Here is a 72,089-nt window from a genome sequence, read left to right as displayed (position 1 = left end):
TTTTCTTTTTCTTTTCCGTGGAGGGCGTGGGAGAGGGGAGCAAAGTCTTGTCATAAAGCCCAAGCCGGCCTCAAACCTTCAGTCCTGGGGCCTTGACCTCCCTTGGTGGGGTTAGAGACAGGCTTGACTTCAGCAGGCCTCCTTTCTTCCTGTCAAGGCTCTGTATGTCTACTCCCGAGAGACAACGACCAAGCAGAGCTCAGCCGAATCAACATCACCGGTGTTGGAATGCTCCAGCTCCGGCTATTTTTCTTCCTCGGTATAATTTCCAAACTATTGTTTGCCACACCAGGACTGGAATCAGGGAGCCTCCAATTTCTTCTCAAACTGAAAATAAATTCCCTTTCTGCGTCTACCACGCAGACCTCTGATATGCTCAGATGAGGCCAGAGGCGAAGCCAAGTCTAGTGAAACACTAGAGTCAGTTCCCTGACCCAGGACTCTGATAAGAGAGGTTTAAGACTATTCTACTTGGCGGAATAGATTATGTTCCTAAAATACGTTACCAAAATGAAAATCCATCGATTGCACAGAGGCACCTGTACAGATACAGAATGAATACTTCTAACCAGCACGGGTGGCTCACCCCTGTGGTCCCGGCTCCCCAGGAGTGTGAGATCTGAGGACCACGATTCAAAGCCAGCCCTGGCAGGAGAGTCCTTGAGGCTCTTTTCTCCAGGTAGCCACCAAAAAGCCTGAAGTGGAGCTGTGGATCAAGGGTGTGTTCCAGTGCCAGCCGTGAGCACGAAAGCTCAGGGGCAGTTCCATGGCCCTGAGCTCAGTCCTCAGCTCTGGGGGTGGGGGCGGGGAGGGAGATAAACCATGATGGAATGCTACCTTAGTCTTTAAAAACTACTGACAATTCCAAGTGTAACAAGAATGTGTCACAACCGGAAATCTCTTCCATTGCCTCTGGGAACACAAAATGGTCCAGCTCCTCAGGAAATCAGAATTGCAATTACTTTAGTTAAGCACACATTGGCCATATGATCCTGGGATCAATTTCTGGTGTCTTCATCCTAGGCAAACAGAAACACATTCATGTCAAAATCCGTGTCAGATTGCTACAGAAGTTCTATTTGTAACTGACATAAACTAGAAGCCAACCATTCTTCAGCAGGTGAATAGATGTAGAAACTGTTATACATCCAGAAAATAAAACACTAGACAATGGCACAAAAGAACATACCTCCTACTCGTTGGGGTGAATCACAAAAGCTTCATGCTAAATGAAAAGAAACTCATCAGATGAGATGGTATCGTGAATTATACATTCATTTTTGCATGCTTCTTGAGAGGCCAAAACCACACAGTGAAGGAACAGATCACAGCTTGCCTGGCTTGAGATAAAGGGAGGGAATACCAACAAAAAGATAACTGGATATTAATGGCTGATGGAGACTGAGATCTGAACAGTTAAAATTCAAAGCCAGGCTGGGGAGAGGAGTCTTTGAGGCTTCCTCTTCCATTAACCAGCAAAAAAATAAAACAGGGGGCCGGGAGTTTGGCCTAGTGGTTAAACTGCTTGCCTAGCATGCATGAAGACCCGGGTTCGAGTCCTCGGTACCACATACATAGAAAAAAGCCAGAAGTGGTGCTGAGGCTCAAGTGGTGGAGCTCTAGCCTTGAGAAAGTCCAAGGACAGTGCTCAGGCCCTGAGCTCAAGCCCAGGACTGGCAAAAAAAAATAAAAATAAAATAAAATAAAACAGGGTGGAGGCATGGCTCAAGTGGCAGATGGCCAATCATGAACAAGAAAGCCCAGTGACAGATCGAGGTCTCTGAGTTTGAGCCTCAGTACTGGCACACAAACATATATACAAAGCATAGAGCATTCAAATCTTTCTTCTAATCCTCCTGCCTTGCCTGATGGCCTTGCTAGACACTTTGATAGCTTTCCTGCAAAGGCAGGAGCTCCAAGCCGCCAATAACTATAGGTGAGTGTGAAATGAGAGAAATGGAGCAAGCTAGTGCAAAGACTTCAGCCAACGGGGTGTTATTTGTTCATGGCCAGGCAGAACCCAGGCTCTCTCTCCTAATGGTAATGATGTGAGGTCCTTCTTTAGCTCAGGCAAGGGAAAGCTGAAGATCAGCGAGAGTGGATGTTTCTCAAGGTCTCTTTCTATTTTCTCAGCTCAAGCTTTCTTCCTGTAGCATCCTCTTGTCACATCAGACTCACAAACTATACCACGCTGAACAAATATCTTTAGCTGACTCTATCCACTTACCCCATAATTTCTCTACCTGTCATTTCTCTCCCTGTCTGTATCTTCACATTCATGCAAATAAATACACAGGGAGACATGGGCTGGGAGCAGAGAAAAATGCACTCCACTGGACAAGAGATTTTCGGAGTGAGGAATTTTCACTTTGAAGAGGTTGTGGAATTCTAAATACATAGGACTGTTAGTGCTTTAGAAGGGTCCACTTTTTTGTTGTTGTGGAGAAGGTGAAGATGGTAGTCTGTGCACACACTGAATGCGGGGCTTCTGATGTCTCCGTCCCTAAATTGTCCCCAAAGGAATGTTCTCCAGGTATATCCTTAAGAAAGCCTGCTTTCAAAGTGATGTTTTTTGTTCATGTGAATATTCAGGAGACGAGGAAGCAATGGTTCTGCTCTGATCTACATCAGTCTTTTAGGGATATCTTGAGGGAGAGGCAGTGAGGGCAGCCAGGCTGTTTCCTGTTTGTTGGTGGAGAAGAGCCTGCGCTTTAGTGACCTTGATCATCTGAATGCCATTCCAGCTGCCAGCCACAGGCAGGTGGCAGAGGTCACCGCATTTAATGAGGGCTCTGAGGAGGAGCCTAGAGCTGTGAACTAGGAAAGAATTTGAAATTGCTCATGTGGGAGGAGCATCTGGGCATTTCTACACAGCTGATTCTCTGCATTCCTAAGAAAAACAAGCTGGAAAAAGCTAAGCAAGAGCAAGAGGCTCCGCATTCAAGGCCCAGGGTCAGCACAAAAGAAATAGGGACATTCAGACAGAGGATGTAAAGTCTATAGAGTATTTTTAAAAAATAAGTGTGTGTTTTAAAAGAAGACATGTGGTGGAACTATGGGAGCAGAGCTGTGGAGTCTGGAGGAACTCCATATAATCATTGAGGAATGACCCAGTCTGTACCAGTCTCAAGAAAGGATTCTGACAGGTGCTAGGGAAGTGATTTCCTCAAATGTGCCCATGTCTGCTCAGACATGCGCCACGTCTGCCTGCTTGCTTCCACTCCCAGCCTCAGGCTGTTTGTCATACGAGCCATTGTGATTTCAATCCTGCCTTTCCTCTTTGCATTCCTTCAGAAGTATTATGAATTGACACTACTTTTTTACTGGACAATTTTATGCAAGTCAACGCACATACAGATTAGCATAAGCATCATATCAAGCAAGATACAGAAAACGAATAAACGCAAAGTCCCTCAAGCTATCTATCTATCCATCTTTCTGTCTACTGTTTATAGTAAGTCTACCCATGTATCTTATATTTACCTACCATTCATCTATGTGCTATCTATCAGCTATGTATCAATATATCTTCTATTATCTATCTACCTATATTCTATCATCTATTGTGCCTGCATCACTTATTTATTTATTATTTTTTTTGAAATTTTTATTGTAAAGGTGATGTACAGAGGATTTACAGTTACATAAGTCAGGTATTGAGTACAGTTCTTTTTTTTTGACAATATCACCTTTTCCCCTCATTTTCTCCCAGTCTTGTACCAATCATTATAAATATTTTCTTTATGGAATCTTTTCCTCACCCCTTCTTCACTTATTTCTTGCTTGCTTGTGTATTTGTTTTGCTGTACTGGATATTGAATCCCCAATCCTACTTGCTAGGCAATACGCTCTCATCTCTGGCCCACGCTGCCAGTATTCTCTGAAGTCTACCCCCTGAATGGTGCTGAACGGTGTCTCTTGTTTGTCCTATTGCCATGTAAAATCCTGCTTCACTTGGAATTTTTCATGCCATAGATACAGTTTACCTGTTTATGCATTGTGTTCATCTGTGGTTCATACATAGAAAGATAGGATAGTTTCATACCCCCCTCCACATAAGAACCAATGTTCACACCCATTGAAGCAAGAGTGTCTCTGTTTTAACAAACAAACAAACAAACAACCCATACTCTTAAGGGAAAAAAAATAAGTAGGAGAAATGACTATGATAAATAAAGATGTCACAAGGGGTTAAAAACTAGGACACAGTTGCTTCAACTAGAGATGTCTAGTTGCTGTCTCTGTCCAACACAGAAGAAAGAAACAGTCTGTAGCCTCTTCTTGTTCTTTTTATTTATTTTTTTTCTGGTCATGGAGCTTGAAGTCAGGGTCTGGGGACTTTCCCTGACCTCTCTTGCTCAAGGCTAGCGGAGGTCTACCTACCACTTTGAGCCACAGATCCACTTCTGGTTTTTGAGTGGTTAATTGGAGATAAGAGTCCTCAGACTTTCCTGCCCTGGCTGGCTTTGAACCTTGCTGCTCAGACTTCAGCCTCCAGAATAATTAGGATTACAAGCCTGAGCCACAGGTGCTTGACTTCTTATCTCTCCTTCTCTAGCCTCCTCTGTTCTTTATCTGGTGTGACTGCAGGCTCCAAGCTGAGCCTTGGGGAAGACTAACCACAACCCCTCCGGGGCCTCTTTTCCTTGGTTTCTGTGACTGCCGTCCCACATCTGAAGCTTGAAAGGAAAAGAAAGTAAAAATGTAATCTGTGCAGTACAAAGCATTCCCCTCTTCCTGTTTTTTTCCTACAAACTCACAGGAATCCATGCTCCTCCCTTCACACAAGCTCCACACCCCACATAGCAGAGCTGCCAAAAGCTGGACCTTAGAGAAATAGGGTCCATTTGGTCATTCATGGCTGAGCAACTTTGAATGGGTCATTGTTCCTCAGCAAGGGGTGAGGTTATCAAAGATAAATTTAACTTGCAGTGGTGGAGGAAGAACGAAGCGTTCATAGCTGCGTTAGGTTCTCTCCATGTATGTGTGTTCCAACAAAGTAATGAAGGCAGTAATGGACTCAATGCTGAAAAGCAACAGCGCCTGTTGTTAGTGATCTGCTTAAGAGGATGAGCTTTAGAGCCCACACCACTGCTTGCAACTGGGAACTTCACTTAACTGCCCTGACTCAACTTGTTCAAGTGTAAAAGGAGAATCTAAGGTTCTATCCTGCTGGACTGTTAGAAAAATAATGCAAAAGATAGACTGATAGACTGACAGAAACGATTGAGAAGTGATTAGAGCAAGATAAATAGATAGATAGACAGATATTGATGGATGGATGGATGAATGATAGGATGATACTGCAGTACGGTAAATTAAGTGGTTTGGGGATAATTGTTTCTGTGAGTTAATCGTGTGTGTTAATAAATATTTTCCACTTTTGCTATTTTTTTAGAGCGAATGCATTAAAATTTAGTTGAAATCAAACTTAACCATCAGTGATAGTTTACCAGTATGCATTTTTTAAAATTACACCTGCCTTTCAATTGAATGTGATTTATTTTCCAAAACAGCTGGGTTATTTCATTCCCTTTGACTCTTAAATCATACTTTGCTTTTGGCAGAAGTATGGTTTGAACTCAGGGCCTTGCACTAATTAGACAGTCACTCTACCTTAGCTTTCTTTGTCTTAAAATCTTATTTTGGGGGAAGGGGCAAAGAGAGCTTGCATTTTAATCCTCCTATTTATTCTTTTCTCATAGCTGAGAAAACAGGCACCCGTCACTGTGCCTAGCTTTTTATTAATTAAGATATGGGCCTGGTGAAGTTTTTGTGTCTGGTCTGACCCTGAACCTCAAGGCTTCTGGAATAGCTGGGAGATATCATTGCAATGTGTTTCTTTTGGAAATGCAATAAAGCATGTGACATCTCTAGGTCTTTCTCAGGGCTGTGCAGGGAGTCTGTAAAAATGAATCCTTTAAGATTGAGATTACAGAGCGGGTGTGGTGACTTATGCCTGTCATTCTAGCTACACAGGAGGCTGAGATCTGAGGATGGTGGTTCAAAGCCAGCCCTGGCATTAAAGACCACGAGACTCATCTCCAATTAATCACTAGAAAACTGGAAGTGGCGCTTGGCTCGAGGGGTAGGGTAATAGCCCTGAACTAAAGAGCTTAGGGACAGTGCCCAGACCCAGAGTTCAAGCCCCATGACCACCACCACCACCAACAACAACAACAAAAAGAGATTGAGATTACTGGCGTCATAGTACCTCCATGCCTACACACTTTTGGGCTGAGTTATAACGCTAGATCTCGCTTCTAGAGTGAACAAGGCTAGGAATCTGAGGGATTGCCACCACAGGATGATAGCGGAGGGGCGACAGTCCTTCCTGAGCCTGTGTGATAGGCAGGCTGGTGTTGAGTCTCCAGAGCCATGGTATCTGTGTGAAGCAGCATTCCTCACAGTGTCACATGATCCAGGTCCTGGCTGCATTCCTGCACTTCTCCGTGCTCTCTGCCAGATCCCACGAGATGCCAATTGTTCTTAGTGCATTCACATTATATTTCTACCTACACGAGTGCAGCCCTGAGTCCTCGCTTGCGAAATGAGGGAGTGGATCTGACAGGCTCGCTGGGACGAAATAATCACGTAAGGACAGAAAAGCGAATGAAAGAATAGTGTCTGGGAGAAAACCAGTAACGATAAACAGTAATGATAAAGGGCAAATCTATGGACCCAGTACAAGCAGATGCCGAAGAGCCAGGAATCTAGATGAATGAGAGGAAATGAAAGCAGAAGAGACGGACAAAAGCCAAAGAAAGACTAAGACTGACTTTGACACATTTCAGGCCTTTCATAATAGCTTCTCAGGAAACTGAGATCTGAGAATCATGGTTTAGAGCCATGACAAATCCAAGAAACTTGTGTCTCCAATTAACCAGCAAAAAAGCCAGAAGGGAAGCATGGCTCAAGTGGTAGTGTACTAACCTTGAGGGAAAAAGCTAAGCAAGTTCAAGGCCCAGTGCCAGTGTCCACAACCTCTCCTCGACCAAAAAGAAGACTTCATTTCTGCCTTTGATAGGCCAGAATTTAGGTGCTGTGTCTGAGAGCTAGGCAGCCCTAAAGATACACACAGGAGGGCGGGGCGATGCTCCCACTCAAGCCTTCATCTCTCACAAGAAACAAGGAACCCTTCTCGCCTTGTCCCACCTTGGCTCCTGCCTTGCCTTACGTTCTTCCAGGAGGGATCATTTGGGGATTGCACCATTGCCCCACTGAAATCAACTGTGGTTCCTCATGGCCCTTTGGGCACAGCAGAACTCATGAGCCTGGCATTTCTGACCCTCACCCAGGTCATTCTGTCTCTCCAGCATTTTCCTCCTTAATCTCTCATGCATCCTCTGCTTCTGCCTGTGGTGATCTCTGAGTTCCTTCTCAGTCACTCTGTTTGCCAAAGCCAAATCCAGTTCAAGTGCCACCTCTTCCCCAGTGACAGCAATGCCTATCCTGAAACACAGTAACTTCTCCTCCCTCCTCCTCCTCCTCGTCCTCTCCTCCTCCTCCTCCTCTCCCCATTCTCCTCCTCCTCCCCCCTCCTCCTCTGCCACTTCTTCTCCTTCTTCTTCTTTGTCGTCGTCGTCTTCATCTTCTCCTTCCTTACCTTCTTATTATCCACTGTCTAAACTGCATGATAATTCTTCAAGCACAGATTTTTACTTTCTATATAAAAACACAGAAGTTCACGTTGGACAGAATTCTTGGCACAGTGCTTTGTACATTATAGGTGTCCCGAATGGTACTAAATACATGCCGAGTTGAATAAAACAACTAACAAGTAAGTTCCTGTAGGGCTGGAGCAGGGGAAGGTATGAGGGTGTGGCAGGAAATGGCAGGTATCTGATCAGATAAGCAGGAGATGGAATTACCTCGGTCCCTGAAAACTTTGAACCCATTGCCTAATTGCATGGAGCTACTTCTCATGTGCACATAATAATACTTTCACCACAGGAATGGTGGGGGAGAGAATTGAGCAAGGTTCTAGAAAGCATTTGGTCGGATTCCTGGCCCAGAGGGTACCACCACCTGAATGATCCTGACTTTTTTTCTCTTGGTCTTCTCTTCTTCATATCTCTAATTCTGCACACTCCCTCACAAGTATTATGTAATACCATGCATTGCAGAATATAGTTTTCTGTGAGCAAGATATAGTCTGTTCATGGACACCATTTTGTCAACATCGCTCCAAACATTTTAGGTATTAAAATATCCCAACTGTGATCCAACCAGTTCATAAATATTATTTGATACAAGACTTTTTCTTTCTTTCCTCCTCCTCCTGCTGCGGCTCCTCATTTTCCTCCTTCTCCTCCTCCTCTTCTTCTTCCTCCTCCTGCTTCTTCATTTTCTTCTTTTTATGAATTGAGAGGCTTAAATTCAGGACACGGGTGCAGTCCCTGAGCTCTTTTGGTTAGAGCCCTAGCACTTGGAGACATAACACCACTTCTAGTTTTCTGGAGGTTAATTGGAGATACCAGTCTTTTGGATTTTCTTGCCTGGGCTGGCTTCCAACTGTGATCCTCAGACCTCAGCCTCCTGAGTAGCTAGGATTACAGGTGTGAGCCATGGGCACCCAGCCAATACAATACTTTTAGTTTGCAATATAAGATAGTTATTTTAGGGCTGGGAATGTGGCTTAGTGGTAGAATGCTTGCCTAGCATGCATGAAGCCTTGAGTTCAATTCTTCAGTACCACATAAACAGAAAAAGCCAGAAGTGGCCCTGTGGCTCAAATGGTAGAGTGCTAGCCTTGAGCAAAAGAAGCTCAGGGACAGTGTCCAGACCCTGAGTTCAATAAGCCCCAAGACTGGCAAAAACAAAACAAATAAGATAGTTATTTTATACTTTGAATAATCTTCAATTTGTGGCTAAATAAAATCTTCAGGGATTTTTTTAATAGCCATGTATCTCCAGGTTACTGGTTCATTTTATACCTGACCCCAAATACAAATATTTCTACTTATCTATGGTAAGTTTCCAGTCATTTATTGAAATGTAGAATTTCACTTTGCCAAGATCTCTTTTAGCTTTGATTTGACTCCTCACGAAGGAGTGAGTGGAGGATAAAGTGGGAGAAGAAAGTAATAACTGTAGACATTCTCCTTATCCTTCCTTAATTGCAAATAAACATCTCCCACAGTTATCTGGACTTCAGGGCAGCATGTGTGTCTGGGAAAGGGAAATGGCAGGAGACTGCACTTGGCCTCTGTCAGACATAGCACATGAGTAATTAAACTTCAACATGCCTAGTAACTGAGTAATAGACTTATATTGTACAGAGATCAACTTAGGGGAAGAGGAAAGAGGGAACTTCACAACTCTTTACATCCTCAAACCAAAATAACTCTCTTGTGATTTAACTAAATATTTCATTCTCCTACAAACAGCACTGCTAAAAAAATGAATAACTAGCAGTAAATACTTGTGACTATTGCAAAACTTCTGTAAGAAATTCAAGCTTCTTAGAATCTCTGCAAATAGAATTACATCTGGCCTCTTTGAGAGAGAAACATGTAAAATAATCAATGCAATATAAATTTTAGATCTCTAAGGCTTTGGAACAATTTCTCCACATAGAAGGAACAGTGTGATAACATACGGCATATAGGAATCATGGAGAAGAAATGTTCCATGGATTGAATATACCATATATATATATTTTTTCCCCCGAAAAATATGAATGTATTGAAAAATCCAAAGGGGCCAGGAGCGTAGCCTAATGGTAGAGTGCTTGCCTAGCATACATGAAGCCCTGGGTTCAATTCCTCTGTACCACATACATAGAAAAAGCTAGAAGTGGTTCTGTGGCTCAAGTGGTAGAGCACTAGCCTTCAGTGCCCCAAAACTCTCACAAAGAAAGAAAGAAAGAAAGAAAGAAAGAAAGAAAGAAAGAAAGAAAGAAAGAAAGAAAGGATCCAGAGTAATCAATGTGCACATCTGTAGAATAGTAGAGGCAGGGATTGGTGCTAAATCATTTTTTTTATTTATATAAGACTCAAAAAATCATATTTCCCCTCTGTAGTTGGTAATTTATTTCTTTAGATTACATAGGATATCTAAATAAATCTTCTTTTTTTTGTGTGTTGGTCATGGGGTTTGAACTTGGCCTGGGTGCTGTCCCTGAGCTCTTCAGCTCAAGGCTACCACCCTACCCCTTGAGCCACAGCACCACTTCTGGTTTTCTGATGGTTAATTGGAGGTAAGAGTCTCACACAGGTTGGCTTTGAACCACAATCCTCAGATCTCACCCTCCTCTGTAGCTAGGATTACAGTGCATGAGCCTAATAATGTCACTATTAGGATCTTAATTTTTTTATTAATGTTTGAATGTTTTTAGATTCACTATATTTCTCACAGTAGAGGGAAATGGGGAAGAATAAACTGGGGTTGATATTGGCCAAGAAGCATGGTACTCATAAGCTGATGTATAGAATTGTAACTAACTCCTAATAATAATAATAATAATAATAATAATAATAATAATTTAAAAATAAAGATGAGGAGGACAAGAAGGAAGAGGAGGCAGAGGAGGACGAGGAATAAACTATGCAGCTGTAGCTGGTTGGGTATGGTTGTACCCACCTATCCCTGCACTTAAGAGGATGAGGTAGGGAACTTTTTAGTTTAAGGACAGCATGGTCTATATAGCAAGATCTTGTCTCCAAAAAAAAAAAAAATCTAAGGGCTTCAGATATAGGTCAGTGATAAAACATATGCCTACCATTTCAAGCTCCTGGCTTGACCCCAAGCAGAAAAAAAGACGGAAGGAAGGAAGGAAGGAAGGAAAGAAGGAAGGAAGGAAGGAAGGAAGAGAGGGAAGGAGGGAGGGGGGAGAGAAGAAGGGAGGGAGGGAGGAAAGGGAGGGAAGGGAGGAAGGAAGAGATTTTTATTTGGAAAGAGGTCATGAAAATGGGGTGATTTGAGCAGGCATTCACTTAATAGAACTGAGGTGCTCACTAAAAGATGAAATGAGGAGCCAGATAGCCCATGTGAAGAGAGGGAGGAGGAGATCTTTATCTCCAGCCAAGGAGAGAGTCCTCAGCAGAAAATAACCCAGTCTGTACTTTGATCTCAAGCTTCCAGCCTTAAGGACTTTGAGAAAATCACTTGATGTTGCTTCAGCCACATATCTGGAACTCTTTGTTATGGCAACTCCATGAAATGGCATTGGGCCTTTCCCTGAAACTCAGTTTGTGCCAGCAAGGAGGAAAGTTTTCCCAAGAACTTCGAGGAAAAAAATATTCTTTGTTCAAAAGTGCACTAAATACTCATTAAAAAATGTTATTATTGTAAAGTTGATATAAGAGGGGTTATGGTTACATAAGTCAGGTAAAGAATATATTCCTTTGATATACGTGTGTGTGTGCACACGCACGCCGGTCCTGGGGTTTGAACTCAGGTCCTAGGCACTCTCTCTCAGCAATTCCACTTCTATCATAGCACCCCTTTCAGCACTTTGATAGTCAGATATAGGTCTCCCAGATTTTTCTGCCTCGGCTGGGTTTAAACCCTAGGCCTCTGATCTCAGCCTTGTAAGTAACTACCATTACGGGTGTGAACAACTAGATCCAGGCTGATTAGATACACGTTCTTCTTCATCTTGAGAAGGCGAGATGCAAAGATGATGAGTCTGGGGCCATCTCGTCACCCAGGAGAACACCTCCTATCTGATGTCTGTCCAGCCTCTGAACTCCCAGTTCTCAAAGCCATTCTCTGTTGTACTTGACGCAGGCCTCTCTTCATGTTGTGTCTGCAGCATGAGAGTATAAATTACATAATTTGAACCCCCCCTCCCTCTCTCTCAAGTTTGAGGCTATGCACATAATTGGAGTCATTAAGAGTAACAAGTAGCTGGGTGCCAGTGGCACACACCTGTAATCTGAGCTACTCAGGAGGCCAAAATCTGAGGATTGAGGTTCAAAGTCAGTTTGAGATACTTATCTGTAATTAACCAAGAGGAAGTTGGAAGTAGAGCTATAGCTCTACTTCCAAGGATAGAGTGCCATCCTTGAGCAAAACTCCCCAGCTCTTGCTGGGCCCTGAGTTCAAGCTCAGCACACACATACGAAGAAGGTACAGGTAAAGGATTTCATGAATAGGATAATGGCATGTCACTCTCATCTGATCAAAGTAGAAAAGCTAGAAGGGAGAAGAACAGGAAATGTTGGTAAAGAAGAATATTTCACCATTCAAATGAGTTGATCTAGGATGGGGCTTTTCCTTCTAGCCTCATCTTCGGCCGAGATTCGGCCCCAGGCAGGCTTGTCGTTCTATTCAAGTTCCAGGGAGTCCAGGGCTATTCTGCATAGTTGTCCATCCAAAACACATGCAGATCTGCCCAGATTTGAAGACTTCAGCTCTGACATTTATTTTTGTTGTTGTTGCCTATAATTTGTGGAAGCAGTTTCCATACACATGCACACACACACAGACACACACACAGACACATTGTCAAAGACCAGGACACTTTTGCTTATTGGCTGGTACTCTATTGCCTGAGCCATGCCTGCAACCCAGTTCCTACATTATTCAAGTTTCCTGCGGGAGCATCAATTCTTCTCAGCCCCAGGTGACCCTTCCTTTCATAACTCAGGGTTTCCACTGCCACTTTTGGACAGAGGTTTAAGATGAAATTACCAAAAGGAATGTGTCCTTTGTGCAAAGTATAACTAGCAAGGGTAAAACAGTGAAACACTTAGTAGCTGACCAACTATATATAAATATTTTTTCACCTCAGTGCTCACATACCAGAATAAATTGAATCTCACAGCTAACATTTGCTAAGGAGGAGGTGGAGGTGGCTCTTTGATCTCTGTGTTCTAAGAACTATCATCATTGAACCATTTCTATATTAATTATATGCTGAGCAAGGTAGCTTAAGTTTTAAACCATCAAGGAGACTTTGATAAATTACTATTGTGATTGTTTCCTTGAGGCAATGATTTTTCTGGTCAAACCACTTCTGTCACTTTGAAGTGGTGAAATCTAATCAAGTAAATGAAACTCTTACAGTGTCAGGGGCCATTTGGGACAATTAGAAGTCATCAGAAATATTTGAAAGTGAATATAAAGTTTCTCATAGGCTCTAATATTTAACTTTTTCCACTTTAGCAGCAGCACCACTTCTGGCCAAGTTGGTTAGTAAATGGAGATAAAGAGTCTCAAGGACTTTCCTGCTTAGTTTGGCTTTAAACCTCCATCCTCAGATCTCAACCTCCTGAGTAGCTAGGATTAAAGGCATGAGCCACTGCATCAGTAATATTTCACATACTTCTTAAATATTTGTACATTTATTATACATTTTATGTACATTACTATTAAAATATACATTGTCTCTTATTTTTATAAATTTGAAACACATCTCTTTCTCCACTAATTTTATCATACTTCTAGTCAGTCATTAGAATTCATTTAAATACTCAAAATACTTGTCTGATGTCAGAATAGAAAAATGATCTATGGTTTTAAGTGTCTTGAAATGGTGCTATAAACATAAGACTTAAAAAATAAATTTGTAATCATTGCCTTCCCACTGTATAAATTGAGGCACATTTATAATTCCTCAGAACCTCCAATTCATCAATTGTGAATAGGGATTTCTTTCTTTTGTGGTGCCAAGCACTAAACCCTGGATTTCACACATGCTAAACAAGTGTTCTACCTCTGAGATCCTTGCTAGTCACGAGCTTACTTCTTCAGGTGGTGAAGTTCATTGATATGATTGATGTCGTTTCCATACATCTTCAGTGGTGATGTGCTCTAAATTCAACTCCCAGTCCTAAACTAGGCCACCAGCTGGGGGCTGGTGGCTCGTGCCTGGAATCCTCGTGACCTGAGAGGAAAGACGAAGCTTCAAGACAGGCTTGAGCAGAAAAATACAAAAGACCTCCTTCTCGACAAGAAGGTCATGTCAATAATGCTGAATATATTCAGCCTTGCCCAGAAGACATGTGGCTCTTTCATTTACTAATCTTCCTGCAGAGAATGTACAAGCCAGAACTCAAAGTCAAATCGGAGTTGTTCACAATTCTTTCTAAACAGGAAATGTTCTCTGGTTCTTTCCTACTAGTGTTTGTCATCCACCATTTCTACATCTATTCTTTTATTTATCTCTGTTTGTTTATGGACAACCACAGCTTTCAGACTTCCATGAAACTCAAACAATGTTTCATTGTGCCATGTGTTTTGAGTTGAGACAGGTGGGTTCAGAGTAAGCCTGAGTTCTGGTTGTTGACCAGGATAGATCACATTTTCCAGGTGCTTCTGTAGCACAGAGTCGAACATGAAACAGGGAACTGGGCAAGGTCTAGTGAGATGGTCTGGGCATGCATTACATGTTTTCTAATTTTCCCATGTACTTTGCCTTGTTCATATAAGGTGTGACTGCGTCTGTCACCTTGCCTTCTCTTCCCAGCTTTGGAAAGGGTCTTGGAGTTCTTTGTGAGCAGAGGCAGAATCACCTGGAAAACTTGTTTCAACCACATCCCAGGTGGTTTGAATGTGCTGTACAGTCTAACCAATAAGTACATTAGAGACTTGTTGCCTGTAATTACTTTCTATTTTTATTTTTTCAGTGATGGGGATCAAAACTTTGGCCTTGAATGTGCTAGGGAAGCATATTGCCTCTAAGCTACATCCTCAGCTCTTGTTTTCTGTTTTTGTTTCTTTTTTGTTTTTGGTCAGTCATAGGACTTGGTCTCAGGGCTTGGGCATTGTCTCTGAGCTTTTTCAATAAGGCTAGCACTTTACCACTTTGAGTTACAATGCCACTTACGTAGCCCAGAACACATGCTCCTCCTGCCTCCTCCTTCTGTGTGCTAGGATAACAGGTGTGTGCAAGAGTTCATCTTCACATTTTCAGAACCACCAGTGAAGGAGTAGGTTTTTTTGCTGTCACACTGGAAAAGGACAAAGCACAACTTGAGGGGAGGAATGCTTCTATCTCAAGGTGTCTGTAGATTGGATTCTTGGTCTTTGGAACTTGCCGATTACCAGTAAAAAGTAGAGTGGAAAAACAGACTTAACTCTACTTGGCAAAAGATGGCTTCAGGTATAAAATGTGCTTTGGCTAAGTGTCTTGCGGCCTGTCTCCACAGCAAAATTCTGTAATTCCACGTTTCTGTTACAGAATTACTGAGAAGGGCTAGTCAGAAGCTCTAATCAGCGATTTTCTAGCATCTCTAAGTCTTAGGTAAATTTCTCAAGTTCTTTCATAGTATTCCGAAGTTTGTTTTTTTTTTAATCTGTTCTTGTTTTTCTGTTTTGAATTTCTGAATTAAATATGTGCTTCAACTTGACACATGGTCAGCCCTTCCACTCTGTTGTTGTTTGGTGGACAAATTCCTACATTGAAAAAGGAGAAAAGACACTGCTCTTCCAAAGGAAAACAAATCTCATTTGGAAAATACAGTAATAATGAGTGACATATTGTAATGACTGAGGCCTGGTGAACTTGCTTCCTGTTTTTTTACCATCCTCATTTGCCTGGCACAGATCATCCTCTCCATAAGGAAGCAGCAGGCAGAACACCTCTCTATCCACAGAGCTTCAGGATATACAGCCACATTCCCAACCTCCCAGAAAGTAGTGTTGAGCAGGGGCCTTAAACCTGTCATCAGAGGAACACCCTCCTACCTAGACAAGTATGCCCACAGATCTTTTCTGTTTGATAAGTGGTGTCAACTACTTGCTTTCCTGGTATGCCAATTGCAAATGGGCTTTCCTGACAGAGAGCAATACTTTTCTACCGGCTATTACAAGAACAGGAAAATCCCCAGCAGTGTTTTCTTCCAGTCACTATTAGAAAAGGCTGAGTCACAGAGAATTTAGACTTTCTGTCCAGGAGCTGCCAGCCCTCCTCCTGCTTCCCCATTTGTTTGCTTGTTTTCCCTGGTTAAAAAGTGGCGATTGCATCTGACACAGGTCTGCCTCTCGGTCCATTATTGGAGTCAGGTTTCTGGTCACGGCTCAGATCTCTGCTGGCAGTGGTTTCTTCCTCCACACCCAGTGAGATCAGCAGCAGAGACAGGGCAGGTTTCCACCTGTTCCTGGTTCTTTCTAGTCAGTGATTAACTTTTGCAGATCACTTTTCTACTCTGTGCATGCGTGTGTAAGTACTCAATTCAACAGATGGAACTCTGAGTCAGTGGTAAAGAACAAGGTTCTCAGACAGGTGCGGTGGCTCACACCTGTAATCCTAGCTGCTCAGGAGGCTGAGATCTAAGGGTCATGGTTTGAAGCCAGCCTGGGCAAAAAAGTCCATCCATGAGACTCATGTCCAGTTAAACATCAAAAAAGCAAACAGTGGAGCTGTACCATGTGGTGGTAGAACATAGCCTTGAGTGGAAAAGTACCAGGCCCTGAGTTCAAGCCCCAGGACCTACACACACACACACACACACACACACACGCACACACACACACACACACACACACACACGAAGGAGAAAAGGAAAAGGAAGAGGAGGAGGAGGAGGAAGTTCTCTTCTTTATATAATCTCTGCTTTAGCAGAAAAGGGAAAGGAAAAGATTTTTATTAAGATGCTTTGCTGTAGTCCCTCAAAGCTGAGCAAACTGTTTTCTATTCTCTCCCTTAGCCTGAGGCCAATTCACTGACCATCTTATAGGGATTAGCCATCAATTTCAATGAGAACTGTATTTTCAATACACTTCCCAGAGAAAGAGTCTTAGATAACCATTCCTACCATTTCCTCCTGAGAAAACTCACTTTAATTTTCCTTCCTTCCTTCCTTCCTTCCTTCCTTCCTTCCTTCCTTCCTTCCTTCCTTCCTTCCTTCTTTCCTTCCTTCCTTCCTTCCCTCCTTCCTCCCTCCCTCCCTCCCTCCCTCCCTTTCTTCCTTTCTTTCTCTCCTCTTTTTTGTTGGCTGTGGGGCTTGAACTCAGGGCCTGGGTGCTGTCCTTGAGACCTTTATCTCTACCACTTTGAGCCACAGCTATATTTCTAGATTTCTGGTGGTTAATTAGAGGTGTGGGTCTCATGGATATTTGTGCCCAGGCTGGCTTTGACCAGCGATCCTCAGATCTCGGCCTTCTGAGTAGCTGTGGTAGAAAGATGCAGTCTGAGTGTTCTCAGGCTTGTGAGACAGTAGGTATAGAGCAAATTTGCATGGCACAGATATCATAAAATGGTGGTCCTGCACGGCAGTATTTCTCTCATCCTCTCTTGACATTTTCAGTTCCTTGTTTCAACTGACTACACAGACTACTTAAAAGGATATCTCCAACTCTCAACCCAAGTTGCAAAAACTGTCTTCCCTAGTCAAAACAGGGCTTCCTCTGAATTTCCCCATTTCTTTTTTTTTGTCAGTCCTGGGGCATAAACTCAGGGTGCGAGCACTGACCTTGGGCTTTCTCAAGGCTACTGCTCTACGACTTGAGCCACAGCACCACTCTGGCTTAAAATTTTTTTTTTTTCTATATATGTGGTACTGAGGAATCAAACCTGGGTCTTAGTACATGCTAGGCAAGCACTCTATCACTAGGCCAAATTCCCGGTCCGAATTTCCCCATTTCTTCAAATAAATCATTTTCCTAGGTTCCCTGGCTCAGAATTATATTTAAGGTATTACTGAAAAGTTTGCCAGAGTTTAGTAGGTTTAATTTTGGAATACAGCAGAATTGCAGTTCTTGCTTATGGGAATTCAGTTCCAGTAAGTACTTAAGAAAACATTGAAAGTAAGAATTTATCACAGAAGTCAATGTTGTCTGTATACATTAGTGAACAATACTATATGTATATATACATATGTATGTATATATATACTAATATCAACCTTCTTCTAGCTACTTAATTCCTCTGCCAGCTGTATGATCTGTACTAGTTTCTTAGATTTTTTTCCCCAGAAATAGTTGTGTATACTATGCACACATTGTGTGTGCTTCTCGAAAGTACCTGGGTAATTTTGCTCAACATCAATCTCATTCTCCTGAGATAATTTCAAGCTAAAAGACAAATCAGAGTCTCCATTATAATCAGAGTTCCTAACACAATTCCATCTCTTCTACTGGGTTGGATGGAACTGCAGAGCATCTCGTCATGTCCTATGGAACAAGTCAACCTCAGAAAGATTATCCTGTTTTTTTCCTCACATGTGAAATCTAAACATCATCATCACCATCATCATCATGTGAAATTATACTATTGGGAGGAGTCTGCAAGAAGAGGGATGAAGAAAGAAGGGGGGGATAGGGGTTAACACTACCAAACTACATTATATACATATATGAAGATAACATACAGAAACCCATTAAAAATCTTTTAAAAAGCAGAGGAGAGAAGTGTGTTAGAAAGAGCAATGCAGATGGGATGGATTGGATCGAAGTGCATTTTATCCATGTCTGAAAGTCTTACAAGGAAACTCCTTTGTGATTTCTACTATCTGAAGTCCCACTATTCAGATCCATTATATTGTATGGCACTTAATTTTTGAAATGGAGCTAAATGAGGAGAGAGACTGGGTGGCAAACATCCACTGAGCTGGTGTGGACCACAGACAGGCAGATGGCACAGCAGTGGCAAAGTAGTGCTACATTCCCTTTGTCAGAGATGGCCTTTATTATTGGCTTTTTTGAGGCAAGCTTTCTCTGTTATTTTCCTTATTGTGACCTCAAACACAGTGACCCTTCTGTCTCCACCTTCTTACTCCCAGGGAGTACAGGAATGTGTCACCTTGCATAGATAAAATTATGGCTGTAGTAGACAGGATACCGGCTCCACTGCACAGTCCAGGTTCTCCAGCTGGCAGCAGGAGGGGCCCCTCCCTGGCTCCCTACCTCTGTGCACAGTCTTCCTCGGTGACTTGCGGAGATGTAGCTAAATCTAGTAAATTATTTAGCCCGCAGTGCTGAGGCCATGGTAATAAATTCTTTTCAGCTCAACCCAGAATAGATTATAATCTCTGTCATGGGATTTTGATAATATGTACAAATAAGCAAAAACAAGGCCCTTCTCACTAAACATGTCCATTTCCCAAACCTGTGAAAGCTGTAAGCTATATGACATGACCAAAGGGTCTGAGGATGGATTCATGTGGCCAATATATTCATTTTATTTTTAATTATTTTTAATTTTTTATTGTAATTAATAAAAGGGTTACATGATATTTGCCAGATAGAAGGTGGATTAATTCACACACATTGATACCCTTTCACATGTCTTGGTAATATATTCATTTTAAAATAGAATTTTCTAGATTGTTCAGGTAGGCCAAATGTCATTGAAAGTGGAGGAGGCACAGCATTGTGGTAATATGTTTGTAATTCCAGCATTTGAGAGGCTGAGGCTGGTGGATTAAAAGGTCCAGGATAGCCCTCTTCCAAACATACAAGCAAAAAGATTGGATGGAAGAAGGTAGAATAGCATTCAGCAAAGGCTTGACCAGAAACATGCAAAATTGTTGGCTCTGAGGATAGGAAGAGACAAGAATCAGGGGATGTGGGTGGCTTCCAGAAGGTAGACAATAAAATAAATTTTATGGAGACTAAGAAGAAATGCTAAGAAAGAGTTTGGGAAGCATACTGTATCCCTTCCATGCCAATAAACATCCAAAAGATTTTTATTTTTAAAAATTATTATCTTTTTAGTGGATATTGGGGGTGGAATCCAGGGCTTATAAAGTTGAGCCATGTAGAATGACACACACCTGTAACCCAAGGACTCTGGAGGAAGCTGATTCAGAAGGATTAAGAGTTCCAGAATACATAACAAACTTGAATTTGCCTCAATAAAAAAAAAAAACAAAAAACACTGCATTCTGGGAAGACAGCTCTATATACTTTTGAGACTATGAACCATTGCCTTTGTCAGTTATCTCTAGAGAAAGGAAGCTGGTAATATTGGTGGCAATTTTATATATTGGCCATTTTTCTTCAGTACTAAACACAAGAGAAGCGAAGTGAGAAAAGGGACTGAGAGATTGTGTCTGCTCTCCACTTTCATCGAACCTCTAAAGTTTTAAATAAGATTGGAATAACATTTTTGCAATTATTTCTGCATGCTATTTTTATCTTTGATGGGGATATCCAGCTATGATCATGGCTTCTGATGAAAACTGAATTTAATATTTGATTTGGAGTTAGTTAAAATATGTGTTTGGTGTACTTTCAATAGTCATGCTTAGGAACCATTTATTTATTGGATCTTTACATATGCCAGAACCTGGATAACCTGGCAATAGAATGATAAACATTTGTACAGTGTAACACAAGACCATTCAGCAACTTGATGCCTGGCTAGAGCTGGTGTTCTGTTGTGACTCACTCAGGGACAGTGCCCTTCTACAGTTCTAAACATATATATATAAAGCAGTTTACAGCCTGATGATGTGTTATTTGGGGGATTGTTAATGTGATTGTGTATTAAAGCATTGTCTCACAACGTGATGCCAGTGTAGGAAGAGTTTGCCACAGCCCCGAGAACCTGCTCGGAATTAAGCATAGGAGGGCACTTAAGATTGGTAGAATATGTGTAGCTTCTTTTTCTCAAACATTATGAGATTAAAAACAGACCAATAAAATTTAAATTATAATCTTACACCAAGCACCTGCAAATCAAAGCCAGTTATATCATAATTTTACACGTGAAAGATGGAGCTCCATAGTGTAGTTAAGTCGGAGTATTTACTTAGCACGTGGAAGACTGTGAATATTCTCCACAGTACTGCCCACTTCCAAGAAACTCCAATATGACATGAATAAACACACACACACACACTGAGCCATCAATAGGCACTCTTACACTAGCATTCTTGGATAAATATTTCTGCTTCACTGTTTCCAGTTACTTACTTCCATTCCTGATTTCAGAAGACCCTAAATTCACCAACATAGGCTTGATTACAATGCTTCTCATCACTATGGAATCAGTGGCTCAAGTTGTTTTTTTCATGGTAACCCTAAAATCACTGACAAATGTTTATCAACTCAACCAAACTTCCTTTTGCCATGTAACATGATTTGTCCACAGGTTCCAGTGATTAGAAAGTTTGCCTTTGGGGAGAGCCCTTATTCTACATTCCACTTCTCCCATCTTCTACTAAGGTCCTCCATTGTACAAACTCAGTTGCAAGGCAACTGTCTAGGTAATTCATTTGCCAGGCCATTGCTAATTCCTCTCCTCCCTTCTCTGCTTACTTAGGAAAAAGAGGAATGTATCTAAGAGTACATAAACACTTGGGGGAAAAAATCTTTTACAAACCAAGAATAGAGCATTCTTAAAAACCAGTGGGAAAACAATAAAAAAAAATAGGAAAGCCAGCCAAGTATAAAGACTGGTAGAGCTGCCGATTTGTAGATAAATAAGTGAACAAATAAGTCAAGATATAGATTCAAATATTTGTAATCTCCTAGGACAAATCGAAACATGAACTAAAATTTCTCTCCTACCCTATGGACAAAGGTAACTTTCAATTTTGAAAACAGGATAAATGACTGAAGAGGAGTAATTGGGATAATCATTTTGGAAGGAAACTTGGCAAAATTTAATCTGACTGTGACTGCGTAATTTGTGAGTTAGCAGCTCCATTTTTAGAAAAGATTTCCCACAATCACCAGTGTAGTAAAACATACACAAAGGTGCTTAGCAAGGTGTTTAGATACTCCCTCGACCCCAAACTCCCAACAACCTGAAGATATTCACACACTTGTTCATGCAGAATTTTTCAAGGTTCAATAAAACAGTGGAGGGCACCACTTGAAGGATTTCCCTAGCATGGATCTATGTTTAGTGTTAAGCAGAAAAAGCAAATTGCAGAGCAATGTGCACAGTATAATGCTGAACTATTTGCATGCTGGGAAATGAATGAAAATTCCAGTAAATATAAGTCAGACTATTAACAGTGGTTGTTCTGCAGGAGATTCTTGGGGACATTGATCTTTAGTTTTTAACCTATTTCTGTAGTGCTTGAATTTTGTTCCACAAACTTTAAGTTATCAGAAATATAAAACTATGGACTGTGGGACTTAGGAAGTAGTTCAATGACAATATTTGCCTAGAACTTCTGAGGAGTTGGGTTTGAGCTTTTGTATTGCAAAATAACTATTTTCCCTTACTCAACTGAATAAGTGAATGAGTAAAATGACTTTTTTTTTTTTGCCAGTCCTGGGCTTGGGCTCAGGGCTTGAGCACTGTCCTTGGGTTTTCTCAAGGTTAGAGCTCTACCACTTGAGCCACAGCACCACTAGTGGCTTTTTTTCTATGTATGTGGGACCACGGAATGGAACCCAGGTCTTCATGCATGCCAGGCAAGCACTCTACCACTAAGCCAAACTCCCAGGCCAATGACTTTCTCTCAGCCTTTTAGTTGATTGACATCTCTCATACTAATTTGTTTAAATTCAAGTTCCTCCTTCTGAAGTCTCTTAACCCTAAATGGAATCTGTTTCTTGAACTTTCAATTCCTGTCTCCTCAAAGAGTCTGCTATGTGTTCCTTTCCCTTTCATGTTGGTTCTCAAAATATCCACCAAGACCCATCAATTAACACTTCCATTTGAGGAAGGGAAATGGAAGGTGAACTTAAGAGACGGAAGTCTGCTAAATGTTATTTCTCTTGGCTTTTCTTTCATTTCCCTGGACCTTAGAAACTGCTGATCTTTTAACAGAACTCTACTGTGCAGTGAAGAATGTACTTTCATTCTGCAGATGCTTTACATAATCGTTGAAGGGGGTTCTGACACTGTTTGTACATTTTTTTTTTTTTTTTTGCCAGTCTTGTGGCTTGATCTCAGGGTCTAGGCATTGTCCCTGAGGTGTTTTTGCTCAAGGCTAGCACTCTACCACAGTGCCATTTCGGGCTTTTTTCCCCCTGTTTTATGTGGTACTGAGGTAATGGAACCCAGTACTAGGCAAGCACTCTACCACTAAGCCGCATTCCCAGCCCTATCATGAATCTTAAGTTCCTGCTTTTGCACCTGTCGTTAGGTTAGGTTCGGCCTCACAGGGGTAACAACTACACTCCTTAGCAGCGGGTCCTCACTTTTTGATACAAAGTTCAACCCTGGGCTGTGATTGCCTGGATATCCTCATTCTTTGCATACTTTTGAGGCGAGGTAAGATTTGAAGAATAGGTGCTAGCCTTGTGCAGACAAAGGTAATTTTGGTTCTTCCAAATTCACCTCTCTGTGAATTTACTTTCATGGTACTGGAGCCGGAACCCAGGACCTGTGCACGCGCGAGGTAAATGCTCCGCCACTGCCCGGCTCCTCCAGCCCCGCAGACTGTTAAACTGACCTGTGGGCCACGAGCGGGGGCAGTCCCAGACCTCAGGAAATGAGAGTTACACGAAAACAGCTATTCCCGCGGAAGGGAGCACCGCAAATATCCTAGCAGAGGGGGAAAATGACAAGGCTGGTGAAGACAGAACATGTTCAAGCGTCGTGTAAAAAAGAGCCCTGGTGTCCACACATGGCGCCAGTACGGAAGACGGCGTCCAGGACGGGGATGCTCGGCGCAGTGCCGGGCGGACAGCAGGCCTTTCCACCAGCGATGGGTGGGGAGACGAACGGGCGGGTCCTCACAACTTCCCAAGGGCGGTGGCTTCTCTGTGGACGAAGGAAGGGCTGCAGGGTAGCGGGTAGAGGTGCAGGCACAAGATGGCTCCCCCCGGATCCGAGGAGCGCGCGCGGCGGGAGGGCAGCGGTGGCGGAGGGGGGCAGCGCGGGCAGCGCGGGGGCTCGCCGGCCTCTCCGGGCGCCGTCCACTCACCAGCGGCTGCGCCCGCGGGCCCAGGGGCCCGGGGAGGCCCGGCGCGCGACGAGGGGCGAACCAGGCTCCCTCCGCCTCCCCGCGGACGCCCCAGCCCCCCGCGGCCCCGCGAAGGGCGGAGAGGAGGGAGGAGACTCGACGCCGCCGACGCCGCCGCCGCCGCCACGGCCGCCGCCACCCGCGCTGCCGCCCGCGCGCCGCACCTGGGCGCCCGCGCGTGACGTCACCGCACCTGGCACCCGCCAGGGGGAGGGGCCGGGGGGGGGGAAAACCAGGGCGTTCTCGCGAGATTTCCCTCCGGCCCTCGGCCCCGCGCCCCGCGGCGTTGGGAGTCGCGTTCCCGGGTGCGGGGGGAGCGGTGAGGGCCGGGCTCCGCGGTGGGCGCGGGCGGTCGGAGCGCAGCCGCAGACGCCAGGCGTCTCCGGAAGCGACCCCTGCGGCTGAGGCGTGCGGGCGGGTGCGGGCCGGGCGTCCCGCCGCCGCGGCTCCGGCGGAGGCCGAGCGCGAGGAACCGCGGCCGCGTCGGCCGGGCGGGCGGCGCTGAGGGCCCGGCCGGGGGGCGTCGCTGGCGGATGGAGGCCCCTCCTCGCCCCGCCTGATCGGGAGGGGCCGGCGCAGCGCCGCGCGGGGCCCGCCTCCCGCCCAGGAGCCTCGGGAGGAGCGGCGGGCGCCGGGCTGGTCCCCGCCGGAGCCCCAGCATGGGTAAGACTCGGGGGGCCTCGGGCGGCGGCCCGGCCCGGGGGCGGGGTCCGCGGCGGGCGGCCTCGGTGAGGGGGGTCCGCCGGGCTCGGCCTCGGTGACGGGGGTCCCGCGGGAGGGCGGCCTCGGTGAGGGGGTCCCGCCGGGCTCGGCCTCGGTGAGGGCGGGCCGGGGTCCCGCGGGGTGGCGGCCTCGGTGACGGGGGTCCGGCCGGGCTCGATGAGGGCGGGCCGGGGTCCCGCGGCATCGCGGCCTCGGTGGTGGTGGGGGGATCGGCCGTGCCTCGGCGTCCCCCTCCGCCCCGGCTACCCCCCCCTCCTCCTCCCGGTCGTCCTGCCTCCCACTTGGCTCTTTCGGCGGAGAAATCGATCCTCGGGCTCACGGGTACCTCGCCCCGCCGTCGGTTCGGTCTCTCCAGGAAAGTCGGGGGGGGGGGCTCAGGCGCCCGATCACCGCCCCGCGCGCCCCATTGCCCGGCTGGAAGTCATTCCGGAGCCCCCGTCCACTCGGCCCACGCCCGCAGAGCTTCCCCGGCAGCCCTCTCCAGCCCTCTTCTGGGAGCCGTGGTAAAGGACGTGTAAATATACACACGGTCTTAACACACGGCGTTGTACGATTTGCCTTTCCTTCTGGAAGTTGCGGGGGAGATCGTCAAGGACAGTCAAGTTTGACTTTTTAGTTTGCTGTGCCTTCACCTCGGCAGCACCTTGGCACTGAGATATTTAAATCTCCTAGGTGGCCGGGGAGGCCAGGGTTTGGTGGGATTCAGAGTTGTACGCTTCGAGGAGCAGTTTCCTGTTTGGAGTTGGACTTCCTTGCTAGGGAGAGAAAAGTACAAGGCCTTTTTATACATTGTTTTCTGCGCGCTTTAACAAGTTGAGGGTTGGAGAAAGCAGCCTGTTGCAGCTTGGTTTGAAAAGGAGTTTTGCTAAGTGACTTGTTCCCAGGCAGTGACTCCCCTCAATAGTTAAAAGCAATGTAAAGAGCGGCCTAATTCCTTTCCCCCCCCTCTCTCAATCAGATTTGTGCCACCATAAGGCAGCAGATGTTCGCTAAAAGTAAGGCTGGTTTTGTGGAGTAAAAATCAGGAAGACTAGCTATCATTTATTTCTTCCAGTTGAAAGTTAGCACTGCTTCCTGTCAACAAACCATTACTAAAATTAATAATTCATGAAACTGACAAAATGATTTAGTGTCACAGCACACGAGAAGCACTGCTGATGTGGCAGCGCTGCCCACGCTGTGCCGTGTGGGAGATGCTGTGAGCATAGTATTTAGAGACACTGCCCAGCGATTCTGTTTTCTTAGACCTTCTAATTTTATGTTCTCTGTTCCTCCTACTTTCAGGTACTTTTTATATGCACAGTGCTCTTCAACTTGGAGTGAAATAAAATATCTCCCGTCTGGAATGTTCAAATGTATTTTTTTTTATCCCCTCAATTGACTAGTTGAGCTTATGTGGTAATGGAGGGCTTGTTTAAGCATCATATTTTAAGATCACTGTAACTGGCTTTCAGTGAAAAATCTCCTAAAAGTAAATACACAAATTTTGCCCTCAAATACAGTTCTGAATACAATTAAACTCTTGATGTCCTAGAGTCACAGTTTGTAACATTCCATCACTGAGATGCCTTGGGCATCTGTGGGATTGTATATAGGACTGTTAACTCCCATTGCAAAATGACATTTCTTGGCATTCTGAAGTTATCTGTAAAAAACTTCAAGTAGGTATCTTCCCTTTGCCCCACTTTCCTATTGGATGTGCTTGCAACTGTAATTATTGTCTGTCATCTGAAATGTGGAAATCACACTCACATTTGTTATTCTGTGTAGGGGAAAAGTCAGTAAATAAGTAGACGAATGCCAATTTTCGGACTTTGTAATACCATTTTTTGTTGGCAAGAGGCTTTTTCTTAGTGACTTGTTTTGGTCTGTTTAGGTAAGTTACGAGATAGCTTTTGTTGGCATACTGTCAACTTGGTTGTCTAAAGATGTAATTTTGAAGGTTTGTTTCATGGTGTATTTGTGAAATGCTTCCAATACATACACACTTTCAATTACAGTTTATCTTAAATTGTATTAAAATTCTCATGTTTCCACATTGGTTTTGTTGTCAGCTACTTTCTGCCCTGGAATGTCCCCTATTACATTTTGAGTATTATAAAAATGTTTGATTTGCTGATATGTAAAGAAATGGTAGGTGTCAGGGAATGAACACAGAGGTGTAATGTCTCTTGATTTTGGTGAATATAAGGCTGGGGTGTAGATCTGTTCCCTGGGTTAACCGTCAAAGATCTGAGTTTCTAGTAGTCGCCTTCAGAAAAGAAAGGTAATCATTAGGATGGTTCTGGGACTTGCTTGGCAGTAGAAAATGATACTATAGATTGAGCACACATACAGTTTAGGGACCAAATAATACCAGTGGTTAGGCAGTGTTTCTAGATAAGACAAAGGAGAGAACACTAGTCTGGGAAATCTGGGCGGAGGTTCATACCTCCTTCCAGTCAGCATTAGGAGATAGGTGTAGCAAAATTCAATGTGTAGATAAAAATGGAGCAAGTCAAGTGGTACAGGTGTCAGTGGGCAGCAGGTACTAGGTAGAGTTTCAGTCTAGCAGCACCCTGGGAGAAAAGAAAGGAAATGGCATCTGTGAATAGGCCTCAAAGACATAACTGCAGGGAAACAAAACCAGACAGGGTCCAGGACTTTAGTGAGAAATGAGATACAAAGCAGCCCCCTTCTTTCCCAGAAACATGAGTTTGGTTATTGAAGATACGGAGGATGAACCCAGCAGTAATGCTAACAAGATCGTGAGCTTCTCAACTATAGACCTCTTTGGTCAACATGTAGTCAACTATAGTCAACGTTAGTAATTGAATGTATAAGTAATCCTGAATAACTTGGGGCTTTATTGGGGGTGTTCTGCCTATAATTTGAGAATATTCCTAGGGTTTGATATACTTGCTTTTCTTTTGCTGCCATCTCTTTCAACTTTCAGCCTGGAAGTATGAGACAGTGGGATTCTGATCTGGAATCTGTAATGTTTTTATCAGTGCTGCTTAGCTCAGGATGTGTAGTGTGTAATTACTAGGGCTTTCTAGCAGAGAGATCATTTTGAGTATAGTTATAGTAACAGTTAACCAACAATATTAAATGGTTTTGGGACCAGGGTTGTAGCTCAGTGGTAAAGTGCTTGACTGGAGGTTGTTAAGAAGGAAAGGAGCTGCTGATAAGAGATTAATGAAGGATTTGTTTTAATAAGTTTTCTCACAATTCTTGGTTCTGATAAAAAAATGTTCTTTTGTTACTGTTGAATGTCAAAAATCTGTTGGGATGTTTTATTAGTGTGATAGGAATAAGTTAAAACGTAGCGTGTGACTGTGTTTACAGATTCACCCACGAGAGGGAATGTAATACCTAAGTTCATGTGAATATTAGAAAGATTGGAGCATAACAGGAGGAGCATAAAGATCAGAATATGAATTCTTGCATTGGAAGGCAAAGGATTTACTTTTCTCAGCAGTTTGACTATGATGATATAGTAGATAATTGGTAGTTGTAATAGCTTTCTATGGTGGTGGCAAAATATCTGAGATCCTAACTTGAAGACAGGAGAGATTTGTTTTGGCTCATGATTTTAGAGACGTCATAGTCTGTTGGCCCTCACTTCTGTCCTGTGGTGGCACAGCACATTATGACAGGCAAATGTAGCAGAGGAGATCTGTTTAAAGCAAAACAAAAAAGACACCAGAAGGGGCTAGGATCACAGTGTGAGTTCATGGCCCTGGTGACCAAAGTTCTTTAATAGGCTACCTTCTGAAGGTCTCACTACCTTCTAGTAGAGTCACAAGTTGGAGACATAGACCTTTTGGAGGCAGTCCAGAGCCAAGATACTTTTCCTCTATGCCTGGTCGAGTTGTTAGACTGAAGCAACCCTTTCCTTGAGGCTGTTAGATACTTACCGCTGAAATAGTAAAGCAATCTTGCTGTTCTCAGTGGCCCAACAGTTCTTCAGTATAGAGGTCAGAAATTTACCTAACATTTAAGCTGATTTCATTATGAAAGTATACCAAATTTTTTTGGATGTTAAGTATAGAAGTTAATGTTTGTAAAATTGAAGTTACATAATCCTGGCTAACACAGAGAAATGTATTGCATTCTGACAGTTTTCATTCCTTTTTAATCTGCTATATTTTACACTATCCTCACAATAATTTCTTTTCTGTTGGTAATATTTGGGTTTAAATCCAGCAAATACTTCTTGATATCTTTATATTAACAGACACTCAAAATGTGGTCACAATGAGTCATGTGTAACAGGTGTTCTTGGTCTGCCTTGTTGTCCATTCTCTCCTCCGTTCTGTGACTTACTTTACAATTTACTTATTGTGCTTATAGTATGTTTCAGTATTTTCTTTTTCTATTTTTCTACCTGACACAGGGCCACCTGTGTGCAAGCTATAGCCCCCCCTGTCTACTTATTATTTACTTTTATTTATTATTGTTATTATTATTATTTTTTTTGCCAGTTCTGGGCTTGAGCTCAGGGCCTGAGTACTGTCCTTGGACTTTCTCAAGGCTAGAGCTCTACCACTTGAGCCTCAGCACCACTTCCAGCTTTTTCCTATGTATGTGGTACCGAGGAATCGAACCCGGGTCTTCGTGCATGCTAGGCAAGCACTCTACCACGAGGCCAAACTCCTGGCCCCCCTACTTATTATTTACTTTTGACTCACTCTGGTTAGATTATAAATTCCAGAGTACAGAAAACTTTTATTTTTCATAGATATATTCCCAGTGTACTTAGAATAGTAATTGTGTTCTAGGAAAAATCACTTATGTGTTTGCTGAGTGAAAACTGAGCATGCTGATGCTTATTTTTTACATTGGAAAACTAAACTTAATGAAAATTAAAGTTGGCAGTCTTAAAACAAGAATTTAAAATTTCATGCCATTTAGTATCTTTTATAGTTCAGTGCTAGAAATAGCTGGTTTTGTGCTATATGTCAAGCATTGTGCTGGAGCTTAATATAATGAGTGAAATAAAATTTAACTTCTTAATTGATGGACAGTAATTTATTTTTCAAATATTTAACTTTTTTGCCAGTCCTGGGCTTGGGCTCAAGGCCTGAGCACTGTCCTTGGACTGTTTCAAGGCTAGAGCTCTACCACTTGAGCCTCAGCACCACTTCTGACTTTTTTTCCCCTATGTATGTGGTACCGAGGAATCAAACCTGGGTCTTCGTGCATACTAGGCAAGCACTCTACCATTAGGCTAAACTCCTGGCCCCTAAATATTTTACATATTTTTTTTCCTGGCCATGGGGCTTGAACTCAGAGCCTGGGCACTATTCCTGAGGCTTTTTGTTGTTGTTTTCATTTTTGCATGATCTTGGGGCTTGAATTAAGGGCAACCTGGGCCCTGTCCCTGAGTTTTTGAGCTGAAGGCTAGCTAATGCTCTTCTACTTTGAGCCACAGTGCCACTTTATTTTTATGCTCAAGGCTATCACTCTACCACTTGAGTCACTGCTTTACTTCCCTTGTTTGTTTGAAGTTAACAGTTTTTTTTATTATAAGAATACACAAACTTTGGGGCTGGAAGTTTGGCCTTGTGGTAGAATGCTTGCTTAGCATGCATGAAGACTGGTTCGATTCTCAGTACCACATACATATAAAAAAGCTGGAAGTGGTGTTGTGTCTCAAGTGGTAGAGCTCTAGCCTTGAAAAAGCCCAAAGACAGTGCTCAGGCCCTGAGTTCAAGACCGAGGAATAGCAAAAAAAAAAAAAAATACACATACTTTGGAGAAGAAATACATTTTTTGTGGATGTTTAGAAACATGGAAAAATTCAGAGACTATTTGAAATTTTTTTGAAGATTCTTGACATCTGTATTTTTTTCTATTTAGTAATTGCCTGTTAAAGTTATTTTTAAAGTCTACTAAGAAATGGAGTAAACTTTTATAGCAGCTTCCTACTTTTTGATAAGTCTGAAATTTCTCTTTAGTCGGTATTTTGCTGAGCTGGTGTTTTGCTGATGATTAGCCTTTAGAGAATGATTACTATGCTAGGCATTGCATTGAGCATTTAATTCCCACGGGTATTATGACATAAAATATTATTTCCATTCCTTAGAAACAGGAATTGAAGTTACAGAAATTGTTGCTCAAAGATGACTGGCTGTGGAGACAGGATTAGACTTGCGTTGGTCTGTGTTTTAAAGCATGGTCTTAATATTTTCGTGAAACATTGTGGGGGAAAAAGAGAATATATTGGGTTAAGCAGAGCACGTAACAAGAATCAAAAGGACTATTTTAGTGTGTAAAAGCAAAATACTTTAGCTTGGCCTGTTGCAAACCTTGCCTGAAACCCCCCCAGGAGGACCAACCTGGGTCATAGAAGGAGACCCCACCCCACATGTGGCAAGCAAACAGCCAGAGAAACACAGGTGATACAAATTTATCACATAGAAAATGTGGCTGGTTATTTTACATTGTTACTAGGTTTGAGGAACTGTTTCCTCCTAAAGGTACTTTTAGAGATGTGTTCTGTCTCAAGTAGTAGACTGCCTGTCTTGCAAAGCCCAAGGCCCAGATTCAAATCCCCAAACCACCAAAAATGAAAACAACGAAAAAAGTGCTTTCAACAAATGTTGTGTTCCATATTGTGCTTTTGTTTATATTCAGTAGGTGGGGCTTCATAGGATTCTTTTGTGTGTGTGTGTGTGTGTGTGTGTGTGTGTGTGTGTGTGTGAGTGTGAGGTCTGTTCAACTTTGTGATGGTTATTCATGTGGTACTTTTTTGGTCAGACTTGAAACATGCCTTATACAAGTTTTTTGTTTTCTTGAAGTTAATGTTGAAAATTCAAATGAAAAATGGCATATTTAAACATTCTAATTTGTGCCCTTTAAATGTATTTGGGATGTTTTCAGGATTCAAGTAGAGACACTAGGTATGTGTAAATGGTGATTTCTCTCTTTTTTAAGTCTGATATAAGCAATCAGTTGTGACATTAAATTTTTTTAAAAAAATTTGGTATTGGTGGGTATTTGTCACCAGTTGATCTAATTTTGTAACATTTTCCTTTTCTTTATCTCTCCCTTCCTCCCTCCCCCCTCTTTTTTTAAACAAAGTCTGTGTAGCAGGGGCAGGCTTCAATTTATGATCCTCCTGCTTCATCTTCCCACATGTTGGGATTACAGGCTTTTGCTACCATGAGTGCTGTGATTTCATTATTAAATTATCCTTATTAGAGCAGAGCTTTAGAAAGCATTGATATTACCAATAGTATTCTTATGTATACTAGTTTTTAAATTTTGGTTTCCTATCTCCTTTTTTCCTATGTCTGTATTGCTGAATTGCTTTTGTTTGTCTTGACTTTCTGGGCTCAAGTAATTGTTGAATGTCTGGGACTCCAGGTGCATGCCATTGTGCTGTTTCCTGTCCCCCCACCTTCCCTTCTTTTTGAAATACATTCTTACTATGGGACCTAGGCTAGCTTTGATCTTGTGGTATTCCTATTTTTATGCCTGGGATCAAAAGTATGGACTGCTTTACCTGGTCTAGATTTTTAGGGCTCTCTTTTTAAGCTTGACTTTTGTTTTTATTTTATTTTATTGTACTATTTTTGTTAAGATAGATACATAGATTTTACAGTACTGTGGCATAGTTATACTTAGCTAATATCACAGTCACAATCAAATATTTATTGCTTATAGTTATGTAGGCTGCTAGGAAATCCTGGGTCAAGGGGTAAAGCAGAATTAGTGTCTACTTTAGAGATGGACACTCATCCCACTCATGAAAAGTGAATTCTTGTGATCAAATCACCTCCTCTTGGTTGCATCTCTTAATTACTTAAGTATATAAGCAAAATGTGTTTTGGCAGAACATATTCTAACCATAGCAACTTTCATTTCTGTTCCTCTCCCCTCTCTTTTAAACTGTGTGTGTATGTGTGCTTTTTCTGTCTACTAGAATTTATAGTAACATAAAAGTCTCTATATAGTATGTTCCTCTAATTACATACGGTTTCATATTTGGGCAGTGTTCTATTGCTATTTTGGGCTAGTTAATTCTTTCATGGAGCTAGGGAGTAGCTTGGTGGTAGGCCTTGAACTCAGGCCTGGACTCTGTTCCTGAGCTCTTTTGTTCAAAGCTAGTGCTCTACCACTTAGAGTCACAGCTTCACTTCCAGTTTGATGGTAGTTGATTAAAGGACTTTTCTTGTCCTAGCTGACTTTGAGAGCCATCCCCAGATCTCAGCCTCTTGAGTAGCTAGGATTACATGTGCAAGCCACTAGCACCTGGCTCAATGTTTCCTTTCTTAAAGGGCTTCTCATTTGTGGTACTCATGAGATATTTTTAGTGCTAGGCTTAAGGTGCTGTCCTGGTACCTCTACTAGATAGAGACTCTTATCTGGTAGTCTATGCTTTGTCTTTGTTATTTATTATCTAGTTATTTATTTGCATTATCCTTTTATTCATTTACAACTTAAAAGGGTTCAGTTCATTTTGTGCAATGTTTTTGGAAGCTCAGTTTTGACGAGTTCGAGGCATTTTTCCTGATTATTGATCAGTTGGTATTTAAATTCGGGCTGTAGCTTTATATTCGAGAACCAGCTTGGCCCAACTCTAGCATTTCTTTTTAGAATGTTGAGTTGGCAAACCTCTTTGTGTATTCTGTAATCTCTTGTGGCTCTTTCTGTTTTTCATGGCTGATCCTGATAGGTTTCTTTGAAGTAGTCAATCTTTGAGAGACTTTGGAAGTGAGTAACTGAGTAAGCTAACCACACAATGCCGTTGATGTTGGAGATAGCCTAATAGAAGGCAACTATAATTTTTACTATTTGGTTAGAACTCAGTTATGGGCTATATTCACATTCAAGAATTGGGAATTACATGGGAAGGTGAGAAGGATTGGGTTCTACTTTATAGCATAAAAAGCCTGTGCAAGGACTGGGTAACATTCTGGGTTTGATTTCCAGTACAGTTAGAACGCTCATGCTCTCTACCTAAAGACCTATATAATATTCTAAATGAGATGATCAATAACTTTCTGAAATAGCCAAATGTTTAAAATTACTGTTAAAAATTAAAATCATGGAGATAAGCTTCTATTACTTCTTGTTGCTAACCAGATTCTTAAAGCTTATTAATACGGTTTATAATATTTTGTGCATTAGACTTGTGTGTATGTATGTGTGTGTATGTGTGCGTGCATGCTCACACTGGTCCTACAGCCATATCTCCATTTTGGCTTTTTGGTAACTTATTGGAGATAAGAGTTTCATGGACTTCCTGGACCAGGATTGGCTTCCAGCTGCCATTCTCCGGTCATGAGTCACCAGTACCTGACTAGTATGTTAAATTTTGAACTTTTTTTTTTTTTTCTCTTTCCTTAGTTGACTATATTGTGGAATATGACTATGATGCTGTGCATGATGATGAGTTAACTATTCGAGTCGGGGAGATCATCAGGAATGTGAAAAAGCTCCAGGAGGAAGGATGGCTAGAAGGAGAACTCAATGGGAGAAGAGGAATGTTCCCTGATAATTTTGTGAAGGTTGGTATTTTCAGTTTAATTTCTAGCTTTTGCTTTACAGAATTTACTCTTTAAAAAGTAAGAAATAAATGTATCTGTAGATGATTTTTATTATTACTTGTGTCCTTCTGGACAGTAACTCGTGTGTGTGTGTGTGTGTGTGTGTGTGTTTGTATATATTCATATGTATGGATATATTTGCTTACTTCCCTTTTCTCCTTTGTGGTACTGAGGATTGAACTCAAGTCTCCCAGCTTGCTATTCAAACACTCTCTACCACTTGAACCTTATTCCTGGTTCAAAGTACACATTTTGTGTGGCACTTGTTAACTAATGAAATGATCATCTGAAGTCTAAGACGTTTCATGGGTTTCTCATTGTAAGTTGTTGCTTTTGGAGCTTGCTCAGAGGTATTAGATCATACTTTCTTACTTGTAGTGTTGCAATAATTATCTCCCAAAGTAACAGTTACTCTTTACCACTAAATTTTCCTTTTTAGTTTAGGAAACAATCTTCAGTGTGAATTTATTACAAATGAATAGTCTCAAGTTTAGAACACAAGGAAGAAAAGAATCAGTGATGTCTTTATAGATTGCTTACAGTGGTCTTGTTTTCTCTATATATGTTTTGCCTTCTTATATCCAGCCTCATCAGATTATGATTAGGAATTTTAGGAGGCTCAGAGTGTGCCCCATTTGTTTTTCCAACTTGCATAGTAATAGTTGAATACATGCACAGCAAGCATGCTTACTTAATGTTTATTTTCTAAGTATTTGTGTTTGTTATAGCTGTGGCTTTATCTCTGAAGTGTGAACACATACTTTGTTCTGCTAATTGACTTCAGGGAAGGTGAAGTTATTGCATTTTCAACAAATAAAATCAATTTTCAAATCAAGTTGTTTGAAGTAGGAATCTGGTTGTACTCTATCCTTTATGTGTGAAATGTAGTTTTCCAAGCATGCTTTAAGATGTCATTTGTTTTTTCTTACCTTTTTTTTTTTTTGGCCAGTCGTAGGGCTTGAACTCAGTGCCTGGGCACTGTCCTTGGGCTTTCTCAAGGCTAGCACTCTACCACGTGAGTCATAGTGACACTTCTGGCTTTTTTCTGTGTATGTGGTACGGAGGATTTGAACTCAGGGCTTCATGCATGCTAGGGAAGCACACCACCACTAGGCCATCCTCGGGGCCGGGAGTTTGGCCTAGTGGTTAAAGTGCTTGCCTTGCATGCATGAAGACCCGGGTTCGATTCCTCGGTACCACATACATAGAAAAAAGCCAGAGGTGGTGCTGAGGCTCAAGTGGTAGAGCTCTAGCCTTGAGAAAGTCCAAGGACAGTGCTCAGGCCCTGAGCTCAAGCCCAGGACTGGCAAAAAAAAAAAAAAAAAAAAAACAAACTAGGCCATCCTCTGCTTCCCCCCCCCCCCCCAAGGCTCACGTTTAGAAATACTAGCTAAGAATTTCATAAGAGGTTGGAAAAAAATGAATATTATATGACAAATAAAATATATGTAAACATTAAGATTTTTTTTTTTTTTATGATGGTGGAGCTTGAACTCAGAGTTTCAGCACTGTCCCTGAGCTTTTTTAGTCAAGGCTAATGCTTTACAACTTTGAACTACAGCACCATTTCCAGTTTTCTGGTGATTAACTGTAGCTAAGTATTTTACAGACTTTTCTGCTTGTGCTGGCTTTGAACTGTGATCCTCAGTTTTCAGCGTCCTGAGTGCTAGGATTACAGGTGTGAACCACTGGCGCCTGGCTTGAACAAGATTTTAGTGTCCTCCAAAGTAAAGTTTTATTGTAATATAAAACTTATTTAAGGGCCTGGAGTTTGGCCTAGTGGTTAAAGTGCTTGCCTAGCATGCATGAAGACCCGGGTTCGATTCCTCGGTACCACATACATAGAAAAAAGCCAGGAGTGGTGCTGAGGCTCAAGTGGTAGAGCTCTAGCCTTGAGGAGTTTAAGGACAGTGCTCAGGCCCTGAGCTCAAGCCCAGGACTGGCAAAAAAAAAAAAAACAAAAAAACATTTAAGTATAACACATTCGTATCACATGTGACAGAATTGATTAGTAGGATGTATGTCCTGCAAAATTGAGGAGTAGAATATATGTCCTGCAAATTATGAAGTACCTTCTATATAGTGCTTTATAAGAGAAAGTTTGTCTTATCTCTGATTTAGAATTATGTTTGTTTTATTGCTTGTTCATCTATCATAGTATTTGTTTTGTGTGTTTAGGTGAAGGTGGGGCAGATTTTCAGACAGACTTCCTCCACGTTAGAAAAGAGGGCGAGGTTGGAAATCAGTGCCACAGGATTTATGTAATAATGACTGTAGCTATATTTTGGCACTTTACATTTGAGAATTTTAATAAAATTCAACTTATTTTTATATGTCTTCCTTCTTTTATAGGAGATTAAACGAGAAACCGAATCCAAGGATGACAGTTTGCCCATCAAACGGGAAAGGCATGGAAATGTAGCAAGTCTTGTACAACGAATGAGCACTTATGGGCTTCCAGCAGGGGGAATTCAGCCACATCCACAAACCAAAAGCATTAAGAAGAGTATGCAAATAATTCTCTGTTTAATTACAACAAAATAAATTTTTTTTGGGGGGTGGGGTGTTGGTTATGGGGCTTGAATTTAGGGCCTGGGCACTGCCCCTGAGGTTTTTTGCTCAAGTCTAGTGCTCTATCACTTGAGTCACAACTCCACTTCTGGCTTTTTTGTTGTTGTTGGTAATTTATAGTAGATAAGAGTCTCCCAGATTTTCCTACTAGGTTGGCTTTGAACTGCGATCCTTAGATCTCAGCCTCCTGAGTAAATAGGATTATAGCACATGAGCCTTTTTTTTTAATAATAGGAACCTTATTTATTCCTAATGTTAAACATGCAAAAAAATGGATAGTTTTTTATTTTTCTCCAAGGTACTGAGTGGGCTTTGAAGCCATGGTCTCACTTGAGCCACAGCCCTCCCCCCACACGTATTTTTTTCCCAAGAGTATGACATTCTTATCCAGGGCTAGTCTGGGACTGTGATTCTCCTCATCTTTACCTCCTGATTCTACTTATCTCTACCTCGTGACTAGCTGGGATCACAAGCACTAGCCATTGTGCTGGCTTGTCTGTCTGTCTCTGTCTGCCTCTGTTGCCTGTCTCTCTGTCTCTCTCATATGACAGAGCTATGCTTTTTAGCTTAGGTTGGCCTTGAACTTGTTCTCTTTAGTTGTGCAAATAAAAGGCATGCATCACCACACATGGCCCATTCTTGGTCTTCAGTGGTTTGATGTCTGAACAGTGTTTGTGGAACAGATGTAGGAAGTGTGTTATCATTAACGAGTCTAAGGCACCTGCTGTTTTTCTCTGTTACTGCTATAGTCTTTCATTTTGGGGAAATATCACTGTTTGGTTTCTTCCCAGTTCACTTTTAGTCTAATTTCAGTCATAAGAAGAGAAATGATTAGTTTGCTTGTTCTTCATTTTTTAGTTACTTTTTTTTTTTTTTTTTTTTTTTGGTCGTGGGGCTTGAAGTCGGGGCTTGGGTGTTGTCCCTGAGCTCTTCAGCTCAAGGCTACTGTCCTACTCCTTGAGCCACATCACCACTTCAGGTTCTCTAGTGGTTAATTGGAGGTAAAAGTCTCTTGGTCTTTAGTCCTGGGCTGGCTTTGAACCTCAGATTTTTAGCCTCCGGAGTAGCTAGGATTACAGGTGTGAGCCACTGTGCCTTCCGGGCTGGCTTTCTTTCTTCCCTCCCTCCCTCCCTCCCTCCCTTCCTCCCTCCCACCCTGCCTTCTTTCCTTCATTTATTTTTGTGTGTGGGTCATGGGGCTTTGAACTCAGCCTAGATGCTGTCCCTGAGCTCTTCAGCTCAAGGCTACCGCCCTACCCTGGAGCCAAGCCCTACTTCCCATTTTCTGGAGGTTAATTGGAGATAAGAGTCTCAGGTCCTTTTGTGCCCAGGCTGGCTTTGAACCTTAATTCTCAGATCTCAGCCTCCTGAGTAGCTAGGATTACAGGCATGAGCCACCCACCAGCTTTAGTTACTTTTGTTAAACTAAAAATTCTGTTTACTTCCCTTTCCTGTTTTTTTTTTCCTTTGTTAACTATGACTAGAGAGAGCCATACTGTTTTAAGTTCCAAAAGTTTTTCAGAAAGTTTTTTTTCAGCTGTCGTTTATCTGTTTATGTGGAAGCTTTAATACCCGAAGAACATTTAAATCTTAAAAATATTATAAGCAAAACAATGATTCTCCTTTGTTGCTACCCTTGATTTATCTTAACATGTTGTCTACATTTACCTTGTTTTGTTGTTTGTGTGCACTTTGAGGTAGGGTCTCACTATGTGGCCTTGGCTGGTCTTGTCTTTATGATCTTCCCTCTTTGGCCTCAAGTGTTACGATTATTTTAATGTGTTTTTTGGGAGCGGGGGACTACTATGGCTTGAACTTGGGACTTCAAGCATAGTGGCGAGTATTCTACCACTTGTGCCAGCCATTATGGTGTTAGGTATTTTCCAGAGTCTCCTCTTTTCACCTGGGCTGGGCTGGACTTTGATTCTTGTGTTTATGCTTCTCACGTCACTGGGCTGGATATATACCACCACACCCATCTTATTGAGATGTGGTCTCACTAACTTCTATAGATGGGTTCTGGACTGTATTTCCTCCTGATTTCCACCTCACATTGCTGGGATCACAGACAGGAATAAACCACTGTGCCTGGTCCCTTTGTGTGTGTGTCTTAAGATTAGTAGTGTTGCTGGGCGCAGTGGCTCATGCCTGTCATCCTAGCTACTCAGGAGGCTGAGATCTGAGGATCAAGGTTCAAAGCTAGCATGGGCACAAAAGGACCTGAAACTATTATTTCCAATTAACCTCTAGAAAAGAGAAGTGGGGCTTGGCTCAAGGGTAGGGCGGTAGCCTTGAGCTGAAGAGCTCAGGGACAACACCCAGACTGAGTTCAAAGCCCCATGATCCACCCCCCCCCCCCCGAAAAAAATAGATTAGTAGTATATTTTTTGCTTTTGGAATAAAATGTTTAGGTAGAGATTGAGTTGCTGAAAGAATTATTTGTAGTTTGAATTTTAGGGATGTAAGTTGTACAGTGTGGGAGATGAGTTAAAAGGCTGATCAGGGAAGATCATGGCAAGCTGTTTATTCTCTTATTAATATTAAATCACATGACTATGAATACAGTATGTGAAAAAGGAACCTTAAAACATACTTCTCAACCTAAATTTTTATTATTTATTTCCTTTAGAATTGAAGAAGCGTCAGTGTAAAGTTCTTTTTGACTACATTCCGCAAAATGAGGATGAACTGGAACTGAAAGTAGGGGATATTATTGATATCAATGATGAGGTAAGGAAGACATGTCTTAGCCATAGTGCTGCGGTTTAGGCAGATGTCTCACTTTTACAAAAGTACTTTTAAGAATGTTATTTTTTTTGTCAGAATTTATGGAATTTTTTTTTTGTTAGTCCTGGGGCTTGAGCTCAGAGCCTGAGTCCTTGGGCTTTCTCAAGACTAGACCTACCATTTGAGCCACAGCACCACTTTCAGCTTTTTCTGTGTATGTGGTGCTGAGGAATCGAACCTGCGTCTTTGTACGTGCCAGGCAAGCACTCTACCACTAGGCCAAACTCCTGGCCCCAGAATTTATGAGAATTTATTTGACTGTTCTTTACCAGTGTGTTACTCTGCCTCTCAGGACTTCTTAAGTAAACCACCCTAACTACTTAGGTGCTAGAGATAATTGGGGTTCCACATATTAATAATAAATGGTCTGTTGATATTTGGTCTTTTGACTCCATTACATGTAGTTTGAATCACTGAATCATTCTTTAATATCTCCTAACAGTTTGCGTTCTAGCTACTTTGTAATCCAGTCCTGCTTTCTATGAGTAAATCATTTACAATATTACCATAGTTTATGCATAGATTTTTTTTTCTATCTAGGGTTTAATACTGTACTGTGTAGCATTACGTTCATACTTTTTACGTCTGTATCATAATGACCTGTTCATTGTTTTTTCATTACATTGTTTAGGTTCAGGGATTTCTTGTGGTCAAGCTAGAATCTTTCCTTGGCCTTCAACATTATGATTTGTACATAGTGCTTGTTACTTAAGTTTGCTTTGCAATTATGACAAAGTAGAAAACACTAAAAAATATTGTAAATGATCTTTCTAGCTATAATCTTACACATACTCCTACTAAATGAATTTGGTCCATGAATAATTGACTCCTAAAATGACATCATGCTGGTTGCCAGTGGCTAAAGCCTCAGTCCTAGCTACTAAGAAGGCTAGGATCCAGAGGATCACAGTTTAAGCCAGCTTAGGCTGAAAAGTCTAAAAGACTCTGAATTTCTACTTAACCAGCAAAATACCAATCTTGAGGCATGTTATCAAAGTGATCAAGCAAGGTGAGAGCTCTAGAACCTGAATTTAAACCCTGGTACTGGCAAAAAAAATGCTTTTATTCAAAATTTCTTAATAGACACGATATGTTTTAGACAATAATTATTTTATGAACTAACGTAAAGGAAACTGATTAATCTGATTATTAGCGAGTATAAATGTTTGATTCATGCCACTTTTGTTGGGGAAGGAATCATTTTGGAGTCAGACATATAGATTTTTTTTTTCTCTGTGTGTGTGTGTGTGTGTGTGTGTGTGTGTGTGTGTGTGTCTGTCTGTCTGTCTGTGTGTCTGTGTGTGTGTCTGTGTGTCTGTGTGTGTGTCTGTGTGTGTGTGTCTGTGTCAGGGCGCTTGAACTCTGGTCCTGGGCACTGTCTCTGAGCTCTTCAGCTCAAGGCTTTTGTCCTACCCTCGAGTCACAACACTACTTCTCCTTTTCTAGTAGTTAATTGGATGTAAGATTCTCACGGTCTTTAATTTCTGAGCTGGCTTTGAACCGAGATCCTCAGATCTTATCTTCCTGAGTAGCTAAGATTAGTAGCTAGGGGTGAACCACTGCACCTAGCCATGTATGCACTTTTGGTTACTTACACATTATTTGATTATGTGATACTTTTGTTAAAAATTTATTTCATAGTGTATGATTATAAGTTCTCATTGTAACTTGTAAAGTGCTATTAATGTTATTAATCTTATGGGCAACCTACTAAATTGCCAATCTACTTCAAATATATTTCAAGTATATTTTATTTTTTTGCCAAACTTGGGCTGGGGCTCTAAACTTGAACCTCTTTGTGCTCAAGGCTAGCAGTCCACCAATGGAGCCACAGCACCATTTCTGGCTTATATTTTTGGAGATAAAAGTTTCCTGGACTTTCTTGCTCCGGCTGGCTTTTAACCCAGATCCTCAGATGTCAGCCTCCTGATTATCTAGTATTACAGGCATGAGCCACTAGTGCCTTGCTTTTCCCCATGTTTTTTTTCTTTGTTTGTTTTTGCCTGTCCTGGGCTTGAGCTCAGGGCCTGAACACTGTCCTTGGACAGTCAAGGCTAGAGCTCTGCCACTTGAGCCTCAGCACCACTTCTGGCTTTTTTTCTATGTATGTGGTACCAAGGAACTGAACCCGGGTCTTCGCCTAGGCAAGCACTCTACCGCTGGGCCAAACTCCTGGCTCTCCCCATATTTTGCGTTGTTGTTGTTCATTTTATAACTTTTCCCCCTAGGGCAACGATTTTCCCTTAAAAGGAATGTTTATTTTAGTTGTGAACTCTTTTAGGTAGAAGAAGGCTGGTGGAGTGGAACCTTGAACAACAGATTGGGTCTGTTTCCCTCCAACTTTGTAAAAGAGTTGGAAGTACCAGAGGATGGGGAAGCTCGTGAAGGCCAGGAGGATCCAGGTACATAGAAAAAACCCATTTTCTGCATACCAGTAAGCTTCAATTTAGGACCTACATTTATTTGTTTTAATTTTTGAAATAGCATTATCTACTTTGAATATTCAGTTAAGCTTAAATGATAACAAAAGTGAACTGAATAGTGGAGTCATAAGACATTTTCCTTTCTCTGATCTCAAGCCTCAGGAACCTTTATTGTAAAATACTGCTTATGTTAACTGGTCTTTCCCTATTGAATATGTGTTTATGTACATTTTTGAACTGCTGAATTTATAGAGGTGGTCTGATACTTAAGAGATGAAAATTATTTTAGATATATTTCTAATTTTTCCATGTTCATATTATGTGTGTGTGTGTGTATGTGTGTGTGTGTGTGTATACATATATATATATATATATATTTTTTTTTTTTTTCTGTGCAGTCAAATGCCAGTCAGTTTTTTTTTTTCTTTTTTTGTTTTGTGCGTTTGCTGACCTTGAACTCTGGGCCTGGTTGTTGGCCCTGAGCTCTTCAGCTCAAGGCCTAGTGCTCTACTACTTGAGCCACAGCGTCACTTCTGGTTTCCTGGTGGTTAATTGGAGATAAGAGTCTCATGAACTTTAGTGCCCAAGCTGGCTTTGAACCGCAATCCTCAGATCTCCCTCTCCTGAGTAGCTAGGATTATAGGCATGAGCCACCCATGCCCAGCTTGTCTATTTTATTTTTTGTTTATGTAGTACTAAGGAATTGAACTCGGGACTTCATAAATGATAGGCAAGCACTCTGCTACCGCGCCACATTTCCAGCCCAGATTATAAGAATATGACAAGACATTCTTACCTGTTAAGATGTTTGCTGAAAACAAATATATTGCCATATCATTCTCCAGTGGGTTGTTCATAGCCCTTTAAAAATGATTATACTTTAAAATTTAGTCTTAGATTATTTTATTTTTGGCTGAATTTTATATGTTCTTGTCTTGACCTGTTCTTGTTTGGCCTGTTTTGCCGAGTATCTTACAAAGAAAAGTAGCTAATTAAATGTACATAAAATTACTGCTTTCTACAACAACAAAAATGAGTACAAGGTGTACCTTACTCTTACATATTTTAATACATAATCATTTTTATTGCTTTAATTCTGCCATTAATAAATGGTAGGCATAGTAGCCTAGAGACCTTATAGAAGGGAATATATTAGATTTTGTGATTCTGCATGGTATCATCCTTGAAAACCAAATGATTCTTTCAGATTCCACTTTGGTTGGGCCTACCTCCCCTTCGCCGTCTCCAGGAGGTGTGGGTGACAGTGCACCCGGATCAGTTACACAGCCAAAGAAATTTCGAGGTATTGGATTTGGAGATATTTTTAAAGAAGGCTCAGTGAAACTTAGAACAAGAACATCCACTGGTGAAACTGAAGAGAAAAAAGCAGAAAAGATGGTAATGATGAATTTAATTTAGATTAACTTCCATCCATTATCTGGTTTAGTTATTGTTTTTTTAGTATTAGGGTGTAAACTGAGGACCTCGTATTTGCTCAGGACGGCCTCTGGCTCTTGAGTCATGCTCCCAGTCTTTTTCACTTTAGTTATTTTTGAAATAGAGTTTTTGGTTAGGGCAGATTTGGGTTAGGATTGGTCTTCAACTGCGGTTCTCCCATTTTTACAGTAGTAAGCCACTGTGTCCTGCTTGGATTTTATTGTTTTTATTGGTTCTCCTCTCTGTAGCCCAGTCTGGCCTGAAATTCGATCCCCCTGCCTCCATTCAGTTGCTGGAACTACAGGTGTGCTCTGCCTTGCCATTAAGCATTTTAAAAAATATAAATGTCAGGTAGCAGCTCCATTAGATTTCTTTTTTTTTGAATCAGTAATGATTATGAAGGAGGAAAAGCTTGTGGGGAAGTCCTCTTCGAATTTGCAATGATTACTTGAATGTTTGATTACTTTGGGCTTAAAACTTTAAAAAAAATTAGGACAGAAAATTAGGACTTAATTTTTACATGAACTTATAGAGAAAGCTTCAGGTTTTTTAGTTATAGCAGTATAAGGTGAATTTTTTTCTTTTTAACCTTAAGATTTTCTTTTCAAGTGGGCCTTTTAAATGAATTCCCAGTGACTAACTTTCCTTATCTCTCCTCTGAATATATAGACTATTTTGAAATAAAATGAAATTTTATTTTCCATTAACATTTTGCTAGCATTTTTCACTGATATAAAGTAAGTGATCCATAATATTAGGCTTTAGTATAAACCCTTGAGTTTTTGAAACTGAAGGTTTGAAAATAAACTCAAGAGTTTTCTTCAGGAAAAAATGACTGCCCTCCTCCCTCCCTTCATCTCTTTCTCTTCCTTTCTTTCTCTTGTTCCTAGTGTCAATAGTTCAGAGATTGTATTTGCTGTATTCACATTGATGTTAGGGGGAGTATTTCTCTGTATTTGTCATTTGTATGCCTTGATCTCTTTTGTGGTATTGGAGTTGAACTTGAGTCCTTGAGCTTACTTAGTAAGTGTTCCTATCACTGAACCACACATCCAGCTCTCTCTGCTTTTTGTTTTTTTTTTTTTCCCCCAGTCCTGGTCTTGGGCTCAGGGCTGAGCACTGTCCTTGGGCTTTCTCAAGGCTAGAGCTCTACCATATGAGCACAGCACCATTTTCGGCTTTTTTCTGTGTTTGTGGTACCCAGGAGTAGAATCCTAGTCTTTATGTATGCTAGGCAAGCACTCTACTGCTAGGTCACACTTCCAGCCCAGCCCCTCTCTGGTTATTTTTAACAGACGTTCTCTTGCCGTGACATGTGCCTGGGCGTGACCTACCTGTTTGGTTTCTCTCCCATTTAGATAGGTTATCGAGAATGTGCACCACGTGCAGCTCTTTAGGAATCTTTTGGCTTTTCTGCCCAAGGTAGCCTCAAAACTCCATCCTCTAGTCTCTCAGCCTTCCAAGTAGATAGGATTATATAGACATCAGCTTCTGGTGTCCTGCTTTCATTCACAGAAGTTTAAACTATTTTAATACTTATTAATGTCTTAATTAGTGATGAAGTAAAAGCGTTTTTAATATCTTCCCATCTTGTTTTAAGGTTTAGTCTATTAAGTGTTCACTTTCTAGGGTCAGACTTCATAGGTTCAAAACTGGATTTTAGTACTGAACTGAATGTGAACAGATTATCTTAATTGCTTCTTAAACTTCTCCTTCTTCTCCCCCTTTTCCTTCTTCTTCCCCTTCCCTTCCCCTTCCTCTTCCCCTTCCCCTTCCCCTTCTCATTTGCCAGTCCTGAGGAATCAAACACGGGTCTTCATGCATCTAGCTAGGCAAGCACTCTACCACTAGGCCAGACTCCTGGCTCAATTGCTTCTTAATCTAGCCAGAGATAATAATAATACCTATGTTGTATAGTATAAGACTCAGTGAATAGATATGTGAAGTGCTTATTTTTCTAGAAATTCCAAAATCACAACTGTATTACGGATATCAGAACATGTTTATTTTTCCTAATGAGTTTTAAAATTGATAGCCATTGGTTGGGAGTTTGGCCTAGTGCTAGAATGTTTGCCTCGCATGCACAAAGACCCAGGTTCGATTCCTTGGTACCATATACATATAGGAAAAAAAGCTGGAAGTGGTGCTATGGGCTCAAGTGGTAGATCTCTATCCTTGAGAAAGCCCAAGGACAGTGCTCAGGCGCTGAGCTCAAACCCAGGACTGGCCCAAAAAAAAAAAAAAAAAAAGTTGCTAGCTATAAGTTATCACTTAAGAATGTTTTGCTGACTTCAATCATGTTTTTTTCTTTTTTTTTTTTTTTTTCTAATCATGTTTCCCCTTGGGGGAAACTGTAATAGGAAACTATTTAGTAGTATTATTTTCTTTTCACTTATCTATTAATAGCATCCATTTCTGTTGTAGCCTTTACTCATACAACCACAAGGATCCAAAACTCAAAGTGTGGAAATAATGAAAACAGACACTGAAGGTAAAATTAAAGGTAAGGCTGTGAGTAAAGTATACTCCAAATACATTATTACACTTGTTACTTTGTAGTACATATCAGGATATGTGATTCATGCCTCATGCAGGAAAAGATCTTGCCATTCTTTGTTCATTGATGTAATCCTTTCAGTTAGAATTGTGCCTCATACATACATTAGGCAAACACTTGAATGATTAATGAAATTATTTCTTTACATCATATTGGCTATACATTTTAAATATTAAAATATAAAGAATGATTGAATTCATCAAGAGTATATATTGCTTTATACAAGATAGAGCTTACTAAGTATTTGCTGAACCAATTTTTATAATACACTTTGTTTACTTTCTTTGTTTTAGCTAAAGAGTATTGTAGAACATTATTTGCTTATGAAAGTACTAATGAAGATGAGCTTACTTTTAAAGAGGGTGAAATAATCCATTTGATCAGTAAGGTAAGGTAATTTTTAATAAGTCATTTAACTTATGAAATACTTTTCAAAGTTCGTATGTGTCTCCAGAATGTTAAATTAGAAGAACTGGGACTTTGTCTTTGATTTGGGTCCTTAGTAACACAAGGGCTCCTTACTTCCGTACTGGGGTTTGAACTCAGGGCCTTCTATGCATAATGCTGTCACTTGAGCTGCTCTGCATACTTGCTTGACTTGGCTGTTTTTGAGATAGGATCTTGCTTCATGGTTAGGGCTGTCTTAGATATCGATCCTCGTATTTGTTAATTTCTAAAGCTGGTAAGTAATTTTTATTGTATAAAGCATTGAGAAAAATGATATTTTGGAAATTCATTATTTTCTATCCTTTTTTTCTTTTCATATTCTTGTTTTAGGGCTTGAAATCAGACTCTAGGAGCTGTTTCTGAGCTTTTTTGCTCAAGGTTGCTTTACTGCTTAAGCCATAGTTCCACTTCCAATGTTTTTGTTGCTTAATTGGAGATAAGAGTCTCCTTTTTCTAACTTTTATCTTTATCTTTTCTTGAGTACCTTTTAGCCTTGTGAGGAAAGTTTAAAATTGATTTAATAAAAAAAAAAAAGTCAAACTCAGGTTTTGTAATTGCTGTTAAAAGTAGTATGTGGAGAATACTATTTCTTATGAGAACCTTATGTTCTGTTGACTTTTTTTTCTTTTTCTTTTGGGGGAGTGAAGGACATATCATTGAACCTTAGGGGTGGGAGGGGTTATCAAAGCACCAAAGACTGAAGACAAGATGCCAGCCAGCTCTGGTTTCCTTCCCCCAACCTGTCCTCTCAAAACTTTGTTTCTTATAAAGGTATTTGAATTTGTTATTTTGTTGTAAACTTCTGTTCTTAAAAATAACTGTTGCTGTTTTGTTTTTAGGAGACTGGGGAAACTGGCTGGTGGAAGGGAGAACTAAATGGTAAAGAAGGAGTATTTCCAGACAATTTCGCCATTCAAATAACTGAGCTGGATAAAGACTTTCCAGTAAGCCTTTTTTTCCAGTGGTGACAATACTTTTAACATGTTACCATTGTGTTTTGAAGGATAGTGTTTTACATTGCTGTTAATTAGTTTTTATGAAGAAGTTTCTTAAAATTATATATTTAGGTAAATGGTAGTTGAATTACAGTGAAAGAATGTAATAGATAAATGCCAAATAGGAAAGTGGAGATTATAACATAGAGGGATAGACAGTGGAAAAACACAGTAAGACATACTGCCATATTTGATTTCCACCAATGCAGAAAGTCCTAGGCGGGGAAGACTTCTAAGTGAGGAAAAAGAAGCTTTCACCTTTTGGGTGTTCTTAAGAAAAGTGAAAGACAAGTCTAGTATTGCTGCTTTATTATTTTTTTCAACAAACAAGGTCTCTTCCACTTGTTTCGCCATTCCCATCATCTGTCCTTGAGCTGTTTGAAAGGGAAACAGTGATGGTTAGGAATATTAAACCAGGGAGCCAGGAATGGGAAGGATCATTTAATCATTAGGATATCCATTGATAGGGTTTGAGGTAGTTGGACTGTAACTTTTGATCAAGGAGCTGGAGCTGGAGCTCAAGCTCAAGCTCAAGTACTAAGAGGATTTGTCTAGCCTGCTCAAGGCCCTGGGGTCATTCCCAATCATTTTGGCAATAATCAGATGGTGGGGGGAGATACTTATTTAATTTAGGCTACTAACAATCAGGATTGTTTTAAGTTACTGCTTAGTATATAACTTGCCAACATTTTTACTATTTTTCTAAAACAGAAACCAAAGAAACCACCACCTCCTACTAAAGGCCCAGGTATGTAAGAAATACATTATCCAGTTTTCTGTTTTAAGTTCTAAACCAGTTAAGATTGGGTTAAGTGTAAACTATTAATTTTTATTAGCAAAAATAATTTATATGTTTAGAACTGTACAAAAATTGGGTGTTCACATGCATTACTGCCCATTGTTATATAGTTTAAGATAAATGGTATAAAATAGAATCCTAGAGGAATGTAGTAGTGAATACCTGTATTCCCAGCTCTCAGAAGGCTAAGGCAGGATTATAAGTTTTCAGGCCAGAGTTGGTACATAGCAAATTAAAATTGAAGTATAAACATTAAAATTGGGATTTTGACAGTAGCCAGTATTTTAGTTAGGTAAAATACTGAATTAATAAAATTGATCAAGTTTTAACCTGTTTTAGAAAACTTAAGCAGATGTATATCTAACTAGTCATTCTGACCATCTCAGCTTCTTTCCATTGAGATCCTTTCCGAAGTGTTGAGGCTCTCCTGTTGCTTGGATCATGAGCATATGCTACCTCGCCCAGCTAGTTTTTGGTGAAGGGTCTTGAACTTTCTGCCCCACTGGCTTTAAACCATAATCTTCCTCAGCTTCTTAAGTAGCTAGGATTACAAATGTGAGCTTGTGTCCAGTTTATTATTCATGTTTTATAATGTAATATTTTTATGCTTTAAAATCATCTTATAGTTTTCTTAAAATTACTCTCCCTAGCTCCAAAGCCTGACCTGTTAGCTGCAGAGAAGAAATTTTCTCCACTGAAGCCTGAAGAAAAAGGTGAGGCCAGTGTTATTTACACTCCCACCTTCCCTTAAGCAGGACTTTGTTTCCTTGTCATAAAAGGATGTCTCTGCAGGAACTCATTTGAACCAACTTCTCACTAGCGTCTATTGGTTTTAAAATGTGTAGTTTCCTGGGAGAGGGACCATTTGATCAAAGTGTGAATAGGAAGGAGTTAAGCCTTTACTTTAAACTCATAGCAGTTTACATTGATCAAAAATTCAGCCTTTTTTAAGCTGGGTACCAGGGGCTCATGCCTGTAATCCTAGCTACTCAGGAGGCTGAGACCTGAATGAAGATAACAGTTTAAAGCCAGCCTATGCAGGAAAAGTTCAAGAGAATCTTATCTCCAATTAACCACCAGAAAACCAGAAGTGGCGCTGTGGTTCAAAGTGGTAGAGCTCTAGCCTTGAATTCAAGAGCTCAGGGCCAGCTCCCAGGCCCAGAGTTCAAGTCCCATGACTGACCAAAAAAAAAAAATACAGCTTTTTTTTGAGTAGAGATTGTATTAATCATAATTATTTCAAATAAAGTATAGGAAAATAAGCAGTAAATAACTGATTTATCATTAACATAGTTTCCATTGAAATTTAAGTGTTAAAATTTAAACTGGGAGTTTTCCAGTCTAACTTTTTTTGAAAAGGCAAAACCTATGTTCTATATATTGTTGATAACTTGTTAATTTTTTTTTAATCATCAGATGAAAAACCACTATTGGATCAGAAACCTAAACCAACTGCTCCACAAGTCCCACCTAAAAAGCCAACTCCACCTACCAAAGCCAATAATTTATTGAAATCTCCTGCAGCTGTGTACCCAAAGCGGCCCGAAAAACCAGTTCCTCCACCACCTCCCACAGCCAAGTGAGTTTTACCTATTTCTGAACTAGGCTGTTGATTTCCTGTCTTTGTTCTAGGTGGATGTTTATGTTGCCTTTGTAAGTCTATAATTTAGTTTTATATATATATATATATATATATTACATATTTTTTTATAGACTATAGTTTGTTAAATTTCAATCTTGTATTCACAATAAGCTGAATACACTGGAAACTTGACATTTCTGATTCTATAAAATGATTTGGACAGATATTTGTGGAAATCATACAAAAGTAATCAGTGTTAAAGATCTTTAATGCCTGTCAGTTATAATTTTAAAAAAGTAAAAAAGTTGTATGACGTTCTCGAGTGATATTTGTGGATGTTGTGTATATTTCAGAATTAATGGAGATGTTTCTATTTCGTCAAAATTTGAAACTGAGCCAGTATCAAAACCAAAGCTGGATTCTGAACAGTTGCCACTTAGACCCAAATCAGTAGATTTTGATTCATTTATAGCAAGGAACTCTAGAGAAACAGGTAAGTCAGGCTGGACAAAGGTACTACTTTGAAAGAACTGGTCATATATTGTTGATGAACTATTTAAGAGATTTGTAAATATCAGTTGTAGAAAGAAATACTGAGAGCCAGGTGCTCTGGCTCACAACTGTAATCCTAGTTACTCAGGAGGCTGAGATCTGAGGATCTCGTGGTTCAAAGCCAGTCCAGGCACTTTTAAAGTCCATGAGATTCTTATTCCCCATTAACCACAGGAACCAGAAGTAGTGCTGTGGCTCCTGTGGCTCCTGTGGCTCAAGGGCTTTAGGATGGTAGCCTTGAGCTGAAGAGCTCAGGGACAGCACCCAGGCCCAGAGTTCAAGCCCCAAGACTGAGGGAAAAATAATTAAGGGGGCCAAATCTTTATTATGCTTACTGATCAGAGGTTTCTTACTGATCAGAAGCCGGTAATGAGTAAGTTTCCACACTGGTAAGGAAACCAATCTTCTCAGTGTTTTGCAATGGGAGACTGTACCACCTAAATCAGACAGATAAGAATACATTCAGTTTTTAAAAGTTTGAAAATAAACTGAGGCGCTAATGCTCATGCCTGTCTTGTACTACCTATTCAGAAGTTGAGGTCCAATGTATCACAAGTCAAAAGCAGCTCAGGCAGGAACGTGTGAGATTCTAACTCCCAAATAACCAGCAAAAGCTGGACAGGAGGCATGGTTTAAGTAGTAAAGTATCAGCTAAGCTATCTTGAGATCCTGAGTTCATATCCCTGTACCAGCATCAGTTTATATTTGATAAAACTTACTGAATTATTTTTCTTGGGGTGAAGATGTTCCCAACACAAGAGATTATGTTGTTAGTGGTTATATATCAATAGACTAATTTTGCTAATTGTTCTGTACTAAAGTTTAGGGGGCACTTTTTCTTTTCAGATTAACAATCATATTGTCTGTACTTCTTGATTTTTGTTGTGCCCTCTGGGTCATAACATTGAAATATTGCAGCAGTGGTCTTCTAGGAAAGGTCTTTCAATTATAGAAGCATTACTTTGTGATAATGATTATTTTTTATATTACTTTGCATTTGCTTTTAGGTTTTTACATTTTTCAGAGCACGTTATCATATGTTCTCATTTTATCTTTATAGTAAATGAAGGAAACATGTTATTTCCTGTTTTTAGCATCTAAACAGTAAGCAATAAATATGTCAAAATACTCTTAATTGCATACATCAAGCATACTATTTTAGCTTTGGTGCTAACATTTTATTTCCACTTAAACTTACTTTTTTTTCTTTTTTTTGTCAACGTGAAGAATCTAAAGTGTGGCTGTTTTTTAGTCTTTTGAATTCATCTTTTATGAATCCTTTTGTTAGGTACACATGTAACGGGTGGTATCAGATTCATACTGATTTCTGAGAAGCAAAATATTGATAATAGTTCAGAGGAATTCACTGAAATACAGTATTCTTTGGTAGAAATCTACTTATTTATGTCTTGTAAAACAATCCTTTATTATTTTGTTAACTACCTTATTTCTAAAAAGTTTTTTATTTTTTGTTTATTTTTTTTGTCAGTGGTGGGGCTTGAACTCTGGGCCTGGGTGCTATCCCTGAGCTGAAGAGCTCAAGGCTACCACCCTACCCCTTGAGCCACAGCCCACTTCCTTCTGGTTTTCTAGTAGTTAATTGGAGATAGGAGTCGCATGGACTTCAGTGCCTGGGTTGGCTTTGAACTGCGATCCTCAGATCTCAGCCTCCTGAGTAGCTAGGATTACAGGCTTGAGCCACCATGCCTGGCTTTTTTTTTTTTTTTTTTTTTTTTTTTTTGCCAGTCCTGGGCTTGAGCTCAGGGCCTGAGCACTGTCCTTGGACTTTCTCAAGGCTAGAGCTCTACCACTTGAGCCTCAGCACCACTTCCGGCTTTTTGCTATGTATGTGGTACCAAGGAATCGAACCTGGGTCTTCATGCATGCTAGGCAAGCACTTTAACCACTAGGCCATACTCCCGGCCTCCCCCCCCTTTTTTTTTTTTTTTAAATTTAAAAGTAGCCAGTATGTTTTCTAAGTTCAAGTTAGTTTGAGCCAGTTATTTGCACAGTTTTCATACTTTGAGTCTATCCCAGAAGTCTTTGCTAGGATAACAGGAGCTCAGTCAGGCATGTGTGAATACATTTTAGCTTGTGGAGTTTGCTAACATCAGGTGCAATTGGCTCTTTTGATGGAGTCCCTTTGGAAATGGAAGAAACAACATTTAAATGTACAGCATGTATTTGTAGCTCACTTTGTATCATTCTTGAATAATTGATTTATTTAGTTTCAGAGTAGTGGACATTTGAAAGCACTTCGTGTAAAACATATCTCACTTTTTTCTGCACCATCTCCATGTATTCACCAGAAAAGCTGCTCCTTTCCTGTAGGTGGGATCCCAGTAGCAGAATCTGTTCGTGGTGGCTAGAAGGTTTTTCTTAAATAGGGGGCCTTGTTTTTCTCCTATATACACAGTGGCTATGTATCTTTCCTACAGAAAAAAACCCTACGTTAAGAGTTTGACAGCTTCTCACTTCTGGTTTTTCCTTACATAAATACAGAAAAAGAGATTCTAAGACTTGTACAAGCCAGAAAATTAACATCTAACTTCCAGATAAACTATTTCTTCCAGTTACTTTGGCTAACTTTTTTTTTTTTTTTGCCAGGCATAGGGACTGAACTCAGGGCTTGAGCACTGTTCTTGGGCTTTCTCAAGGCTAGAGCTCTACCACTTGAGGCACAGTACCACTTCCAGCTTTTTTCTATGTATGTGGTACTAAGGAATCGAACCCAGGTCTTCACTCATGCTAGGCAAGCACTCTTACACTAGGCCAAATTCCCAGCCCATTTTGGCTAACTTTTATGTAATACACCTGTACACTATAAAGTTTAAGATATTTTGAAGATTGAGTTAAGTGAATATTCAGTCAGCAGCTGTTAGGTCCACAGTAGTATAGCAGACCTAGGCAGTATCTTTTATCTCAGTAAAAGGAATAGTTGCCAAGAGCAAAGTGTGTGTGTCCTAAACATGAATTCAGAGGCTTCCCGGGGTCCTCTTTCAATAAATTATTAGCATATCTCATACCAAATGATTGTCCTGTGTCTGTAGTAACTTTCACTAGAAATAAGTATTACAGTGTTTAGGAAAGGGGATAGGTAGCTAGGAAGCATTGGAGTTTGAACTCAGGGCCTTGTTAGGCAAGTGCTCTATAACTGGAGCCATGCCTCTTGTTTGTTCTGGTATTTATGTATTTATTGCTTGGACAAGCTTCTGGCTAAAACACTCATACCTCTGTTTCCTGCATTGTTGGGACTACATACATGCACTGTATGTACTCTAGCATGTTCTTTGAAATAGGGTCTTGCTAACTTTTTGTCCAGGATAGCTTTGAGTAGTCACCTTTATATCTCTGCATAGCATCCCACTCAGATTTCAGTTTTTTTTTAACTAACATGATTAAACATGAGATTTGTTTGTGTCATATATTTTACACACATTGTTTCAAGATAATTTCATGTAGTATTTTTTCATCTGTCTTTATTTTGACTGCCTGACCCCATTATCTGAGGTCAAGTATAGAATCATGCTAGCACTTAAAAATAGTTGATCGTTTTTTATTTTATACATTCAGATTAAGAATGTTCTTCTACCTGTACTTATAAAGTTATTACCCCTTGTTTGTGAGGTATTTTTAGTCACTAAAATGAATTCTATGTGACATTAGATTTAGACATAATGTATATTTCTAGCTTGCTTGAAATGTAAAACATATGGAACCTTTTATTCAGTGTTCTCTTATTAAAGTAATATTGAGCTGATTTACAATAAAAAGTACACTGCTGTTAAAAATGGAGGAAATAGGGAATAGTCTTAGGTTAGTTTCTTTTCCATATCTCTCTTCTGAAAATTATTGAATGATTGGTTATTATGCCTACTAGAAAATGGGACGTTGAAGTTCTGATGAGTGTGTCTTTCTTCCACTCGTCCCTCAAGTTAGATCCCTCTCATTCTGTTATATATCTATGAAAGATAGGAATTTTCGAGTTTGTTCTTATATTTTCTGTTTATAAGCTATATATAAATATTCATATATATGTTTGAGATAATATATACATACGTAAACTGACCTTGGTGCATGTGTGTATGTGTGATTCCTAGAATATTCAGAAAACATGGCATAACTAAAGTCCACAGTTCCACAGCATGCAACACAGTGGTTTACTATATAGTAACTAGGAACTATGTTGTAATTTTTTTCTCCTTTTCAAAAGCTTCATTGAAATTGGCTTTAAGGAAAATATCACTGGCACTACCAGTTAATTATAAAATTCACGAGGCCAAATTATTCTAAATAGTGAATTTCCTGAGAAGTAGAATTATTTTTAAAATTAGTTTGAAAGCACTAAATAGAAAATTTAGGATAAACATAGCTCTTTTATTGAGTAGGCTCAATTGGTGAGGTACTGTAATTAGAGTGTATGTAACCTCCTTAGATTTGATTATTTTGTTTTTTTAGGGTTTTTTTGGTGCTAGTCCTGGGCTTGAGCTCAGGGCCTGAGGGCTGTCCTTGGACTTTCTCAAGGCTAGAGTTCTACCACTTGAGTCTCAGTACCACTTCTGGCTTTTTTTCTATGTATGTAGTACTGAGGAATTGAACTGGGGTCTTCGTGCATGCTAGGCAAGCACGCTACCACTAGGCCAAACTCCCGGCCCATTGATTGGTATTTTTACTTGACAAGTTCTTCTAATATTCAATGGAAATTTTGGGGGAAAATGGATAAACTTCAGTTTTATTTTAAGGCTGGCCTATTTTTGTTTGAATAGGTTTCTCAGTATTTACTATGAAATTTATGGTGGGATTTTCCTGATGTTTCCTTTTGAATAGTAGACTTTATTTATTTATTTATTTACTTGTTTACTTACTTTGAGCTGGGGCTAGGGCTTGAACTTGGGGCCTAGGGACTGTCCCTTAGCCATTTTACTTGAGCCTGGTGCCCTCTGACTTGAATCACAGGTCTACTTCTAGCTTTCTTACTTGTTAATACCCTACAAGTCTCATAGACTTTCCTTTCCAGGCTGGCTTTTTTAACACAATCCTCAGATCTCAGCCCTCCTGAATAGTTAGGATTCCAGGCTTGAGCCACTGGTGCCTGGCTTTGAGTCAGAGACATTATGAATGTGATCTTGTATCTAAACTAGGATTCAAGAAAATTTTTTGTAATAGTTTTCTTAATCAAATTATAGAGTATCATCGCATAAGTCATTAATCAAATACACATATATGAAATACCTTAAAGGTTGTATTGAATTGATTTTTTTAAGTGAAATATATTAAAATACTATTTGGCAGCGTATTTCTAGGAAAAGTCCTTTTTTGTTTTAATTACTGGAGTGTAGCAAAGACAGTTACTTGGCTTAAAGGGAATTTAATTTTACTGACAACTATATTAGGAGATATTAAAATACTGCTTTATAACCTTGGCCTCTTAACATTTTAGAAGTTGTCCTGTTCACTTAGTAATTAGTAAAAAGGCTTCTCATTATGTTAGCTTAATGTGTATTGAAATTAATATCGATTTTAAACTTTTTCTCTTGAAAGACAAAGGAGAAGAAAGTCATAAATCAAATATGTATCTTATGTATGTTTGGATAACCTGCAATGACTGTCATATGCTAAACATTGAAATGCTTCTGTTCATTCTACAACTGTTCCTTTTTCCTGCTTTGTAAAATAATTTTTTTGGTTTAGTCTTTTTTCTAGACATTCCTATCCTTGGCTTTTCTTTCCAGATTTTGTTTCCTAGCCTGTTTGCCATGTTTCCCTTCTTACGTGTCAGGAAATTATCCTACCCTTCTCCATGTTGGTAAGAGAACAATTTATAAAAGAAATCAAAATAGTATATTTAGTAGATAGGTGGTGCACATTGATTTTTTTCTTTGTAATTTTACTCGAAGTGTACATGTTTGTTTGTCAGTTCTAATCCTTTTGGTTTTCCATTTTAAAATAAATCCATTATGGAAAAATGGTCTTTTTTTTAATTTATAATCTTAAAAAAAATTTTAAAGAACATTGGCAACTTGAAAAAAGATCATCTTATTTTCTTCCCAAATGGGCTGTTTCATTTGGCTGTTAGAAACTTCCACATCTGTCCAGCAACATGCAGAAGTGTAAGTGGCTGGAAGTGTGATGATGCCAGAGTTGAGGGTTTGACTGTTCTTGTCACTTGTGAGTCCAGAATGTGCACTGTTTGTCTAACTCACCCAGTGGTCTAAATGGAGAACCTGAGAGAGTTTTGAGAATGGTAAAATTGTCTTGGTGTTGTTGACCAAAACTGGATATATGGAAGGCATTTTATGTGAACATGGTATAATTTGTAAATCATTTACCCTTTCAGTTTCATTTCTCTTCATTTCTTTCATGTTTTTCAGTTTGTTTCTTTTTCTTCCTGCAAGTTGCTTAAATATGCATTTGAAAATTATCTCTGTATGCCAAATTTGATTGTATTTTATTTTTGAAAGCATTATTCTGGTAGGTTGTTAATAAGAATGTATTACTATAAAAGGATATTTTTAACGCTTCATGATTCAATGTGTTCTTAATTTACCTTTGAAACGTATCAGTTATTTCCTTGCTAGTGAATTGAACTTTGTCTTTTAGAATTTTTAATGGATACATTTTAAGTCAAACCTTTCCAATTATTTAATGATTAATACATTTTTTACTATGTAATAATACCTAACTATAGTGTTATTTTATTATTATTGACATTTATGAGACAAAATACTGAAAGAAACTTATGAGTGTTGTGATGTATTAGCTTGGTGACTATCCCCAGATAGAACACAGAAAGTAACCTGTGGAAACAAGTAAAAATAGTCAAATAGTAATGCCTCTTTTCTGCCTTACCTGTGTTTTCATCTCTTAGAATTCCATGAATTCTATAAATTTGTACATAAAATTTGATGAATGTTTTGAGGTTGATAATGACAACTGTCTTTTAAAGAAACAGATATCTGAGTGTTGGTAGTGTATAACCACCTAGGAAAGTGATGATGTCCAAAGTGCTAGCAGATTAGACGAGGCTACTGTTACCATGTAGAACACTGTGGCTGCCGTTATTCCTAGCTTGGAATCTTGGCTGCAGGAAGGTTATTGTGACCACAGAAGGAAAGGATCAGCAGTTGGCCAGAAGGATTCTTCTATCATATATAGGGACTAGAAGCCTCATAAGTGATGTTTTCTTGCTCATCTAGAAAAACTCAAGGCAATTACATAGCATTTGTTTCAAATTATGAGTTAACCAGATTTCTCTTGAATCTGAATTATTGGCTCAAAGGCCCAAACCTTTGCTTTTGATCTTTGCTTTTGATTGCCTTCGATCTGAGACACAGAGAACTCTGAAGAATTTGAGTCCCAACAGAAACACATATATGTATGAAGGCACACACCATGCCTTCAGTTTATATTAGCTAGTACAGTGGGATACTGGATACAGATGAATCCTGAAAATTCAAATGCTAGTCCACTAGTTGACATATTTGAAACACATTTTATATGTAGATTTTGTGATATGCTATGATGAATCAGCATTTAAATGAACCATGTTTTTTTGTTAATAAGCAAGAACTTTAAGATAAATAACTTTGTATATTACAAAAATTTATGGTACAGATTTATCTTTCCCTAAGAACTTTTTTTTTTGAGGTCTAAATCTGTATTGGAAACAACAACGTTGTTAATAAAAATATTACACTGTAAAATAGAGAGGATGCGGTTTAAAGGGTAAGTCTTGTTTTCCAAATGTATATGCAAAGAATAGATCAATATGTAAACTTTCACATTAGTGGTATACTCTTTAATTTATAATTTTTTTAAAGAAAAAGGAACACTGATTTCTAAGTGGTTATCAATAGATAATGTTAATTTTTATTCTCTAGATGTTGTAAATTTTGATGACATATCTTCTTCGGAAAACTTGCTACATCTCACTGCAAACAGACCGAAGATGCCGGGGAGAAGGTTGCCTGGCCGCTTCAATGGTGGACATTCGGTGAGTCATACATACTAATAGTAAGATACAGATGCTTTAGTTGAGCCAGAGTCCATTTGGAGATTAGAATGAGGAGGGTTTATCACTGTACTGGAGTTTACAAATTAGGAAGATAGCTATAGACATCCTGGCATTTAAGAAAATACAGAAAAAGAGCTATGTTCATTTTGGCATGCCCATAAAAAGACTGTGGAATAAGAAGTAAGGATGAAATCATAAACAGAGAAATCTAAGACCATAATAGAACACGGGGCCAACAGAGAATATGAGAGTTGTTAATCTGCCAGTGATTAGAATTGAGTATTGGATGCTCATTTTAAGAAAGATTTTTTTCTTACTGGGATATTTGTTTTTGTACTTGTCTTGGGAGCTCCTAAAAAAAAATGCTATTTTCTGCCTGGAATATGGTTCGTACTTTAATATTGATATATTTACTCTCAAACCCTATAGTGTCTTTAACCTACCTAAATGAATAATTTTTTTTTTTTCTTTTTTTTTTGCCAGTCCTGGGCTTGAGCTCAGGGCCTGAGCACTGTCCTTGGATTTTTCTCAAGGCTAGAACTCTACTACTTGAGCTTCAGCACCACTTCTGGCTTTTTCTAAGTATGTGGTACCAAGGAATCGAACCCGGGTCTTCATGCATGCTAGGCAAGCACTCTACCACTAAGCCAAACTCCCAGCCCATGAATAAATTTTTTTTTTTCACTTTTGAAAAGGAAGATTTATTTGACAAGTTTCACTTAGCGCAATACACTTAAAAGGAAATCACAATACAATGAAGATTGAAATTGAGGCCTCAGAATTTCAAACAAACACCAAGACCAAAATCCTAAATATTGGTACTGCCTCTCAAAGTTTCCCAGTTAACTTAAAGAAGCTTTAAACTAAATGAATAAATTTTTAATTATTGTAATGCAATCTCCTTTAGCACTCAAGATGTGAAAGTGTTATTTAGCCTGAAACTGTGTAGCATCCAGCTACAACTGAGGGCTATCAGGAATAGGAATAACACAAGAAGTATAAAGTTTATTTTATTACCTAGTTACTACTGTTTTCTTCTTTGATCAGTTCTGTTTCTTGTTTAAAAAAAATTATTTAGCCAACTCAAAGCCCAGAAAAAACTCTGAAGTTGCCAAAAGAAGAAGATAGTGCCAACTTTAAATCATCTGAGTTTAAAAGGGAGACAAGCTATTCCATAAAGGTGAGATGCGTTGTGGTCTAAGATTTGTGTACTCCATAAAATTCTTTGTGAACATCACTATTATGGAATTCACAGTTCCCTAAAGAAAATCCCTTCTCAGAAATAAAGTCATTCCTACTGAAAACTGATTGTTTACACTTGCCACATGACTCTGCAAGTGTTTTTGAGAAGAGGTTGCTATTTCAAATGAGTGATGTGTTCAGTATGTCAAATTTTTTTTTTGCTTTTTGTTTTTTGCTAGTCCTGGAGCTTGAACGTGGAGCCCAAGCACTGTCCTTGGGCTTTCTGAAGGCTAGAGTTCTTATCATTTCAGTCACAGCACCACTTCTGGCTTTTTCTCTGTATGTGGTACCAAGGAATTGAACCCAGAGCTTCAAGCTGCTAGGCAGGCACTCTACCAGTAGACCACACTCCTAGCCCCAGTATTTCATATTTTAAGGGCAAATCTAACATGTCTCTTTAAATTTTCTTGCTAAATATGTACTCTGAAATTAAGCCACATAAATTATTAACTACTAGGGCTGGGAGTTTGGCCTAGCGATAGAGTACTTGCCTAGCTTGCACCAAGACCCGGGTACCACATACCTAGAAAAAAAGCTGGAGGTGGTGCTAAGGCTTAAGTGGTAGAGCTCTGGCCTTGAGAATGTCCAAGGATAGGGCTCAGGCCCTGAGCTCAAGCCCAAGACTTGCCCTCCCCTCCCCAAATATATATATATATATATGTATATAAACTAATTATGAGGGATACCAAGTCAGTGACTAATCACTTGTTTTGCATTTGCATTTCACCTAGTTTGGCTCTTAACTTGCTTAGAACTGAGTATGTACTGGAAGGAACCAGATTACATGGATCTCTATTATGGTTTTAATGTCTTTACTAAGCATATCATTTTTATTTAAGATAATTTTAACTAGCACATGTGCTTACGTATATGTCTAATTATTCTTTAGTTCCATTGCTTAGTTCACCTAACTACTCTTCCAGTTTATCAAATATACTATCAGCAGTCTACTGAAATGACAAATTTTAATTAAGCTATGGACTTTGGACCTATGAGCTTGAAGTTGTTTTTCTCTTTTCTTTTTTTTTCTTTTCTTTTCTTTTTTGCCAGTCTGGGGCTTGAACTCAGGGCTTGGGCACTGTCCTTGAGCAAGTCAAGTGTTTAGAGCTCTACCACTTGAGCCACAGCACCACTTCCAGCTTTTTTTGTGTATGTGGTACTGAGGAATCAAACCCAGGACTTGGTGAATGCTAGGCAAGCACTCTACCAATAGGCTACACTCCCAGTCCCCCAAAATATTTTTATAATTAATTTCATGTGAAGCTTTTTGGACATTTTAAGCCATGTATTTATTATATGAAATCAAGAAAGCACCCTAATATTAAGACATTCTTACTTGTAGATATTCCACTAGGCAATCAATCTGTTCATGTATAAATCTGATGGATTAAAAATAAAAAAATTAAAGCAGATGGGCATGGTGGCTCACGCCTGTAATCCTAGCTACTCAGGAAGCTGACATCTGAGGATCAAGGTTCCAAGCCAGCCCAGGCACACTAAAGAATGTGAGATTCTTATCTCAGTTAACTGCTACCAAACGAGAAGTGGGTTTGTGGCTTAAGGTAGGGCCGTAGTCTTGAGCTGAAGAATTCAGGGACAACTCCCAGGCCTAGGGGTAAGGCCGTAGCCTTGAACTCAGGGACGGAGTCCAGAATTCAAACCATATGACACACACACACACACACACACACACACACACACACACACACACACACACACACAAAAATTAAAGCAATTAGCATTTTCATAATAATCACAATTGATTGTGAGTTTAGTTGTCTGGTGGTATTTTTAGTGATGAACATTAAAGTGTCCTTTGAATTTCCAGATTTGCTACTTACCTTCTAAGGGTAGGTTGACTATCCATTTTCCAAACAGGGTAGAAAATGTTCTATATTTCCTGGTTTGTTTGGTTTTTGGAACACTCATCTGTAGGAGTTGAAGTATTTTGCGAATGAGACTTGAGAAGCCATGAAATTCATTTGTTTCATGTATATGTATACATGTAGCTTTAAGGTAATATTGTATATATTTAGTATGCTTTCATCTTAACTACAAGCCCATACTTGTAGCCCAGTGTAAAAATTTCAGATTAGGAATGGTTAGTCTGTTTAAATTGTTTTATCATAAAATTTTTTTTGAACTTTAGTCTAACATAAATATAGAAATAAAATCAGTAAAAAAAAAAAAACCCTTTTTATTACCTTTCTAGCCATCTCTTCCAACACTTTCAAGTGCATCTAAGGCCACTACAACTGCTTTCCTAACTCCATTAGAAATAAAAGCAAAACTAGAAACAGATGATGGGAAGCAAAATACCTTGGATGAACTTAGAGCCCAGATTATTGAATTGCTGTGTCTTGTGGAGGCACTGAAAAAGGATCATGGGTAAGTAGCTTGTGTTTTCTCTTGGGAGTACTACTTTACATAGGCTTTGATCCACTGAAGATCTAGTATGACAAGTCTCTAGAGTCACCAAGGTTTCCATGAAATTGTCACTTATAATTCTTTGGTTTTCGAAAACAACTTGAATAGGAAAACTTGTTTTTTTTAATATATTTTTTATTGTAATTAATAGAAGGGTTACATGATATTTGCCAGATAGAGTGTGCATTAATTCCCATACATTGATACCCTTTCACATGTCTTGGTCCCCATTTCCCTCCCCCCCACCCCCACAGCTCAGTTTTTTAAAGAAGTGCCTTATATATGTTTACATTTAGGCTAGAAATATGTAATGTGTAGGCTAGAAAATTGGTCGGACATGGTGGTTAATTAGGCTTTCAAAGAATAAGTAAACTATATTGTTTTTTAGATACGGCATGTATCTCAGAATGACTTTGATCATTATTTCTGCTGCAATTAAGTTAGATATTTACAAAGTGGATGTGTTGTCATCTCCTTAGCTCTGCATCTGTCACTTGTCTGTGCTGAGAATCAAGCCTTGAACATGCTAGGCAAGTTCTGAACCCCTGTGCTAAACCCCTAACTCTGAAAATAATTGAAATAGATTGAAATATTTGAAATACATATTTATTTTTCTAATATGGTCTTATATTAGCTTGACCTGCTGGCTCATGGCTTGTTATTCTTCCACTTGAGCTATGTCTCCAGTCCCACTTTTCACTAGTTAATTGGATGAGTCTCCAGAAATGAGTATTTTGCTCAGATTGGCCTTGAACTTCAATTTTCTTATATCGCTATATTTACAGGCATGAAATTGCACCCTCCCCCCTTTTTTTATTGCCTGTCCTGGGGCTTGAACTCTGCCCAGATGCTGTCTCTGAACCTTTCTTTGCTCAAGGCTAGAGCCTCTACCATTTGAGCCACAGCAGCACTTCCCACTTTTTCTGAGTAGTTCATTGGAGGCAAGAGTCTCATGGACTTTCTCACCTGGGCTGGCTTTGAACCATGATCCTCAGATGCCGTCTTCCTGACTAGTTAAGATTACAGGCATGAGCTACCAGTGCCTGGCTTGCCATTTTTTAAATGAAGAAATAAGTGTTCAGAAAGTTAAAAGCTGTTGGCTTTATTTAACTTTGTTACATTGTAAGCTTAATCCTACAAAAGCAGGTGACACATCAAAGGGAAACTGGCAGTGTCAGTTTCCATCTAAAAGGGTTTCTTAGAATATAGTACAGAGTTTATTTCCAGGGCCAAGTTACCTTGAGCCAGTAAATGCCCATTTTTGCAGTTGGCTAGGATTACTTATGAAAGACAATATTGAGATTAACAGTGTAAGGTACTGTAGTTTGTAGAACAATTTGAATATCTCTTAGATGGAAAAAATAACTTGCATAGCTACTTAAAATGTTTTATATCATTCATACAATGCATATATTACACAGAGTTTCTTGAACTCTGCAGTTCATCTGTTTTGAATTTGGGTTACTATGAATTTTAACTGACAGAGCTGTGAGTTATTCCTAAGTAAATACTGAGTATGTCATACCAATTCTACTGATTTTGGATTTTGATATTTTATCCTTTTTGATACCAAGTGTACTAGCTTTAATGAAGTACTGATTGGACCCAGAGGTTTGCTTACAGAGGCCCTTAAATTAGTGGTGGAGTGAAAACTTTTTCTGATTGTATGTACTTTGAGGTGTATGCTATGCATTTTAGAAGTCTTTCTCAGAGTTTCTCTGGAAAAATAAAATTGGAGTGAATTTTTTAGTCCATTAGAGTAAAGGATCACCAGGAGAATAGGGAAGTGTCTACTGGTATATAGGTGGAGAAAGGTGTGCCACATGGTTTGTGGTGGGTATCTACAGCCATAGGAAGTAATCTAAAAATGAGGGGTGGGAGCAGATTACACATACATATGTGCATTCATCCATGCAACATTTTACTTAGAGAAATTTGGAAGTGCATAGAATGTTTTCAGTGGAAGAGGAGGTGGATGGAATTGAGGAGAGAGCGTCATTTCATTGATAACACAGCATTTGTGCTGAGTTGGAGTACCTGTTTAAATTATTAAAGATTTAATAGTAATGCTTTGTTTTTAGGAAAGAACTGGAAAAACTACGAAAAGAGTTAGAAGAAGAGAAGACAATGAGGAGTAATCTGGAGGTAATTCATCTCTCACACTATTGAGATTTTAGACTGCATAAATGGTCATGTTCTTTTCCCTGTGTGATTGATTCTACTGCAGATTATACTGTCCTTTCATTGGATGCTTTCTCGTATATGGTTGCAGTTTTATAAGTTTCTTGTTGACTGCCACATTGTGTTGCTCATGTAGCATTTTTGTGTGAATGTATTTTTGTATAGTATGGGTGCTCAGGCACATGACATTTTGTCTGATCAGGCAATGCTCTGTCATTGAGCTACATCCCCAATTGCTGGGAGCCAAGTAACGCCATGTCTATACTTTGAGCTCTATCATCGGTATTGTGAATCACTTTCTGCTGAGACTTGATTACCATTGGTTACGAATGTGTTGTGGCTTTATCACTCTCTGCTGAGACCTAGAGTGAGGGTAAACAGGTGGACCTCCCTGTGCTGCCCACCTCTGTGCTGATAGGCTTCAGTACCCTATATGAGCTGGAGGGAGGTCCTCAAGGGGGTTTTTGAGAGAGTTCCTGCCTTGACGGGGATCTCCCTGACTTGTCTGATTGTCCTCTGGTGAGGGAGGGCTGGGTGCGCGCGGTCAGTGGGCCCTCTCCTCTCTCGGCTCATCCTGGTTGGGGCATGTTTTCCCTATCCCTCCTGCTGGTCAAGAGGGATGGGGGACGAAAGACCCCCGACACTCAACTTAGAAAATATTTTTTTGAATCTCAAGATATGTATTAGTGAATAAAATAAATGTAGTTCTTTCTCCTTTCACAGTTTGTAGTTCTTCCTTGAGCTGTAAGTCTCTTTTCTCTGCAAAGAAAGGGTATTTATGTCACTCAATTTATGTTTTACATTTTAGGTGGAAATAGAAAAGCTGAAAAAGGCTGTCCTGTCGTGAGGCAGCAAGGACCCAGGGTCCTTCCAGTTCCAGGGATGCAAAGACAACGCAGAGCACCTCTCCTGACTCCTTACACAAGCCTGTGAACCATGTTGAAATCTTAGGGAGATGGAGGAAGGCTATATACATATAATATATGTATACATATATATATGTATACATATAATATATGTATGTATGTATATTGTTTTGCCAATATAAAAAGAAGAAAAAAGAGGAAAAAGAGGCCTTACTTCTTACTGCGCTGGGATTGCAAACATTTTGTTGTTTACCTGAAAATACTACTGAATCTGTATAAAAAGGAAAGATAACAATAGTGTTTTTTTTAAAAATTGAAATTGTAGTATTATTTTTAAAGAGATCTATACTATAAATATGGTGGTATCTTTACAAATAACCTGTAAGATAAACTATTTGAGAGGGACAAATTAGCTTTGTAGTATCCACAGTCACTATTTCCCCGATTGTGTAAGACACATAAGCTTTGTGTATGTACATATATACATATATATATAAATATATTTTTACTTTTGGCTTCTTACCCAGGATTACACTGTTGTGCCTGTTTGTCTGCAGTGCTGTTTATATTTTGGGTGATGAAATAGGAGTTTCCTAGATAGAAACCAGATTTCTCACCCATGCATTTAGTAATAACTTAATAAACCATCATTGAACATTTAGAGTGTTTATATTGCTTGCACTATAGGACTCATAAGAGGAATTTAATTAAAATGTATTGGATTATTAAGCATTTGGGAAAATACAAACTTTATTTTTAACCTCATGAGGTTAAGGAAACTAAAATATCAATTCTCAGTTTGTGCCTAGAAATGACAGCACATAGGAAGATCCCCGACACCAGCCCTATTGCTGTATCTTTTGGTTTGTTTTGCAGTCTGAAATATTGCTTATTTCGTTACCTTGTGATTTTTATTCTCCATACCTCCTCCCTCTAATTTTTATGCTAATAAATATTAGGAAAAGAAAACGCAAATCTTGTCACAAATTCAATGAGGTTTCACACAGATAAGTTACTATCGTATAATTCTCAGGTTTTCAGTGAATAATGTAATTAATCAGACTGACTCAAGGAGATACTTTGGACTGTTGGTAAAAGCATTTCGAAAGAGTGCTACTATCTCATAAAATACAACATTGCAGCTTATTTTAAACCAAATCTAGTTGGCCATGTTATAGTACATTTTCATAAAATGGATAAGTTAGCAGCTTCTTCAGTCACACTGAACAGTTGAATATTTTTAAGTTACAGGTAATTTCTCTAAAAGCACATAAATGGTTTTATTTGAAATTTAAAAAGTGAATTTTATTTGTAAAATTAGGTTTTAGGCTTTACTCTAGCAAATGAATATAAGATATTGAGTACTAGCTATTATGGGTCTTTTATTTGTTTTAAACAACTAAACCAGTATTTCTCCTTTATGTTTTTTATAGCATAAAATCTTGACTAGGCATCTGGGGTTCACGCCTGTAATCCTAGCTACTCAGGAGGCTGAGATCTGAGGATCAGACCTCAAAGCCAGCCCAGGGAGAAGACTCCATGAAACTTACCTCCTAATTAACTTCCAAAAAAAGCTGGCAATGGAATTGTTGCTTGAGTGATAGTGATAGCTTTGAGTGAAGAAGCTTAGAGCTCAGGCTGTATCTGAGGTCAAGCCTCAGTACCAGCACAAAAACAGAAAACAAAACAAAATTTAACAACAAGAAATTTTGTGAAAATGACATTTTGTCATGTGTTTTCAATTAAAGGAGCACTAGAATAGAAATGCCAGTCTAAGGATGTTACTGTTTAATTCATACCTTTAGGGGTGTACTTGGTGGCCATTTGAGGTCTTTGGGTTTTTGTAATGAGGTCACTACTGAATAAATTGATCCTTCCTGTTTTATCTTTAAACTGCTAGTCAAATAAGTTACTTCTCATTAAATAAGCTAGACCTTCTAATGTGACAGTCTTCAGGTAAAACTAGAAGCATTCCATCTAGAAGTCACTCGGCAGTTTTTCCTAAAAATGGTTGTGGAACCTTTCCAACAGATTTCAGGCTGTTCTTGAAAGTTCTTCTGAGCTGGGGATGTTGCAGCTGTGGACTTGTTGAGAGGTTGGAGTGTGGGGAGTATCAGGTCACTCAGATTACGTGATGAGGTGATGAGATGGTAACATCAGGACCATGGTGAATACTGAAGGAAGGATAGGAAAGTCATCAGAGTGCTGCTATGTGTCCATTCTTCTGACCTCAGCACAGTAGTAAAACTAAGTAAGCTTGAATGTAAAAGAAAAAGAATGCCTGTATTTGCTTTGGATCTTAATCCTCTCCTAATTACTATTCCTGAACTTCAGATCAGAAAACGATATTATGGCTTTAAGGATTTTTTTAAAAAAATTTTATTTTTCCCATATGTGGATACGAGTAACAGACTAAAGATGATCAGCATGGAATCTGTCTTGCCAAATGGTTACTGCATATGTAATTCAGGTTTGCTCTTCTCCGAAACCACGTAATGTTACCAATTTCCTCAGTGTATTTTTTTCCCTGTGTCTGTGTGTGTCTGTGTGTGTGTCTGTGTGCGCATGTGTACACACGTATGCGCGTGCGCATGCATTTGTGACCACAAGCTTCTGTCATATTATCAAGCTGTTACCTAAACTTTACAGAAAAAGTCTGAAATGCAAAGAGAGAATGGGCCTTTTGTAATAGAAGACTCTCTTTTATGCTTCTTACTGTGATCCCAGAAAAAAAATCCAAGTGCTTTGCTGTTTCTTGACAAACATTTTATGCTTGCATTAAACTTGAAATGTCTGAGCAGAATGAGACAATCAGTTAAAATCAGAAATGAGAAGTGTTATAATTTAATGGCCTTGTTTTGCTGGAGCAATAAAATGACCAAGTGCAATGACTTAATAAAATCATCTTTTGAAAGCTGCTGCTATGTTTTTAGCTGTAAAATTTTACCCGTTTGTCCTGACTTGCCTTTAATGACATTATTATGTAAAACAGGTGATGTTTTGATAATCTAACATTCCAGAAAAGCCAAAACATATGTATGAGGAATTTCAAGGTAATATATTCACTTTTTTACAGGTGCTCTTAAAAAAGAAAAGCTTCTGCCTAAGAAGGAAAAAATTTATAATAAAAAAATTTTGGGTTGTGTCAGTCTTGGCTTCTTCATTAACTTCAGCATATCGTGACTATGATGAAAATCACTTTGTATCATTGCAACTTTTCCAAAGAAACACTGATATAAGAGCATTGAAAAAAAATCACATACCACTGTAATACATTGCACCTTTTTTTGTTGTTGTGGGGCTTGAACTCTGGGCCTGGGCTGTCTCTGAGCTCTTCAGCTCAAGGCTGGTGTGCTCTACTGCTTCGACCCACACCCCACTTCTGGGTTGCACCTTTTCAAGTGTGTTTCTTCATTGGAAACTTGTGTGGCAGGATTATGGGGATAATGTGTAAGTGCCTTGTCGAGTGTCTTTCCATGAAATCATTTTAAAAGTAGAAGTTGGTATTGTACTTTTCAGAAGTGTTTTACAGTGTTGGATGTGATGAACCATTAGATGGCCAGGATCAAGAGAAAGGCATCTTAACTCTCCTTAGTAGTGAGTATGGTGTGCCTGTGTGAGAGAGAGACTACATTTCTAGCCAGCCTGTCGGTTTTCCCCTGTGGGAGATTAGATTTCATGAATTAGAAATGGAGATTTAAACACTTGGAGACAGAGCTAATACCTGTATGAGAACTTTTTTTTTTGTTACTTGGAAAAAACCCTTGATTTGAAAGAGTAATATATTAGAACATAAAGAGATGGAGCCCCGGTCTGGAGAGATTTTAAAACTGGTTAGTCACTCTTGAGCCTCAGTTTCCATGATTTGGTTCTAGGAGCACAAACTTGCTCATTGGCCTGTTAAATTTCTGAACTCACAACTAAAAGCCCTTGCAACAAAAGACAGCACAGTAAAGAGAGAATCAGGGTGATAGCAGAGAGAGGGCACTAGGCCCTGGGTAAATCCCCAGCACGCATTCTGGGGTGAGAATGCCCATGCTGTACTAGTGTTTCAGTAGTGTACCAGGGGAAAAGACACTGCCATAAAGCAGTGTGGAAAGCAAGTCATGTAAATCTTCATGTGAAATGTTATTGGTTATGTAAACACTAGAACAAAATTTAAGTTGTACAGGCTCGTAATAACGTTTTTGAATATTGTAATTTTGAACTGAGGGGATGCAATCTTAGGGCTTGGACTCGGCCTGGGTGCTGTCCCTGAGGGTTTTTTTTTTGCTCAAGGCTAGTACTCTACCACTTGAGCCACAACTCCACTTCCTACCTTTTTGGTGATTAACTGGAGATAAAGAGTGTGATGGACTTTCTTGTTGGGGTTGGCTTTCAGTCCCCAATTCTCAGATCTCTGCCTCCTGAGTACCTAGTGACCACTGGTACCTGGCTATAATTGCAGTATTTAAAGGAACATTTAAGATTGTCTGATATAGCCCTTGTGTAAATGCTATTGTATGGAGATGTAGTTTTTAAATTCATTCTTGTTCTCAGAAATAAGCAGATAGTGATTCTGATCTAATGGGCTCTGAAACTTTCAAATTAGCATTCAGGAGAGGCTATTGGTGTTGATTCTTTTCTGACTTGTAACCATGAAGACTTTTATCATTAACATCCTTACTGTGTTTGGTTCATACGTTAAGATAAGGATGTTTAGAAATAACATTTTCTGTATAAGACCAGTAATTTTTTTTCCCCGGCTCGTTATGGGGCTTGAATCTCAGGTCCTGAGTGCTATCCCTGAATATTTGGTGAAAGCTGTCACTGTCACTTTGATCTGGAGCACCACTTTTGGTTTTCCATTTAATTGGAGATAATTTTTCTCAGACTTGGCATGCCTGGGCTGGCTTTGAACCGCTATTTTCAGATCTCAGCTTCCTGAGAAGGTAGGATTTATACCATACCTGGCTCAGATTTTTAAATACAGAAGGTAATGTGATCATTTTGTAACTGTGAAGTATACAGAGTAATGATTCTTTGGCAGAGGAAATTGCTAACATATGGTTGAGTATACTTACAGAAATATTCCTAAATATTTGAACAATGAAAATCACTTTGATAAACAGCTGTGATTTTTTTGTTATTTTTGTGCTGGTCCTGAGGTTTGAACTTTAGACTTGGGTGCTGTCCCTGACCATTCTTGATTGAGGCTAGGACTCTTCCACTTGAGCCACTGTTAAAGTAGAAGGACTGTTTTGGTGCTTCATTGGTAAGTCTCATGGACCTTACTGCTTGGACTAGCATTGAACCATGATCCTCAGATCTCAGCTGCCTGAGTGGCTAGAATTATAGGCATGAACCACCAGCGTCTGTCAGTAATGGATTTTAATTGTCAGCCTCTTCCTTGAAACCTACTGTAATAGACCAATAAATATTTAGACAATTTAAATAAAAAATTTCCTCAGATGAAATAAGTAAATTACAATTTAATTCCCCTCTCTCAAGAAAAACTACCAGTATACTTTGTGTTTTAGAACAAAATGATGGGGGGGTCAGCCTGAGTGGATGACCTCATGGCATAGTGCACATGCAGAATTCTTGGAAGTGTCATCTGGCCCTTTTGGGGTCAGATCATGTAGGCCAGCAGAGAATTGGAACTGGAAGAAACCACGTGCATTCCAAGTTCTCTTTGAAGGCTAACAACCTGGAAGAGGGATACAATGCACTTAGAAGACACATTTAAAGAAGAGTGTTATAGATAATGCTGAATTTGTTATGTGTTTCCTCTTATTAATGTCATTCGGTGGTGAGTAATCACACAGATCTATGGATGCTGCTTATTACATTCAAATGTGTAACAAAAAACTGACAAATCCCCTATGTCTCAGGAGGAAGAAACATCAAGAAATGAATTATTAAAGAATAGACGCTGATGCTTCTAGCAATGGAAAAATGTAAATTACAGCATGAATGAATAGGAAATGGGTTTCAGTCTCCAGCACTGAAGAAGACAGCAAGGCCAGGTGATCATAGCTGAAAAGCACGGAAAACTTCCAGGTTGCTGATATGAGTCCATTAGAACTAGTGTCTAAATGCCACAAATCAATTCCGGACCTTGGTTGTCAGGAAATGTAGCCATTGTAGGTGTTAGGTCATGAGAGATGAGTCGTGGGGTGGTGACAGTGCCAGTGGCTCCAGGCTTAGTCTGTAAGGAGACCTCAGCAATGCCCCTCGCCAGTGCAGCAAAAATTTACACCACAGTAAAAATATCAGGATGGGGAAAGGTAACACATCTTTGCAAATCTTGGACCACACTTAAGAATTGCTGACTTAACCCACTATGGCATTGAGTAGATAACCAATAAATACTTAGTAGGTTAGTTTAAAAAGAAATAGTGACAGAGATTGATTCCCTTTTACCCCATCTCCACCCCCTTGTGCCTTTTCACTATGTCCAATATTTAAGCATTCCAGCTGAAATAGACTCACAGGACTAATCAGTATCAAACCAGTTGCTACAAAATATTCAAGCCTTCAGAGAGTAATGGTGCTCTGAAAATGTATTTCATAATAAATTGCCTTAAGGTTTATATAATTTAAAAGCAGGCATGTGAAATACAGCCTGTTTTTATTGTGCTTGCCAGCTGTCAAGCACAGGTCTAATCTCGATCTTAATTATCAGTCAACACCTGGGATGCTGTCCATATTATCCTTCAGAGGTGAAGAAACAGGCTTAGGAAAATGAGCAGCTTTCATGTCCTGCTAATCTCTAAGCACAGGCATGAGGGCTTGAAGCCTGTGCTCGTGATAACATGCTTTATGATTACCTGCCTTGCCAGGATGAGGAATCTAGAATTGTACTTTTCATTCTTTATTATCTCGGAGCATCACACTTTTCCACTGGGAGACAAGCCTCTGTCCTTCCTTTGTCAGGACACCATAATGCGTTTAGATCTCTCTGAGGTGATTGTGCCTAGGGATTTAGAGAGTATTGCTTATTTCTTATGCATGTCTTTGCAAGCACCATTTTCAGCTAAGACATGGAAAGAGCAAGTACTAACCACCATACGAAATTAAATGACCACTAGATGGCAGGCAAAGCCTTCCTTTTGCACATAGTTTCTAAACTGGACCTAGATGCCTGTACCCCCACATTAAAAGAACCACGGAGGGCTCCGTGCTGTAGATTCCCCCAGCACG

General features: G+C 39.8%; 1 protein-coding gene across 2 annotated transcripts; it reads left to right on the top strand.

The window, feature by feature from the left end:
- The first annotated feature begins 24,250 nt into the window (after positions 1–24,250).
- On the top strand, positions 24,251–65,009 carry Cd2ap (CD2 associated protein). 2 transcript variants are annotated; one of them, XM_090355516.1, is made up of 18 exons: positions 24,252–24,425; positions 33,825–33,985; positions 36,377–36,530; positions 39,225–39,325; positions 41,664–41,784; positions 43,013–43,203; positions 45,667–45,745; positions 46,093–46,187; positions 47,086–47,190; positions 47,953–47,989; positions 48,691–48,753; positions 49,457–49,619; positions 49,976–50,115; positions 58,055–58,167; positions 59,267–59,368; positions 61,643–61,818; positions 63,939–64,002; positions 64,847–65,009. In XM_090355516.1, exons 1-18 carry the CDS (start codon positions 24,422–24,424, stop codon positions 64,883–64,885), a joined length of 1,908 nt encoding a protein of 635 aa, XP_090211642.1. In that variant the 5' UTR covers positions 24,252–24,421; the 3' UTR covers positions 64,886–65,009. The 2 variants fall into 2 exon arrangements, with proteins under 2 accessions (XP_090211643.1, XP_090211642.1); XM_090355517.1 differs by lacking the exon at positions 48,691–48,753 and having other exon boundaries at positions 24,251–24,425.
- The last annotated feature ends 7,080 nt before the right edge of the window (positions 65,010–72,089 follow it).

This window comes from Megascapheus bottae, chromosome 22 (genome assembly GCF_031878675.1).
Source record: "Megascapheus bottae isolate mThoBot1 chromosome 22, mThoBot2.hap1, whole genome shotgun sequence".
Lineage (NCBI taxonomy): Eukaryota > Metazoa > Chordata > Mammalia > Rodentia > Geomyidae > Megascapheus > Megascapheus bottae.
The sequence above is the reverse complement of the archived record's forward strand: the minus strand, read 5'-3'. Positions and strand labels throughout refer to the sequence as shown.

Coding starts and splice junctions, on each gene's coding strand:
- Cd2ap (XM_090355516.1), top strand. Junction 45,746..46,092: donor CACTGAAGGTAAAATTAAAG/GTAAGGCTGTGA, acceptor TCTTTGTTTTAG/CTAAAGAGTATTGTAGAACA. Junction 47,990..48,690: donor ACCTCCTACTAAAGGCCCAG/GTATGTAAGAAA, acceptor TACTCTCCCTAG/CTCCAAAGCCTGACCTGTTA.